This window comes from Salvelinus alpinus, chromosome 3 (assembly GCF_045679555.1).
Source record: "Salvelinus alpinus chromosome 3, SLU_Salpinus.1, whole genome shotgun sequence".
Lineage (NCBI taxonomy): Eukaryota > Metazoa > Chordata > Actinopteri > Salmoniformes > Salmonidae > Salvelinus > Salvelinus alpinus.
Window position 1 is genome coordinate 62,429,280 of NC_092088.1, and position 72,089 is coordinate 62,501,368.

At 42.7% G+C, this 72,089-nt stretch overlaps 1 protein-coding gene across 2 annotated transcripts; it reads right to left on the bottom strand.

The window, feature by feature from the left end:
• Positions 1 to 867: 867 nt before the first annotated feature.
• LOC139571089 (golgin subfamily A member 7B-like) lies at positions 868 to 44,973 on the bottom strand. Of its 2 annotated transcripts, XM_071393624.1 has the most exons (5): positions 44,849 to 44,973; positions 26,695 to 26,820; positions 26,092 to 26,244; positions 13,808 to 13,909; positions 868 to 1,372 (listed from the first exon to the last, which is right to left on the bottom strand). In XM_071393624.1, exons 1-5 carry the CDS (start codon positions 44,858 to 44,860, stop codon positions 1,289 to 1,291), a joined length of 477 nt encoding a protein of 158 aa, XP_071249725.1. In that variant the 5' UTR covers positions 44,861 to 44,973; the 3' UTR covers positions 868 to 1,288. The 2 variants fall into 2 exon arrangements, with proteins under 2 accessions (XP_071249725.1, XP_071249726.1); XM_071393625.1 differs by lacking the exons at positions 26,092 to 26,244; positions 26,695 to 26,820; positions 44,849 to 44,973 and adding an exon at positions 22,931 to 23,823.
• Positions 44,974 to 72,089: the final 27,116 nt, after the last annotated feature.

A 72,089-nucleotide genomic window follows, 5' to 3' on the forward strand; every position in this document is an offset into this window, starting at 1 on the left:
GTCATTATGTGGTATTGTGTGTAGATTGATGAGGGAAAAAAAGATTTAATACATTTTAGAATAAGGCTGTAAAGTCACAAAATGTGGAAAAAGTCAAGAGTTCTGAATACTTTCCTAATGCACTGTATGTGCCTGTGTGTGTGTGACCTGAGACCACATGGATATGTGGCTGCCAGGATATTGTTTGCAGGAACGCAAGGCCAGTGGCCACAGGTGTGTGTGTGTGTGTGTGTTTGCGCATTTGCCTGTGTGTGCATGTGTGTGTGTGTGAGTGTATGTTTGCATATGCGCCTGTGTGTATGAGTCTGTGTGTTTTGCACATGCGTCTGCGTGTGTGAGTGTAACCTCCGGTTGCGATGTGGATCATCAGCACCCAATGCTCTGAATGAGCATTGATAAATAATCCAAGGTGTTTCAGTTTGAAGTCCCAGACAGATACATGTAATATTACCAATAATAACTAGCAGTCCTTCACAAACACACTGAAAGCTGAAGCAGTAGGTCCAAATAGAACAGGGCAGGACAAGTCAACATTCACAATGCACTGACCTCGTTCTCGCACTGTCTGAAATGAAGTGTTTTTTTCCAGAAGATTACCAGTAAGTTGCCAGCATTCAACGTGATAGTTATACTACCGCTGTAGTTATAATGTTGCTTCAAAATAGTCAATTCTAGTGATAACAATTGTTTTTTGCTGCTCACGATTGAATGTTGAACGCAACTGAGGATGACAGTGATGTATTGGCTATGGCATAATGATCATAATTAAACTCATGGAAACACAGGGAATGGTGAAAAAGTAGAATGATAATGGGTAAAGGAGTAGATGGTTGGGAAAGTGTGCAGAAATATGAGTGTAAGCATACGGTCAGATACTCAAAGATGTGTGTTTATAGTGTTTGACACACCAAGTAGTGTGTGTGCCTGCTTGAACATTATATCATTGCATGTGTCAGCTCCTGGCCTCATGGTACTTCAGTTTCCTGTTGAGAGTAGCCTACACACCCTGGCCTTTCTCTCTCTCCTTCCTGACTCTATAGATAGTATATACATTCAATATCTATTTCCTGTATCACATATACATCTATACTCAGAACAATGGATGGTATGTTGATTACATACACATCTATACTCATAACTAGAGATAGTATATTGATTACATATACATCTATATTCAGAAGCGTGTGCTCTCATGTTTCAGCATGCGGATGTTGATGAGGGATCCGCTGCCTCTGTGGTGGTGGTGGTCGTGTTGTTGGTACCCATATCCCTGGTGCTGTTCCTCCAGTCACCGCTGGCTGATTCCAGACGACACATTGCTGCTGGGGCTAGAGCCGCTCGAACCGCGGTCTTCAAACACACTCACCTCGATCTGGAGGGCACAGGGGTTAAGGAGTGGGAGGGAAGGGGGTAATATATGTACACAGATATGGGATAAGGGGTATACTCTAGGCCAGGGGTAGGCAACTAGATTCAGCCACGGGACAATATTTTTCTGAGCGAATGGTCGGGGAGACGGAAAATCATTCTAATAATTTGTACACTGCAAATTGACCAAAACTAAGCCAAATAATAGATTGTATTTTAAAATAACAATAATTTCATACCTTGATTACATTGAGACACGATCACATATGTCTCTTTTTTGTGTGGGAATACTTGGGAACAGATTTCCTAAATTAAACACATTTTTGCTGTATTCCTGGTGATTTTAGTCTTCATTAAAAAAAATCATATGTTTATTTAAAAAAAACCTGTAGGCTGCCACTCAAAATAAAAAAAAACTGTAAGAAATAAATACAGAGTTTAAGTAATAATAAATTCAGTATAAACAGGAAAAGAAAACTTAAAAAAATTGGGCCTCCACCCTCAAACTCCCATTCCATTCCCCCAACCCCAATTACAGTGCCTTTAGAAAGTATTCATCCTTTTAAAGAAAGGGTAAGATATTTTGAATGTTGTATTGCTTTTTCCTCCAGTATTTATGCTGCAATAGTTTGTGTCGGGGTGCTAGGGTCAGTCTATTATGTCTGGAGTATTTTTCCTGTGTTATCCGTTGTCCTGTGTGAATTTAAGTATGCTCCCTTTAATTCTCTCTCTCCCGGAGGACCTGAGCACTGGGACCATGCCTCAGGACTACCTGGCCTGATGACTCCTTGCTGTCCCCAGTCCACCTGGTCGTGCTGCTGCTCCAGTTTCAACTGTTCTGTCTGCCTGCCTATGGAACACTGACCTGTCTCTTACTCTGAATGCTCGGCTATGAAAAGCCAACTGACATTTACTCCTGAGGTGCTGACCTGTTGCACACTCTACAACTGTGATTATTATTATTATTTGACCCTGCTGGTCATCTATGAACGTTTGAACATCTTGGCCATGTCCTGTTATAATCTCAACCCGGCACAGCCAGAAGAGGCCTGGTTCCTCTCTAGGTTTCTTCCTAGGTTCCTAGGCCTTTCTAGGGAGTTTTTCCTTGCCATCGTGCTTCTACATCTGCATTGCTTGCTGTTTGGGGTTTTAGGCTGGGCTAGTGTATAGCACTTTGTGACATCGGCTGATGTAAAAAGGGCTTTATATATATATTTGATTGGTTGATTGATTTTTGTGCATCTCTGAGTGATATTCTATTGATTCCTTGGGTAATTTTATGTTTTTATGTGTATCTGAGTTATTGGTGTTCAAGCAGGCAGAAATCCGGTCGGTATTACGTAGCACCGTGATACGATATTACGTAGCACCGTGATAAAGTCGCCTCACTACACTGGAAGTTAATAGGAATACAACTTTTAGATCATGAACCGTCTTTCATACAGTATCAAGTCTTGCTATAGACTTTTCTCAAATGAGCCATTGATCATATTTTTGCAATATTCCTATCTCAAGAAACTTGTAATTTAACGAAGGGTCTAGAACATTTTTCCTATGAGTCTGCCTTTTTAGTCCAGGGTGCATTGCATGTTGGAGTTGTCAGAGATATTACAGAAAGGAGATAGGAATCCAATGAATTAAGGAACGTATACACCCCATCCAGCAGACTGTCGACCAATTGCCTTCACGTTGTCATGCTGCGTCATGCAGTTGCAAAGCTAATCACCACGCAATCCCGTCTCAAAGTCAGTGTATACTGTATGTCGAGAAACATGCTTATTTTCCTCTAAAGTACGTAATGTCACGATTCCAAAGCTATATGATACTACAGATAGCAAATTAATTATCGCACATCTCAGAAAATATTTGTAATATTGTACTTCGTGTTGATGAAATTTGTGCTAATGTTTGGTCTAGCGCCCAATACACTCCCATTTACTCCTTGAAGGATAGAGCTCCTTGTCCCAGAATCACAAGGAACGCACTGTGCGTCCCATTGATGTACTGTACCATGGGCAACGTTTCCCATCTCTTCAAAAGTATATTTGCCATTGCGAATGTTAGACTCCACTCTGTGAGTCACATCGATCTGCAGGTTGAACATGGTGAGATTGTAGACTCCTAAATTGATAATGCAGTTTGTTTAGGCAATTTTACAGCTAACTAGCTACGTTACATGCTACATGTCTTTTGAATTATTGTGTGTAGCTATGTTTGCTATCTATCTATCTAGCTAGCTAGCCAGTCAGCCCATAGAGACCATTGAATTGTGGATTTTGTAGTCGACATGAGCTGAAACAGATTTCCACAGCGATTTTCCATGTTGCTACCAACCTTATTATAAGGCCAAAATGAAACATTAGTTCACAAAAAAGTTAGTGTCATTTAACACTGTAAATTAAGGGAATTAGTGGTTTTGGGTGGATTTCCCTTGAATTTATTATACATTTCATTGTGTTACAGCCTGAATTCAAAATGTATTCAATTGATGGTTTTCTCACCCATCTACACACAATACCCCATAATAACAAAGTAAAAACATGTTTTTAGAAAATGTTGCACATTTTTTGAAAATTAAATACAGAACTATCTAATTCATATAAGTATTCACACCCCTGAAACAATACATGTTAGAATCACCTTTGGCAGCGATTACAGATGTGTGTTTGCAAACCTGGATTGTACAATATTTGCACATAATTATTTAAAACATTCTTCAAGCTTTGACAATTTGGTTGTTGATCATTGGTACACAGCCAGTATCAAGTCTTGCTATAGACTTTCAAGCCTATTTAAGTCAAAACTGTAACTAAACCACTCAGGAACATTCAATGTCGTCTTGGTAAGCAACTCCATATTTGGTGTGGTGTTTTAGGTTATTGTCCTGCTGAAAGGTGAATTTCTAGGATTTTGCCTGTGCTTAGCTCTATTCTTTTTATCCCCCCAAAATTCCCTAGTCCTTGCCAATGACAAGCATACCCATAACATGATGCAACCACCACCATGCTTGAAAATATGAAGAGTGGTAATCAGTGATGGATTGTGTTGGATTTGCCCCAAACAAAACACTTTGTTTTCAGAACATAAAGTTAATTTCTTCAGCACATTTTATGCAGTTTTACTTTAGTGCCTTATTGCAAACAGGATGCATGTTTTAGAATATTGTTATTATGTACAGGCTTCCTTCTATTCACTTTCTCATTTAGGTTAGTATTGCGGAGTAACTACAATGTTATTGATCAATCCTCAGTTTTCTCCTATCACAGCCATTAAACTCTGTAACTGTTTAAAAGTCACCATTGGCCTCATGGTGAAATCCCTGAGCGGTTTCCTTCCTCTCTGGCAACTGAGTTAGGAAGGACATCTGTATCTTTGTAATGACTGGGTGTATTGATACACCATCCAAAGTGTAATTTATAACTTCACAATACTCAAAGGGATATTCAATGTCTGCTTTTTTACCCATCTACCAATAGGTGCCATTCTTTGCGAGGTATTGGAAAACCTCCCTTGTCTTTGTGGGGTACAGGGATGAAGTAGTCATTCAAAAATCATGTTAAACACTATTATTGCACATAGAGTGAGGCCATGTAACTTATTGTGTGACTTGTTAAGAACATTTTTTACTTCTGAACTTATTTAGGCTTGCCATAACAAAGGGGTTGAATACTTATTGACTCAAGACATTTTAGCTTTTCCTTTTTAAATAATTTGTAAACATTTCTAAAAACATAATTCCACTTTGAAATTATGGGGTAGTATGTATAGGCCAGTGACACAACATCTAAAAAAACATATTCAGGCTGTAACAACAGAATGTGGAAAAATTCAAAGGGTGTAAATACTTTCTGAAGACACTAACTGCAGGGCACTCCCACATCATATGAAGGAATGTGCCTACCTGATTTAGGGGACACAGACAACAGTTGCAGCCAATTTCATAGTAAAACATTTCCTTGGTATTTTACCGAACAAAAATATAAACGCAACATGATTACATATACAGTGTTGGTCCCATGTTTCATGAGCTGAAATAAAAGATCCCAGAAATTGTTCATATGCACAAAACGCTTATTTTGTTCTAATTTTGTGCACACATTTGTTTACATCCCTGTTACTGAGAATTTCTCCTTTGAGAAGATAATCCATCCACCTGACAGGTGTGGCATATCAAGAATCTGATTAAACAGCATGATCATTACACAGATGCCCCTTGTGCTGGGGACAATAAAAAGCCACTCTAAAATGTGCAGTTTTGTCACACAACACAATGCCACAGATATCTCAAGTTTTGAAGGAGCTGTTTGCTTTGCTAGTTAGAGCCTAATGTTAGCTAGCTAACATTGAACCTGGTTGGTTAGCTCCCAGCAGATTCATGCAGGGTAGTAACAACATGATTTGGCACTAATTTCATTGTTGTTTAACTAGCTAACGTTAGCTGGCTGGCTCGTTAGCTAACGTTACGTGAAGTGTGTGATCTTACAGGTTGTTTACCTAGCTAGCTTCATTGTTTACCTTGCTAGCTAGTTAGCTACATGTCTTAAGCTAAAGTGTACAACACCCGTTGAATATGGCCGGTGTCAGTAAACGTCGGCAAAAAAGCGTAATGAAATTGTTGCCAGCAGAGCTGGTTAGGCTGTTTCATGTTATCCAGAGGTAAACAAATCATTGGCCAGAGCGTCAAGTGTGCGCTCTGAACGCTCGGAGAGCGAAACAAGATGGGTGGGGCTAAAGCTTAAGAGGGTGTGAACGATGCTGAATGGGTGTAGCCAAAGAGCTCTTCACTAGATACCAAATCATTCAAAGGCCATTTTTTCAAAAGTGAGTTTACAAGTTTATCAATTTCAAAGCAGAATTACTTTCCCATTGTTCCTCAAAAAAGTGTATGATATAGCATTTTGTAGTCTCTACTTTTATCCAATGTAAAAAACACAATTTGAAATGTTGCTACTTAAGACCAAATCCATGTGGTGAGTTACATATGAACTGTAACTAAGTAAAATCTTTGAAATTGTTGCATATTGCATTTATATTTTTGTTCAGTATAAATACAGTCTGTGAACAAACTTAAAATGTATAAGGTTCTGGTTCGGATTACGGGATGCCAAAGTCATTTTTAAATATTATTTTCCAGTTTTTTATTTTTTTTATTTTATTTCACCTTTATTTAACCAGGTAGGCTAGTTGAGAACAAGTTCTCATTTGCAACTGCGACCTGTCCAAGATAAAGCATAGCAGTGTGAACAGACAACACAGAGTTACACATGGAGTAAACAATAAACAAGTCAATAACATGGTAGAAAAAAGAGAATCTATATACAATGTGTGCAAAAGGCATGAGGTAGGCAATAAATCGAATAATTACAATTTAGCAGATTAACACTGGAGTGATAAATCATCAGATGATCATGTGCAAGAAGAGATACTGGTACTGGTGTGCAAAAGAGCAGAAAAGTAAATAAATAAAAGCAGTATGGGGGGTGAGGTAGGTAAATTGGGTGGGTAGTTTACAGATGGACTATGTACAGCTGCAGCGATCGGTTAGCTGCTCGGATAGCAGATTTTTAAAGTTGTTGAGGGAGATAAAAGTCTCCAACTTCAGAGATTTTTGCAATTCGTTCCAGTCGCAGGCAGCAGAGAACTGGAAGGAAAGGCGTCCAAATGAGGTTTTAGCTTTAGGGATGATCAGTGAGATACACCTGCTGGAGCGCGTGCTGCGGGTGGGTGTAGCCATCGTGACCAGTGAACTGAGATAAGGCGGCACTTTACCTAGCATAGCCTTGTAGATGACCTGGAGCCAGTGGGTCTGACGACGAACATGTAGCGAGGGCCAGCCGACTAGGGCATACAGGTCGCAGTGGTGGGTCGTATAAGGTGCTTTAGTAACAAAACGAATGGCACTGTGATAAACTGCATCCAGTTTGCTGAGTAGAGTGTTGGAAGCTATTTTGTAGATGACATCGCCGAAGTCGAGGATCGGCAGGATAGTCAGTTTTACTAGGGTAAGTTTGGCGGCGTGAGTGAAGGAGGCTTTGTTGCGGAATAGAAAGCCGATTCTTGATTTGATTTTGGATTGGAGATGTTTGATATGAGTCTGGAAGGAGAGTTTGCAGTCTAGCCAGACACCTAGGTACTTATAGATGTCCACATATTCTAGGTCGGAACCGTCCAGGGTGGTGATGCTAGTCGGGCGTGCGGGTGCAGGCAGCGAACGGTTGAAAAGCATGCATTTGGTTTTACTAGCGTTTAAGAGCAGTTGGAGGCCACGGAAGGAGTGTTGTATGGCATTGAAGCTCGTTTGGAGGTTAGATAGCACAGTGTCCAAGGAAGGGTCGGAAGTATATAGAATGGTGTCGTCTGCGTAGAGGTGGATCAGGGAATCGCCCGCAGCAAGAGCAACATCATTGATGTATACAGAGAAAAGAGTCGGCCCGAGAATTGAACCCTGTGGTACCCCCATAGAGACTGCCAGAGGACCGGACAACATGCCCTCCGATTTGACACACTGAACTCTGTCTGCAAAGTAGTTGGTGAACCAGGCAAGGCAGTCATTAGAAAAACCGAGGCTACTGAGTCTGCCGATAAGAATATGGTGATTGACAGAGTCGAAAGCCTTGGCCAGGTCGATGAAGACGGCTGCACAGTAATGTCTTTTATCGATGGCGGTTATGATGTCGTTTAGTACCTTGAGCGTGGCTGAGGTGCACCCGTGACCGGCTCGGAAACCGGATTGCACAGCGGAGAAGGTACGGTGGGATTCGAGATGGTCAGTGATCTGTTTGTTGACTTGGCTTTCGAAGACCTTAGATAGGCAGGGCAGGATGGATATAGGTCTGTAACAGTTTGGGTCCAGGGTGTCTCCCCCTTTGAAGAGGGGGATGACCGCGGCAGCTTTCCAATCCTTGGGGATCTCAGATGATACGAAGGAGAGGTTGAACAGGCTGGTAATAGGGGGTGCGACAATGGCGGCGGACAGTTTCAGAAATAGGGGGTCCAGATTGTCAAGCCCAGCTGATTTGTATGGGTCCAGGTTTTCCAGCTCTTTCAGAACATCTGCTATCTGGATTTGGGTAAAGGAGAAGCTGGGGAGGCTTGGGCGAGTAGCAGCGGGGGGGGCGGGGCTGTTGGCCAAGGTTGGAGTCGCCAGGAAGAAGGCATGGCCAGCCATTGAGAAATGCTTGTTGAAGTCTTCGATTATCACGGATTTATCGGTGGTGACCGTGTTACCTAGCCTCAGTGCAGTGGGCAGCTGGGAGGAGGTGCTCTTGTTCTCCATGGACTTTACAGTATCCCAGAACTTTTTGGAGTTAGAGCTACAGGATGGGAATTTCTGCTTGAAAAAGCTGGCCTTTGCTTTCCTGACTGACTGCGTGTATTGGTTCCTGACTTCCCTGAACAGTTGCATATCGCGGGGGCTCTTCGATGCTATTGCAGTTCGCCACAGGATGTTTTTGTGCTGGTCGAGGGCAGTCAGGTCTGGAGTGAACCAAGGGCTATATCTGTTCTTGGTTCTGCATTTTTTGAACGGAGCATGCTTGTCTAATATGGTGAGGAAGTAACATTTAAAGAATGACCAGGCATCCTCAACTGACGGGATGAGGTCAATATCCTTCCAGGGTACCCGGGCCAGGTCGATTAGAAAGGCCTGCTCGCAGAAGTGTTTTAGGGAGCGTTTGACAGTGATGAGGGGTGGTCGTTTGACCGCAGACCCGTGGCGGATACAGGCAATGAGGCAGTGATCGCTGAGATCTTGATTGAAGACAGCAGAGGTGTATTTGGAGGGCAGGTTGGTCAGGATAATGTCTATTAGGGTGCCCATGTTTACGGATTTAGGGTTGTACCTGGTGGGTTCCTTGATGATTTGTGTGAGATTGAGGGCATCAAGCTTGGATTGTAGGACTGCCGGGGTGTTAAGCATATCCCAGTTTAGGTCACCTAACAGAACAAACTCTGAAGCTAGATGGGGAGCGATCAATTCACAGATGGTGTCCAGGGCACAGCTGGGAGCTGAGGGGGGTCGGTAGCAGGCGGCAACAGTGAGAGACTTATTTCTGGAGAGATAAATTTTTAAAATTAGAAGTTCGAACTGTTTGGGCATAGACCTGGAAAGTATGACAGAACTTTGCAGGCTATCTCTGCAGTAGATTGCAACTCCTCCCCCTTTGGCAGTTCTATCTTGACGGAAAGTGTTATAGTTGGGTATGGAAATCTCAGAATTTTTGGTGGCCTTCCTAAGCCAGGATTCGGACACGGCAAGGACATCAGGATTGGCAGAGTGTGCTAAAGCGGTGAGTAAGGCAAACTTAGGGAGGAGGCTTCTGATGTTGACATGCATGAGGCCAAGGCTTTTTCGATCGCAGAAGTCAACAAATGAGGGTGACTGGGGACATGCAGGGCCTGGGTTTACCTCCACATCACCCGAGGAACAGAGGAGTAGTAGGATGAGGGTGCGGCTAAAGGCTATCAAAACTGGTCGCCTAGAGCGTTGGGGACAAAGAATAAAAGGAGCAGATTTATGGGCGTGGTAGAATAGATTCTGGGCATAATGTGCAGACAGGGGTATGGAGGGGCGCGGGTACAGCGGAGGCAAGCCCAGGCACTGGGTGATGATAAGAGAGGTTGTATCTCTGGACATGCTGGTCTCAATGGGTGAGGTCACCGCATGTGTGGGGGGTGGGACAAAGGGGGTATCAGAGGTACGGAGAGTGGAACTACAGGGTCCATTGCAAACCAAAACAATGACAATGAAAACTAGCCTGAACAACAGTATGCAAGGCATATTGATATTTGAGAGAGACATACAATAAGGCATAAAGTGATTGCAGGTCTTGATTGGGAGAGCTAGCTAAAACAACAGGTAAGATAACAGCAGCAATAACAGGGTGCTAGTCTGACACAGCAACAACAGGTAAAAATGGCGATGACTAGGCAGAGAGGGTCGGATTAACTACACACAGATCCTGAGTTAAAGCACAGAGCCGACAGATAAGACACAAATAAACAGAATGGAGTACCGTGAATTAATGGACAGTCAAGCATGCATCAGCTATGTAGCCAAGTGATCATAGTGTCCAGGGGGCAGCCGTAGATGGAGCAGAGGAGGCCTCCACTAAGCTAGCACGCGGCGTGTAAAGTTAGTAGCCCGGGGGGTGGTCTGCTCAGACGGAGGGGGTCTGCTCAGACGTGGTTGTGTCGACAGAGAATCCAAGCCAGATGGCGATGGCGAAAGAGAGGTTGTGAATTGTAGAATAGTGTTTGCTAACTGGTGCTAGCTTCGTGGCAGTGGCAGTGGCACTAGCTCTTCAGCTAGCCGGCAGATGGGCCTAGCTCGAGGCTAGCTCAAGGCTAACTGGTGCTTGCTTCGGGACAGAGGTGTTAGCCAGTAGTAGCCACTCGGTTGCAGCTAGCTAGCTGTGATGATACGGTGTAATTGTCCAGAGCTTGCGTCAGGAATCCGGTGATGTGGTAGAGAAAAAGCAGTCCTATATGCTCTGGGTTGATATCGCGCTTGCAGCTAGCCGGCAGATGGGCCTAGCTCGAGGCTAGCTCAAGGCTAACTGGTGCTTGCTTCGGGACAGAGGTGTTAGCCAGTAGTAGCCACTCGGTTGCAGCTAGCTAGCTGTGATGATACGGTGTAATTGTCCAGAGCTTGCGTCAGGAATCCGGTGATGTGGTAGAGAAAAAGCATTCCTATATGCTCTGGGTTGATATCGCGCTGCAGCTAGCCGGCAGATGGGCCTAGCTCGAGGCTAGCTCAAGGCTAACTGGTGCTTGCTTCGGGACAGAGGTGTTAGCCAGTAGTAGCCACTCGGTTGCAGCTAGCTAGCTGTGATAATACGGTGTAATTGTCCAGAGCTTGCGTCAGGAATCCGGTGATGTGGTAGAGAAAAAGCAGTCCTATATGCTCTGGGTTGATATCGCGCTTGCAGACTGGCAGGTATCGGCCCGGTATTGAAGCTGGCTGTGTCCGAGTTAAAGGCGAAGACCGCGGCAGTGGCTAACTGACTACTAGCTAGTAGCTAGTTATCTGGCTAGCTTCTGATTGTGGTTACGGTTCTAAAGTATATAAAAAATAGCAGGTCCGTACCACATTGGGTGAGGCGGAATGTAGGAATGTATATTCAGTTCCTAGATGGAAAGTGAAATTAAAATAAATACGAAATGTATACGAAAAATACGAATACTATTTACACGGGACAAGACAGGACAAAGACACATCCGACTGCTACGCCATCTTGGATTCTAACAGTTAAAGGGTGGTTCAGATTCAATTAGATCTGTGAACCATACTTTTTTTAATGGCTAGCTCAGAATATGAGCTTTCCAAAAGTTGTTTATATATCATAGAGATCAGTCCTTTCAAGAGCTGCCATGGGAAATTACATAATTAGTCATGCTATTCCTTGTTTTACAGCTGAAATAATAGTATATTGTTATATGCTAGTGTCTTTCTAACCTGATACAAACTTTGTGGGACTTAGTCATAAGACTGGGCGTATAGGTAAGGTCAGTTTTGGTGCGACCGCAGCATGTGACATCCCGTGGGTTTACTATCTACAGAAAGTCACATGTATGGAAACTTGCAGAAAGGAGCACATTATAGTGTTTGCTTTTGTGAATGCAGTTAGACGGCTCAGCCCTCGGGCTATCAACCTTGTGCTATCTTAAATCTGCACAGACAACTAATTGCCTTTTACACACTATCTGCTGACTGCCACGTCTACAAAAAGGATGTGCTTCTCTATAAAAGCTGAGAACCGACACTGTTCGTTGGGCCTTAACTGCACAACTGTTTTAGTGCGTAGTTAATTGTTCCATTTTTGCAAATCTTCTAATAAAGTGTTGTTTGAAAGAATCTGCAGTCTCTCTTCCCTTTGATTAGCATTTCTACGACAGAGCCCAGATAGTTTATTTATAAATCCCATAATTGGAAAGAAAAAAGTTGCCTGGTAATGTGTCTGTATCTTTCAAATCTAGCAATGTTCTCAAACCATTACTGTACATGATATCGGCAAGGGTACAGTTCCCACAGTTGGACCATTGGGAGGATGCAAAAGGCTGCCCTCCAGATCGCAAGGCATTATTGTGAAATATTGGAGTATTACATTTCCATGATCATTGCAGAATAAATTCCTTATTTTTTCTGACTTTGATGGTTTTATAGACCACTCACAAAATAACCTATAGGCCTACAACAAGTTAGTATAGGCTACCATTCGTCGGATCTTTCATTTAACTGGACCCAAGTCACAGTAGTAAATAGATAAGCTACTGTAGATTCAAGGAAAAAAGTGAATGCAAAACATTATTGCATTCAAGCGATCTTTTTACAGGTCCACAACTATTTGCAATTGATTTTGTCTTGCAGTCAGATACAGATATACAGATATTTACAGATATTTTATAATGTTCGCCATTGCTATTTCCTTTAGATACTGTCTTGGCCTAATTCCAATACTTCCAAAGTATACAGCAAATAAGGGCATTATTAGTCACCATAAAAGGTGAATTATGGGCGTTATTCAAGCGGAATTATAATGTTCGTTCGCACACTCACTTTTCTCGTGGTATCCAATCGCTAGTAATTACTATCTTGTCTCATCGCTACAACTCCCGTACGGGCTCGGGAGAGACAAAGGTCGAAAGCCATGCGTCCTCCGAAGCACAACCCAACCAAGCCGCACTGCTTCTTAACACAGCGCGCCTCCAACCCGGAAGCCAGCCGCACCAATGTGTCGGAGGAAACACTGTGCACCTGGCCCCCTTGGTTAGCGCGCACTGCGCCCGGCCCGCGAGTCGCTGGAGCACGATGAGACAAGGATATCCCTACCGGCCAAACCCTCCCTAACCCGGACGATGCTAGGCCAATTGTGCGTCGCCCCACGGACCTCCCAGTCGCAGCCGGCTGCGACAGAGCCTGGGCGCGAACCCAGAGACTCTGGTGGCGCAGCTAGCGCTGCGATGCAGTGCCCTAGACCACTGCGCCACCCGGGAGGCCCTCACACTCACTTTTTTACGACAGGTCTTGATTTATAACGGGCGCGTGCGCCAAGTTTATAAAACTCAATATTTTTGTGCGTGCGCAGTCTTTTCAGAAATGAGGCACGCAGATATTTACAGTAGTGTTACATTTATGCAACGGTTATAAATGAGGCCCCAGAGGAGAGAGCAGGGCCAGGGGGGAGAAAAGGAGGAAGAAAACAAGGTCTTCATAAAACTAAAACTATCTTTAGTGGGCTACAACCACACTGAAGTCGCCCTAACCCTCTAAACTGTTACTCTACGAGGCTTTGCCTAGTCACTTTAATCACCAGCAGTCAACTTTAGGGAAATCTATGTCTTGAAAGACACCTAACCCTAACCCCTATAATCAAATCGCTAACTTTTGGTAAGAAGACCTGCCGTAACAATAGATCAATGTATTGCTCAAAAAGGATACGACTCTCATGCCTCTCTCTACAGGATCAGTCAGTAGCAGACCTCTGGGAGCGTAGATCTTCTCATTCTGTTCCTGGATATACCCTGAGATCTTCTTCAATACCTGACAGAGTGAGAGGAGAGAGAAAGAGGCAGAGGGAGAAGAAGGAGATAGAGGTGAGAGAGAGAGGAGAGAAGGATGAGGGAGAGATGGAGAGGATGTTGCTTAGAATAAAATATGTAAGAGGTGAAATGAGGACAAGGCTATAAATCCTTGCCCCTTGCTTTTACATTTGCACCCCTCTTTACCCTCCCCCTCATGTGCCCCACAGAGTGGAAGAAATTATGGATGGAAGAAATTACTTTGCACAATTTTTTTCTGTCTATGTCTGCTTGTCTTTCTGTCTACAGCTGCTTGTCTCTATCCAGTCTAAAGCCCTAACATAAGCAAAACCCAGTGTATTTCTATTATGCTCTAAGGACACTACGTTATTCTAACACACACTTCAAAAGAACTCATGTTGAGTGAGACCCAATGAATTAGATAAACCTGAATTGATGACTCAGAGTTTTTCCCCGTTTGAACTTTTCTAAACTTTTCTCTCTTTTCCATTTAAAAGCTTTGGTCCATAATTTGGAGACTTTGGTTGGTAATTGTTGAGATGCCCTTTTTTCAGTGTAATTCCCATTTTTGGATGAACTGTCTGCAGTGTTTGGTTGAACTTCCTGGGCCCTGCGTCCAAAGCGTGTACTTGTTCATCAGCTGCCTCACGCTACAGAAATAGGAGATAAGCTCCTGCTCCTGCTCCTGCTCCTGCCAAGGCTTGTGCAAGGCTAGTTACAGGGTTGTTAAATCAATACAAATCAAAATCAAACAAATGTTATTTGTCACATGCGCCGAATACAACAGGTATAGACCTTAGAGTTAAACGCTTACTTACAAGCACTTAACCAACAATGCAGTTTTAAGAAAATACCAAAAAAAAGTAAGAGATAAGAATAATAAATGATTAAAGAGCAGCAGTAAATAACAATACCGGGGCTATATACAGGGGGTACCGGTACAGAGTCAATGTGCTGGGGCACCGGTGTCAAGGTAATATGTACATGTAGGTAGAGTTATTAAAGTGACTATGCATAGATAATAACAGAGAGTAGCAGCAGCGTTCCATGCAAATAGAAATGGAAGCCATTTCATTAGCTGATGCAACCCGTCAGGATGCGCTCGATGGTACAGCTGTAAAACCTTTGAGGATCTGAGGACCAATGCCAAATCTTTTCAGTCTCCTGAGGGGGAATAGGTTTTGTCGTGCCCTCATCACGTCTGTCTTGGTGTGCTTGGACCATGTTAGTTTGTTGGTGATGTGGACACCAAGGAACTTGAAACTCTCGACACGCTCCACTACAGCACCGTTGATGTTAATGGGGGCCTGTTTGGCCCGCCTTTTCCTGTAGTCAACGATCAGCTCCTTAGTCTTGCTCACATTGAGGGAGAGGTTGTTATCCTGGCACCACACTGCCAGGTCTCTGACCTCCTCCCTATAGGCTGTCTCATCGTTGTCGGTGATCAGGCCTACCACTGTTGTGTCATCAGCAAACTTAATGATGGTGTTGGAGTCGTGTTTGGCCACGCAGTCATGGGTGAACAGGGAGTACAGGAGGGGACTAAGCACACACCCCTGAGGGGCCCCAGTGTTGAGGATCAGCAATGGGCGATAATTGTGCACCTTACTTCACAATTTAATTTAAATTAGGCCTAATTGAATGAAAAGGAGGGTGAAGAGGTTGATTTAATTTAAAACAACAATAGTGTAATGATGAGTTTGTGTTATGCCTATTAATCAGCATTGGCGCTCATGTTAATAATTTGACCGCGCAGTTACATGACTGTTTTTTTTACTGTAACTTACTAATTTAATTTAAAACATGCTATGTGTTGCAGTAGGCCTTTAGAATAATGCAAAACATACTGTATCCTGACTCTATACAACTTTATGAGCGGGAAACTGCACAGCCAGCCCATTGAAACTACACCTAAACTATACCAAAACTAATTTCACACATAATACGAGTTAACCTATAGACAAGATTAAATGGACAATAATCTAATGAGTGACACTATCAGGCCTATCAGATGTCAAATTGTACATGAAGAGATCTGTAATTTACAGATGCAGGGAAAGGATCATCACTTTATCAAATCACATGCAGGTAAAATATGTTGATTTCAATATAGTATCAGAAAGAGCATATTCTGCAGTTTCTATTACTTACCTTAGTCAAATAATCCTCATAAGTCAAGAGGTGCAGCTCTATTTCCAAATGTCACTTTTTTAAAGAATATCCACGCTGTCCAAGCATTCAGCACATGCCCACTCTGGCTATGAAGCAAAAACTAGTAAAATAATAAACCTAAAATTAAAATATGCTATTTATTTTTGCAAATCATCCTTTACAATTTTTTATGCACTGGTGGTTTTATTTAGGAAAACAGCAAATAATTTCACCTGGCTGGTTATATTATTATTTTATTTTTGGTTTCAATTTGTCAAAAGAAGCTGTAACTGGACTTTTTTAAAAATGATTATTAATAATTTTGGGATATATTTCCACAAATAATTCTTCATGCAATTAATCCTTTATAATAGTTTATGCACTAATCAAGCATTGGTGCTTACAATTGAAGTCGGGAGTTTACATACACCTTAGCCAAATACATTTAAACTCAGTTTTTCACAATTCCTGACATTTTATCCTAGAAAAATTCCCTGTCTTAGGTCAGTTAGGATCACCACTTTATTTTAAGAATGTGAAATGTCAGAATAATAGTAGAGAGAATGATTTATTTCAACTTTTGTTTCTTCATCACATTCCCAGTGGGTCAGAAGTTTACATACACTCAATTAGTATTTGGTAGCATTTCCTTTAAATTGTTTAACTTGGGTCAAACGTTTCGGGTAGCCTTCCACAAGCTTCCCACAATAAGTTGGGTGAATTTTGGGCCATTCCTCCTGACAGAGCTGGTGTAACTGAGTCAGGTTTGTACGGCCTCCTTCCTCGCACACACTCTTTCAGTTCTGCCCACACATTTTATATAGGATTGAGGTCAGGGCTTTGTGATGGCCACTCCAATAGCTTAACTTTGTTGTCCTTAAGCCATTTTGCCACAACTTTGGAAGTATGCTTGGGGTCATTGTACATTTGGAAGACCCATTTGCGACCAAGCTTTAACTTCCTGACTGATGTCTTGAGATGTTGCTTCTAAAGCCATGACATCATTTTCTGGAATTTTCCAAGCTGTTTAAAGGCACAGTCAAATTAGTGTATGTAAACTTCTGACCCACTGGAATTGTGATACAGTGATTTATAAGTGAAATGATCTGTCTGTAAACAATTGTTGGAAAAATTACTTGTGTCATGCACAAAGTAGATGTCCTAACCCGACTTGCCAAAACTATAGTTTTTTAATAAGAAATTTGTGGAGTGGTTGAAAAACGCGTTTTAATAACTCCAACCTAAGTGTATGTAAACTTCCGACTTCAACTGTATGTTTGCTGCACCTTGCGGGTTGAAATGCATCTGATGCATACTGTATGCTAAAGGGGACACCCGGCAACATTCTCTAGTGGGTACTTATAAACTGAAAGGCCAGGCTGTCCTAGTGTTAACACACACAGATCATGCATGCACATACATGCTCACACACCCCCACACACACAGTATTCCTGGCTGGGTGTACTTTATCTTTATCATCAGTCATCTGTCATTTACTGAGATTTTATCAAATCTAGTATAAATAAACAACTTTCCTCACATGGCCAATATGATCTCGAGATCTCCATGTTGCACATGTCTTATCTGACAAATATATTATCTTACACTGACATGAAAGGAGAGCACAGAGTCCACTTCTGCTTGGCTCAAACCTGAATGGCAATGAATCTAGTGTGTCTTGATACCCTTCCAGTACTTTTGCATTGTTTTGAACCAAAAATGCTTTGAACCAAAAATGCTTTAAAAAACAAACAGAAACATACATAGAGATGAATTCTGTGTGTCTTGATTTGCTGTGTGATCTTCAGCATAGTATCAGTGAAAGAACCTTTATGAACATTACAGAAACACGGAGATGAAAGTTGTGTGAGAGATAGCGAAGAAGGGCATGCTGGGACTTTTTGATCTCTTAACGTCTTGCTCTGTCTGACCTACTAACACACGCACGCACGAGCACACACACATACACACATGCACACACAGCTGAGGGGAGGATTAATTCGTGTGTGTGTTTGTGTGTGCATGTGACCGTAGGGGCATCAAGAGAAAGATGAATCCCTTCATCAGTTGTGTTTGTGCCTGTCAGTCGCTTAGACGGAACACACACAAAAGCCATGTTATGGTTGGAAGGGCTGTCCTTGCCCACCGGCACCCAGGTGCCAGCTGTATGTCATGACATACACACACACACACACACACACACACACACACACACACACACACACACACACACACACACACACACACACACACACACACACACACACACACACACACACACACACACACACACACACACACACACACACACACACACACACACACACACACACACACACACACACACACACACACACACACACACACACACACACACACACACAAAAAGCAGTGGACAGCTGAAGGCAACATAGTGTATCAGAGGCTCAATCAGACCTTATCACAGAGCCTTTGGCTGAGTGTGTGTATGTGTGTGTGATTGTTTGCATGGGATGTGTGTGTGTGTGTGTGTGTGTGTGTGTGTGTGTGTGTGTGTGTGTGTGTGTGTGTGTGTGTGTGTGCGTGCGTGCGTGCGTGCGTGCGTGCGTGCGTGCGTGTGTTGTATATGTGTGTCCAGCTGATAAGAGGCCACACACCAGTGAGCATGTATGAGTGGACAGATTCCCAGGACTACCCACGGTCTAGATCAACATCTTTCTCATCAAAGCACACTGATTACGCGTAGCGTGTCAGAACAACTACAAAAAACAATGTTCTCTCAGCCGACAATCATAACTAATTCAGGTTATTGAACCAATTCAGTTTATTTCCCTGCGTCAAATGGCAGGTTTCCAAACTGGTATTGGTAACCAGTCAAACCTTAGTACACGTGCTATCTTAATTTGACCAGTTTCTCACAGCAGGAAAATATTCATGCAGCAACAGAAATTGTGAATTACATGTATATTATAATAAATGTATATTTTTGTATGGGGTGAATACATTTTTAGTTAGGATATATCAAGTCTGACATTTTAAAGTGGAAATTACACACTTGAGAAGCTTTTTTAAACATTGAATACAACAATTTCCATTTCCGGCTGTAACAAAGTGATCAAATTAAGATAGAACACCTGTAGGTGGACGTCACAATAAAACTTGCTGACTTCAAGAATCAGCAATTGCTGTGCACTTGCACACTGCAAACTAGCCATACAGACAAATGCAGCATGTCAGAACAGTTGTAATTCAACTGAATGCTTCACCATGCCACAGTTCACACCTCTGAAGAGGTGAGGCATTTCTGACACTACCATCCTGTGATCCCTACCCCTTTCTCTTTGGCAGAATGTCTCAGTGTTTCATGTGAACTTCCCATGCCCATAAGATACCAGCCTTTAGACCAACTGTTCTTAGTGTCACCCAATACTGACGCTGCATTGGCACTCTCAATGTCAAATTAGTTCAAATAACCATGCTCCTCACAAACGCAAGGCTACCAGTACGTCTGTATTTTTGTGTGTGTGTGGGGTGTGTGTGGGTGTGTGTGGGTGTGTGCGTGTGCGTGCGTGTGACACCACCTCTCTGATCAACTCACCTTGGTCTCACAGTGTATATAAAACCCCATAGAGCGTGATCAAACTGTGACATGGTTAGATTGAAGTCAGCAGAAGCATGGCACATCAGCATTGTAACTGTCCAAAGGAGCATGGACGGCTAGCGCTGCATAAGCAATCCAGCCGCTGTGATGGATGTTAGGTTAGCGTAGCATGTTAACGAAGATGCTACGCTAAGATGCTACGCTAACGTGACATCAATAACAGCATGGAATAAAAAAAAAGAAGATATATTTCACCTTTATTTAACCAGCTAGGCCAGTTGAGAACAAGTTCTCATTTACCACTGCGACCTGGCCAAGATCAAGCAAAGCAGTGCGACAAAAAGCAACACAGAGTTACACATGGGATAAACAAAAGTACTATCAATAACACAATATAAAAATCTATACACAGTGTGTGCAAATGGAGTAAGGAGGTAAGGCAATAAATAGGCCAATAGTAGCGAAGTAAATACAATTTAGCAAATTAACACTGGAGTGATAGATGTGCAGATGATGACGTGCAAGTAGAAATACTGGTGTGCAAAAGAGCAAAAAAGTCAATAAAAACAATATGGGGATGAGGTAGGTAGTTGGATGGGCTATCTACAGATGGGCTGTGTACAGCTGCAGCGATCGGTAAGCTGCTCAGATAGCTGATGCTTAAAGTTAGTGAGGGAGATGTAAGTCTCCAACTTCAGCAATTTTTGCAATTCGTTCCAGTCCTTGGCAGCAGAGAACTGGAAGGCGGCCAAAGGAGGTGTTGGCTTTGGGGATGACCAGTGAGATATACCTGCTGGATCGCGTGCTACGGGTGGGTGTTGTTATGGTGACCAGTGTGCTGAGATAAGGTTGAGCTTTACCTGGCAAAGACTTATAGATGACCTGGAGCCATTGGGTACAGGGCATACAGGTCGCAGTGGTGGGTGGTATATGGGGCTTTGGTGACAAAACGGATGGCACTGTGATAGACTGCATCCAATTTGCTGAGTAGAGTGTTGGAGGCTATTTTGTAAATGACGTCGCCGAAGTCGAGGATCGGTAGGATAGTCAGTTTTACGAGGGTATGTTTGAAAGCATGAGTGAAGGATGCTTTGTTGCGAAATAGGAAGCCGACTCTAGATTTCATTTTGGATTGGAGATGCTTAATATGAGTCTGGAAGGAGAGTTTACAGTCTAGCCAGACACCTAGGTATTTGTAGTTGTCCACATATTCTAAGTCAGAACCGTCCAGAGTAGTGATGCAAGTCGGGCGGGCGGGTGCGGGCAGCAATCGGTTGAAGAGCATGCATTTAGTTTTACTTGCGTTTAAGAGCAGTTGGAGGCCACGGAAGGAGTGTTGTATGGCATTGAAGCTCATTTGGAGGTTTGTTAACACAGTGTCCAAAGAAGGGCCAGATGTATACAGGATGGTGTCGTCTGCGTAGAGATGGATCAAGGAATCACCCGCAGCAAGAGCAACATCATTGACATATACAGAGAAAAGAGCCGGCCCAAGAATTGAACCCTGTGGTACCCCCATAGAGACCGCCAGAGGTCCGGACAACAGGCCCTCCGATTTGACACACTGAACTCTGAGAAGTAGTTGGTGAACCAGACGAGGCAGTCATTTGAGAAACCAACGCTGTTGAGTCCGTAAGAATACGGTGATTGACAGAGTCGAAAGCCTTGGCCAGGTCGATGAAGACGGCTGCACAGTACTGTCTTTTATCGATGGCGGTTATGATATCATTTAGTACCTTGAGCGTGGCTGAGGTGCACCCGTTACCAGCTCGGAAACCGGATTGCACCTTGGAGAAAGTATGGTGGGATTCGAAATGGTCAGTGATCTGTTAGTTATCTTGGCTTTCGAAGACTTTAGAAAGGAAGGGCAGAATGGATATAGGTCTGTAACAGTTTGGGTCTAGAGTGTCACCCCCTTTGAAGAGGGGGATAACCGTGTCAGCTTTCCAATCTTTAGGATCTCGGACGATACGAAAGAGAAGTTGAACAGACTGGTAATAGGGGTTGCAACAATGGCGGCGGATAGTTTTAGAAAGAGAGGGTCCAGATTGTCTAGCCCAGCTGATTTTTATGGGTCCAGGTTTTGCAGCTCTTTCAGAACATCTGCTATCTGGATTTGGGTGAATGAGATGCTGGGGAGGCTTGGCAAGTTGCTGTGGGTGGTGCGGAGCTGTTGGCTGGGGTTGGAGTAGCCAGGAGGAAAGCATGGCCAGCCGTAAAGAAATACTTCTTGAAATTCTCGATTATCGTGGATTTATTGGTGGTAACAGTGTTTCCTAGCCTCATTGCAGTGGGCAGCTGGGAGGAGGTGCTCTTATTTTCCATGGACTTTACAGTGTCCCAAAACTTTTTGGAGTTAATGCTACAGGATGCAAATTTCTGTTTGAAAAAGCTAGCCTTTGCTTTCCTAACTGACTGGTTCCTGACTTCCCTGAAAAGTTGCATATCGCGGGAACAATTCAATGCTAGTGCAGTACGCCACAGGATTCATTTGTGCTGGTCGAGGGCAGTGAGGTCTGGAGTAAACCAAGGGCTATATCTGTTCTTAGTTCTGCATTTTTTGAAAGGGGCATGCTTATTTAAGATGGTGAGGAAATTACTTTTAAAGAACAACCAGGCATCCTCTACTGACGATATGGGGTCAATATCCTTCCAGGATTAGAAAGGCCTGCTCGCAGGATAACCTACAATTCACGAATGCTAACATTCGCGCTGGCATTACGAGATAATTGCTAAGATGTCATTAGCACTGACCTGAGAACAGATCAAGATGTTCCTCTCCTTTTCTTTTCTCTCCAATTCTACTTTTCTCTCTTTCTTTGCTCTCCCAGAAGAGAGGAAAAAAGACCTGTCTGATCACTAGAAATAGACTTTGATTTTGAAGGTTTAAAAAGGTCCTGCGAAAGTCAATATATGCCTTCCTCGGCATTCACAAAAGAAAAGGATCGCTCAGCGCTGGGTGTAAAAACAGCCAGCTCATCTCTTTTCCAAGACCCCAACTTTCCTTTGGTTTTCCTAATGGAAAAAGGTCACGTCAATCATCATAATTTTATTAGTCAATAAGCAGACTTTTTTCATGGGACTTAGCATAATACCCGACCAGGCAGGGCCACAGGCATGTCTGTAGTTTCTATTATGATGACCAACCTGTTTTTCTCTTCTGCTTATTCTACCTCCTTAGAAGAAATTGCTTTTCTTTCTGATGTTTATTGTGCGTGCAGCTACATAACCACAACTGTGATCACACAGTCGTACACACAGTCGTACGGAACAGCTGACATGCAACTCTACCTCCCCTCTCCCTCCGACGCTCCCGGAGACGGTTGTCAATGCGGATAGTGAGAAAAATGAGTTCATCAAGTCCAGCAGGCTCCTCTCTGGACACCAACTCGTCTTTGAGGGTCTCAGTGAGTGCGTTCCGGAATGCTCCCTGAAGGGCCTCGTCATTCCAGCTGCTCTCTGCAGCGAGGGTGCGGAACTCACATGCCATTTCAGCCACACTCTGGGAGCCTTGACGAAGGAACAGAAGTCGTTTAGCGGCATCCTTTCCACAGACCGGGTGGTCGAAGACCTTCCTCATCTCATCTGTGAATCCACCTTAGGATAAGCAGATAGGTGACTGTCTCTCCCACACTGCAGTGGCCCAGGAAAGAGCTGCTCCACGAAGGCAGCCAATCAAAAAATACATCTTGGCTCGTTCACTAGCATAAGAGTAGTGCTGTTGCTCAAATACTAGTGAACATTGCACAAGAAAGGCTCTGCAAGCGCCAAGATTACCATCATAGCGCTCAGGAGTCAGAACAAAAGGCTCTCGGGGCGGAGAAGAGGGACTTGAGACTGGTTGTGAACTCTGGGCGGAGGTTCGGACCTGTAGGTCAGACAGGCTCCGTGAAAACTCCTTGATGTTCTCCAGCAGGGCTTTCAGGGCTTGGTCATGTTGCTCAAATAGGGCGCCTTGACCAACAAGACTTTGGTGAAGAGTAGTGGAGTCTGCTGGGTTCATCTCTCGGCCAGATCGTACTGTTAAGCGTAGCGAGACAGGGGAACCCAAGAGCAGACTCAGATGAGGAAACAGGGATGAATGAACCAAAATATTTATTGTTACACTGGGAGATGGAGTGCAGACCCGGGGAAGCTTGGATGAGTTGCAGAAAAAACAGATGTGGAGACTGAGGTTGGAGTTAGCTGAGTAGAACAGGGTAAACAGGTCCTGAGGGGAATCCAAGGTAGTGGTGGTGAGTAAAATCCAGAGCAAGGTAGTTGGGTGGTGAGATGTGGAACAGGAGACAGGAGCCAGAGACAGAGCGGTAACTGCAATGAGAGGATAAACGGTGTCAGGCAGGGAAACAGGCACAGCAGAGTAACAGGATCTTGAATAATCATAAATGGATAGAATCATGAACTGACTGAGCAGAGATTACGATCTGGCAGAGTGGAAGAGGCAGGACTGAGTATTTGAAGAGGTCTTGATTATGGAACGAGTTGCAGCTGGTAGGGTTCTGCTCTGACTCCAGCACACCTGTCTCCAACCACACAATCACACAGAGAGGGAGAGAGAGAGTGTACAGAGGAAGTAACTGCAGGTCAAGAAGACACCGGATTAACACCAGAGGGCGTAGCAGGAGCAGATGTGACAGTAACTGAGTCAGGTTTGTAGGCATCATTGCTCGTAAATTTCTGCCCACAAATGTTCAATGGGATTGAGGTCAGGGCTTTGTGATGGACACTCCAACACCTTGCCTTTGTTGTCCTTAAGCCATTTTGCCACAACTCTGGAAGTATGCTTGGGGTCATTGTCCATTTGGAAGACCCATTTGCAACCAAGCTTTAACTTCCTGACTGATGTCTTGAGATGTTGCTTCAATATATCCACATCATTTTCCTCCCTCATGATGCCAGCTATTTTGTGAAGTGCACCAGTCCCATAACATGATGCTGCCACTCCCGTGCGTCACGGTTGGGATGGTCTTCCTCGGCTTGCAAACCTCCCCCTTTTTCCTCAAAACATAACGATGGTCATTATGGCCAAACAGTTCTATTTTTGTTTCATCAGACCAGAGGACATTGCTCCAAAAAGTATGATCTTTGTTCCCATGTGCAGTAGCAAACCGTAGTCTGGCTTTTTTATGGTGGTTTTGGAGCAGTGGCTTCTTCCTTGATGAGTGGCCTTTCAGGTTATGTCGATATAGGACTCGTTTTACTGTGGATAGAGATACTTTTGTACCTGTTTCCTCCAGCATCTTCACAAGGTCCTTTGCTGTTGTTCTGGGATTGATTTGCACTTTTCGCACCAAAGTACGTTCATCTCTAGGAGACAGAACGCGTCTCCTTCCTGAGTGGTATGACGGCTGCGTGGTCCAATGGTGTTTATACTTGCGTACTATTGTTTGTACAGATGAACGTGGTACCTTCAGGCATTTGGAAATTGCTCCCAAGGATGAACCAGACTTGTGGAGGTCTACCATTTTTTTCCTGAGGTCCTGGCTGATTTCTTTTGATTTCCCCATGATGTCAAGATAAGAGGAACTGAGTTTGAAGGTAGGCCTTGAAATACATCCATAGGTACACCTCCATTTGACTCAAATGATGTCAATTACCCTATCAGAAGCTTCTAAAGCCATGACATAATTTTCTGGAATTTTCCAAGCTGTTTAAAGGCACAGTCAACTTAGTGTATGTAAACTTCTGACCCAATGGAATTGTGATACAGTGATAAGTGAAACAATCTGTCTGTAAACAAACTACTTTTGTCATGCACAAAGTAGATGTCCTAACCGACTTGCCAAAGCTATAGTTTGTTAACCAGAAATTTGTTAGACTGGTTAAAAAACAAGTTTTAATGACTCCAATGTAAGTGTATGTAAACTTCCGACACTGTATATACAGGGGGTACCGGCACAGAGTCAATGTGCAGGGGCACTGGTTAGTCGAGGTAATTTAGGTACATGTAGGTAGAGTTAACGTGACTATGCATAGATTATAAACAGAGAGTAGCAGCAGTGTAAAAATGGGGTCTGGGTGGCCCTTTGATTAGCTGTTCAGGAGTCTTATGGCTTGGGGGTGCAGTAGCAAAGAGAACAGTCTATGCCTAGGGTGGCTGGAGTCTTTGACAATTTTTAGGGCCTTCCTCTGACACCGGCTGGTATTGAGGTCCTGGATGGAAGGAAACTTGGCCCCAGTGATGTACTGGGCCGTACGCACTACCCTCAGTAGTGCCTTGCGGTCGGAGGCCGAGCAGTTGCCATACCAGGCAGTGGTGCAACCAGTCAGGATGCTCTCGCTGGTGCAGCTGTAGAACCTTTTGAGGATCTGAGGACCCATGCCAAATCTTTTCAGTCTCCTGAAGGGGAATAGGCTTTGTCGTGCCCTCTTCACGACTGTCTTAGTGTCTTTGGACCATTCTTGCGTATGTCTATGTCTGGTGTGTATGTGTGTGTGTGTGTGTTTGGTACCTTTTCATAGCGTGTCTCCATACAGAGGAAGATGAAGTAGGCTGTAGCGCATGCCAGACATCCCTCCATGTAGGACTGGCCTCCGACCTTCTCTGCCTCCGCATAGTAGGTGTTCAACGTCTTTACTGTGTCCTCGAACAGCATCCGCTCGATCTACACACACACACACACACACATGCACGTAGGCGCACACACACACAGTTAGCAAATCAACACTATTAGAGTGAATGCTCCATCTGTCAGAAGACTGCAACACAAACATACACACACACACGCACATACACGCCCACGCCATATGTATACCAGCGTGAGGCTTTTATGTGACACCTGAGCCATGATACACAAGCTGTTCTTCCACCACCACAGAAGGACAAACACACACACACAAGCACACACAAACACACAAACCACCAGGCACATTCTGTTCTCCCAAAATACCCTTTATTCTATCGATTTAGAAATACATGCGTCACTTGTGGCATTCAAGGATGGACAAAAGAACCTTGAAAGGCTCCAATTCTAGGAATGTGAAAACAAAGTGAAGTCATATGTCTGTGTCTGTCTCCTTCGTGTACCTGCCTGTGTGCTTGTGTGTGTGCTCACCCTGCTGCCCAGCTCGGAGGGGAATTTGGTCTGGAAGCGGCAGATGGTTCCTTCGCTGTAGTCTCTCTGGATGAACACCTTGGTGGCTAGAGACGGACTCTGCCTCAACTCCTGAAGGTTATGGAACTGTGGAGGAAGAGAGAGAGAGTAGAACGAGAGATATGGAAGAGAGGGGGGGGGGGGTGTCGGAAAAGAAAAGGGGTGAGGAAGAGTGAGGAGGGAGATACAGAGAGAGGGGAGAAAGAAAGACATGGGAGATACAGAGGGAGGGGAGAAAGAGAAGATGGGAGAGACAGGAGGAAGGGGAGGATCAGAGATTGTCAAGGATCAAGGAGCCAAAACAAACTGACACAAATTGAAATTGAGAAAATACTGCAATTTTAGGTCGGTCTTATACTGCCCTTCAGCCACTGAATGAAAATAGGTGGGTAAAAGAATGTCTCTGAAGCACAAAGAACTGAAGCCAACCAGTAGAGTCAAGCATACTTACTGTATTGGAAGAAGGATTGGTATATCACATTTCTACGGCAGTTTCACTGAGCTGTGTGGTATTTTATATTATAAACTGGGTAGTTTGGTTCCTGGATGCTCATTGGCTTAAATAGCATGTCAGCCCTGTATATATCAGACAATATACCACGGGGATGACACAGAAATTATTGTTTACTGTTCTATTTATGTACAGTTGAAGTCTATATACACCTTAGCCAAATACATTTAAACTCAGTTTTTCACAATTCCTGACATTTTATCATAGAAACATTCCCTGTCTTAGGTCAGTTAGGATCACCACTTTATTTTAAGAATGTGAAATGTCAGAATAATAGTAGAGAGAATTATTTATTTAAACTTTTGTTTCTTCATCACATTCCCAGTGGGTCAGAAGTTTACATACACTCAATTAGTATTTGGTAGCATATCCTTTAAATTGTTTAACTTGGGTCAAACGTTTCGGGTAGCCTTCCACAAGCTTCCCACAATAAGTTGTGTGAATTTTGGCCCATTCCTCCTGACAGAGCTGTTGTAACTGAGTCAGGTTTGTAAGGCCTCCTTGCTCGCACACACTCTTTCAGTTCTGCCCACACATTTTATATAGGATTGAGGTCAGGGCTTTGTGATGGCCACTCCAATACCTTGAATTTGTTGTCCTTAAGCCATTTTGCCACAACTTTGGAAGTATGCTTGGGGTCATTGTCCATTTGGAAGACCCATTTGCGACCAAGCTTTAACTTCCTGACTGATGTCTTGAGATGTTGCTTCAATATATCCACATCATTTTCCCTTCTCATGATGCCATCTATTTTGTGAAGTGCACCAGTACCTCCTGCAGCAAAGCACCCCCACAACATGATGCTGCCACCCCTGTGCTTCACGGTTGGGATGGTGTTCCTCGGCTTGCAAGCGCCCCCTTTTTCCACCAAACATAACAATGGTCATTATGGCCAAACAGTTCTATTTTTGTTTCATCAGACCAGAGGACATTTCTCCAAAAAGTACAATCTTTGTCCCCATGTGCAGTTGCAAACTGTAGTCTGGCTTTTTTATGGCAGTTTTGGAGCAGTGGCTTCTTCCTTGCTGAGCAGCCTTTCAGGTTATGTCGATATAGGACGTGTTTTACTGTGGATATAGATACTTTTGTACCTGTTTCCTCCAGCATCTTCACAAGGTCCTTTGCTGTTGTTCTGGGATTGATTTGCACTTTTTGCACCAAAGTACGTTCATCTCTAGGAGACAGAACGTGTCACCTTCCTGAGTGGTATGACAGCTGTGTGGTCCCATAGTGTTTATACTTGCGTACTATTGTTTGTACAGATGAACGTGGTACCTTCAGGCGTTTGGAATTTGCTCCCAAGTGTAACAGATGTAGGTAACCAGTTTATAATAGCAATAAGGCACCTCGGGGGTTTGTGGTACATGCCAATATACCACGGGTAAGGACTATTTCCAGGCACTCTGCTTCGTGCCGTGCTGAAGAACAAGCCTTATCTGTGGTATATTTAAGCAATAAGGCCTGAGGGGGTGTGGTATATGGCCAATATACCACGGCTATGTGCACGACACAACGCGGAGTGCTCGGATACAGCCCTTAGCCGTGGTATATTGGCCATACACCACAAACCCGAGGTTCCTTAATGCTATTATAAACTGGTTATCAACGTAACTATAGCAGTGGTATACGGTCTGTCAGCCAATCAGCATTCAGGGATCGAACCACCTAGTTTAGCCAATATACCACACCAATATACCACACCCCCTTGGGCCTTATTGCGTAAATAGACAACGCAGCTGGAAGTGAATGGCGTCTGCACACACATGCACGCACACACACACTCACACACACAATACTAAATCTCTCAACAACAGTGCATGCTCAGCTATCGCTGCCATTACATAACTTCTCAATCAACAGCACAATTATAGTAATAGACAAAATTAAGAGGAACCACTTCAGAACAGTGTGCCGAAGTCAACTATATTACACCAACATATTCAATGGCTGCATCCCAAATGGCACCTCATTCTCTTTATAGGGCACTACTTTTGACCATGTCCCATTGGGCTAGGGTTAAAATAGTGCTCTATATAGGGAATAGGATGCCAATGGAGCGCAGTTATATACTTCAGGTTTGGAGAGGGTGAGTGAGCCAAAGTCAGCTTGTCCCGTGAATATTACAGGATTATTACCCTCTCTGTGAGGAGAGGAGTCAGAGACAAGGGGGTCCACAAAGTTTATATTCATAGAAGAACACAAGGACAGCAATTTAACATGAGCGTGTGTTATTTTTACCTAAATTCCAAAGTGTTGACGTTTAAATATTATAATTGACAAAGTATTACTGTGTGTATTTTTTTTGCCAAGGACTGATGATTATATTGATTCTTGCCAATATTTTGGGAGTTGCTAAGGCTAATGAATCTAACAACAATGATGTAGCATACAAATACATGATCTTAGAATGAACATTTGAGCTTCTACATTCACTATCTGTTCTACACTCTGAGAAATAAGGATACGGTTAGGGTACAGTATTGTTCCTGGGGTTACAAAAATATCAAACAACACATAATGTACCTTCAGAGGTACACATACAATCTCACATGGTACTGTTTGGTACCTTTTAGGGTACATGTGCAGATAATCTAGTATAATGGTACATTTTTTTACCCAATATTCTGAATATAAGGTACAATCATCACACACTCTCAAAAACCACATCCATCCTCATCATATTTACCAGCATGCTCTATTACAAGTAGATTTTTAGAATTGATTGTTTCAATGTGTGTCTTTGCATGCATATTGATTGATTGATCTTATGCTACACGAAGATAAATAACATCCCCACTGGGCACAAACTGGTTGAATCAACGTTGTTTCAAAGTTAGTAATGTAAACTGTTGTTTTGAAGGATTATGTCATCATGGTAACCAATTTTCAACATAGACCAACCTTGTATAAAATATACTGAAATTGTACCTTGAAAGAACGTCAAATCTTACATTCACTGTTGCTATCGAAGACATCCCAAAGGGTAAGTTTAACAGAACAAATTAAATATAACCATACTTTATAAGTAATATTTCATAAATTATACTATTTAGGCCTATATAGCATTTGCGATGTCATCAACAGCTATTGTTTCAATTCAACCCAGGGTTCAACTACAAATAGACAATACATATACAGTAGGCCCAGGGTTTCACGCTTTGGTTGATTTAAAATGTAATTTTCAAGTTAATAATTTATTTAATTCACGTCTCCATCCATAATTCATAATTCACGTCTCCATCTAAGTTAAATAATAGGACTAAATCAAATCAAACTTTAAAAGTGCATTTAAAGTTGGAATTGATTTGATTTAGTCCCATTCTTTAATTCAGATTTTTGGTTGAGATGGAGACGTGAATCCAACATATAAATTATTAACTTGAAGATTACATTTTAAATCAACCGAAGCTTGAAACCCTAGGCATATATATACTGTCTATTTTTAGTTGAACCATGGGTTGAATGGAAACAATAGCTGTTGATGACATCGCAAATTCTATATTTTTAAACTGGATATTGAATTATGTTTGATTGTCAACGCATCCAAATATCAACATTTGAAGGACATACGCAGATTTTTGTTTTAAAGCTATCCCAAACCTTAACCCTTACCTTAACCATTCGTAATGAGTGCCTGCCCTTAAAATTTTGAAGTTAAAACTTCTTAAGGCTAGGGGTCACTATTTTAACGTCCGGATGAAAAGTGTGCCCAAAGTAAACTGCATGCTACTCAGGCCCAGAAGCTAGGATATGATTATAATTGGTAAAACTCTAAATTTTCTAAAACTGTTAAAATTATGTCTGTGAGTATAACAGAACATATTTGGCAGGCGAAACCCCGAGGACAAACCATCCAGGAAAATTATTTTTTGAGGTCACTCTCTTTTCAATGAGGTTTCTATGTGGATCTAGATTTCTAAGGCACTTGCTTGCAGTTCCCATCGCTTCCACTAGATGTCAATAGTCTTTAGAAATTGGTTGATGTTTTTCCTTTGAGAAATGAAGAAGTAGGGCTGTTCATAACGAGGGTTGAGTCTAGTGTACTGTTGTGGTTGGGGCGCACGACCTGAAAGCTCGCTCCACTTTGTTTTCGTCCGGTATTGAAGACAGTTTATCCCATCTTAAATTTTATCGATTATTTACGTTTAAAAATACCTAAAGTTGGATTAGGACAGTTGTTTGAAATGTTTGGATCAAGTTTACAGGTAACTATACTAGATACTTTGTAGTCATGTTGCGCGAGTTGGAACCACTGTTTTTCTGGATCAAACGCGCCAAATAAATGAACATTTTGGAGATATAACGACAGAATTTATCGAACAAAAGGACCATTTGTGATGTTTAATGGACATATTGGAGTGCCAACAGAAGAAGATCTTCAAAGGTAAGGAATTAATTATATCATTATTTCTGACTTTTGTGTCGCGCCTGGCGGGTTGAAATGTGATTTTCATGTGTTTGTTTGATGATGTGCTGTCCTCAGATAATAGCATGGTTTGCTTTCGCCGTAAAGCCTTTTTGAAATCTGACACTGTGGCTGGATTAACAAGAAGTTCATTTTTAAACCGATGTATAACACTTGTATGATTCATGAATTATTATAATAAGTATTTCTGTTTTTGAATTTGGCGCACTGCTATTTCACTGGGTGTTGTCAAATCAATCCCGTTAATGGCGCGCGAAGGGATCACTAAGAAGTTAACGCCTAAACCTAACCCTAAACACTTCGAAATTTGACGTTTGAGGTTTGAGAAACATGGATGAACGTCTAATTCTGACGTGTGACTGTGAGAGCTACAGTAGTTGGTCTTCCTACTGGAACCTCCCATTTCACCACTTTCATCTAAAACAGGCAGGTGAAAGCATCCAGACACAATACAGTACAGTCCCCCTTATTGTCTTGATCTCTCAGACGCTAGGGTAATATCCCCCCTGTATGTGTGTGTGTGTGTGTGTCTGTGTGTGTGTGTGTGTGTGTGTGTGTGTGTGTGTGTGTGTGTGTGTGTGTGTGTGTGTGTGTGTGTGTGTGTGTGTGTGTGTGTGTGTGTGTGTGTGTGTGTGTTGGTACCACAGAGTGTTTCAAAACAGAGAGCAAACAAATCGGTATGTTCCAATCACAGTTACTTATATCACAACACAGCAAACACACAAACGGACACACACACATAAAAACACACACACCCATCACAAATCTTGTTGACAATGACATAACATTATTGTGCTATAATCATTGCAACAGATCAAACTCAGTGATCAAGACATCATTAAGACCTTATTAATAGTGATGTAATTACCATGGTAATTACTTCGTCCTACACTGTTGCTAGGGGAAGCATGAAATAATATGTCCTAACAGCAGCGGAAACAGGCCTAAATACAGAGTTAGAGATGGAGAGATATAAATAGAGAGAGCGGGGGGGAAGATAAATAATTAAGAGACGGAGCAGAGAGAGAGAGAGAGAAAGAGAGACAGAGAGACGACTATGGGCTTGCAGGCATACAGATATCAGTACTTTCTATTTTCCTAGAAACACAAAGCTCTGTACAGTCATATCAATATCGACCGATAGAACTGAACTGCAGACAGCCTGCTAACAAACTTTCTCCTCATTGGCATAGGTTTACAAAGAGTAACTTTACATGCTGTTACAAAACAAGACATTACAAACAGTCATTGCAGAATGTGTAAGTGATCTCTGTGTGAATTATACCAATGACCTTAACGCTATGCTCCTACCAACTGAGCTAGACTAGAACCTCTAATGTAGCAGAGGTGGTTTGGTGAACTACGCTCGCATGACTGACATTGCCTTAGGCCTGAGGAATCGTGTTAGCTCACAAAACGTTGTTAGGTGACTGGGGCTCAAAACCATGTTCGTCATATTCATTGGAGACCATGTAATCTAAACAGTAGGCTAAGTAGGTTTGGCCTACTTTTGAACTGACACACAAAAGCATACACACACACACACTTTCTGTGCTCAGCTAACCGCCCAGGAGGGAAGCTGCATTTGTGCAACCGTATGCATGCCACTAATCATGAACACACACACACACACATACAGTAGATGCCTCCAAGGCCACTACTCATGAATTTATAATCTCTGCATTATTTCTCATGAAATGCCAGAGGGGAAAAGGGGAGAGAGAAGAAGGGAGCTAGGCTCCGGCAGTCTTCAGTTAGTCCCATGAGATTAGTGTTTTTTTCTCTACCTCAGGTTATTCCTCCTTCCTTATTTTTTCTCTCCATCCTTCTGTTGCTTGTTTACCACAACAAGCCGTCTTCTTTCCTCGATGTTGCCTTTTTGAGTGATGAGGTAGCTACAGGAATTTGAATAGCATGAAATACAAAGATGTTATGAAGCTTGAAATTGAAACTATAAATGGTATTGTCAAGCTGCCTATTATAGATATATTTCATGTACTTGATCAGGGGTCCGGTTAATGCAGAATTCTGCGTTTTTCCACGCAGAAGAAATATTAAATGCATAAGAAATATCTTGCTGCGTTTTGTAAATGCAGATCTAAAATGCATCTTATAGTAATTTCTGCTTGGCATCAGACAAATTTTGTGCTTCAATTACACTTCTCCACTCCCATGAGAATTCACGAACAGGCATTCAATTGGCAGACAGCGCTCTGAATCATACGTCGCTACATTTCTATGGTGCTCTTCACGGCGTAGCCTACTTTTCTTTGGTAAAATGCAAGATTAACTTCAAGAAAAACATTACGAAATGTACACTACATGACCAAAAGCATGTGGACACATGCTCGTCAAACATCTCATTCCAAAATCATGGGTCTTAATATAGAGTTGGTCCCCCCTTTGCTACTATAACAGGGCTCCCGAGTGGCACAGTGGTCTAAGGCATTGCATCTCAGTGCTAGAGGAGTCACTCCAGACCCTGTTTCGATCCCGGGCTGTATCACAACCGGCCGTGATCGGAGTCCCATAGGGCGGCACACAATTGGCCCAGTGTCGTCCGGTTTAGGGGAGAGTTTGGCCGGGGTAGGCCGTCATTGTAAAATAACTGACAAGCATGTCAAATAAAGGTTAAATAAAAATAAACAGCCTCCACTCTTCTGGGAAGGCTCTCCACTAGATTTTGAAATATTGCTGTGGTCACTTGCTTCCATTCAGCCACAAGAGCATTAGTAAGGTTGGGCACTGATGTTGAGCGAATAGGCTTGGCTCGCAGTCGACGTTCCAATTCATCCCAAAGGTGTTCGATGGGGTTGATGTCAGGGCTCTGTGCAGGCCAGTCAAGTTCTAACACACCAATCTAGACAAACCATTTCTGTATGGACCTCGCTTTGTGCATGGGGGCAATGTCATGCTGAAACAGGAAAGGGTCTTCCTCAAACTGTTGCCACAAAGTTGGAAGGACAAAATCGTCTAGAATGACATTACTGTAGCGTTAATATTTCCATTCACTGGAACTAAGGGGCCTAACCCGAACAAAGAAAAACAGCCCCAGACCATTATTCCTCCTCCACCAAATGTTACAGTAGGCACTATGCGTTTGGGCAGGTAGCGTTCTCCTGGGATCTGACAAACCCAGATTCGTCCGTTGGACTGCCAGATGGTGCAACGTGATTCATCACTCCAGAGAACACGTTTCCACTGCTCCAGTGTCCAATGGTGGTGAGCTTTACACCACTCCAGCCGACGCTTGGCATTGTGCATGGTGTTCTTAGGAGTGTGTGCGGCTGCTCGGCCGGAACCATTTCATGAAGCTCCCAACTAACAGTTCTTGTGCTGACGCTGCTACGAGAGGCAGTTTGGAAGTCGGTAGTGAGTGTTGCAACCGAGGACAGTCGATTCTTACGCATAATGCGCTTCAGCACTCGGCGGTCCCGTTCTGTGAGCATGTGTGGCCTACCAGTTCACAGCTGAGACGTTGTTGCTCCTAGATGTTTCCACTTCACACTAACAGCCCTTACAGTCGACCGGGGCAGCTCTAGCAGGGCAGACATTTTATGAACTGACTTGTTGGAAAGGTGGCATCCTATGACAGTGCCATGTTGAAAGTCACTGAGCACTTCAGTAAGGCCAATCTACTGCCAATGTTTGTCTATGGAGATTTCATGGCTGTGTGCTCGAGTTTATACACCCGTCATCAATGGTTGTGGCTGAAATAGCCAAATCCACTAATTTAAAGGGGTGTCCACATTCTTTTGTGTATATAGTGTAACTGGCTACATTCTTTGTATGATAAACGTTCGAAATATGATGGCCATACTTTTTCTTTGTAAGCTTGTGTGGCTGCCAGCCTAATAGCGTTGCACTTCTGTTGTCATCTGATGAAAATTAAGCTATTTTCTGCCGAATGTGTTGCACTTTTTGTGAAGGAAAACTATAGTTGCATACCCCTGATCATTCTATTGAATAAAAAAACAAAAAAACACTTGACTTTCAATAAAAAAAATGCAGGTGAAACGGTTTAAAATGCTGGTTTCTGAATTCTAGTGTGACCCCTGTTGATAATAGGAATCCATGTACCATTCCAATTGATTTACTTCAATGTATGAAGACATGCATTCACTCATAATGAACACAGAATAAGGTTCTGATCTTCTCATTGGCTGAGATTCTTCCTTAGCCAATTTCTAATAGAAGTTACAACACATACTGTGTGCACAACACTTGTCTTAAAAACCTCTGAGCGGTTCTGGACTGACATTCTGGTGTACAAAGCGCTCTGTGAACGTTGTAGGATCCCGTCCCTTATAGTGCCAGAAAGATCCATCTTTCTGCTCTCCGCACCCACTCTCTCAGCGGAGCTGACTTGAAGTGTCAGGTTTCAGACCCCACATTTGCATAGGGAATGAAGTGTCAAATGTTCTGACCTATCCAGACAAATAATCGATTTGCTCTTCTTCTGAGCGACTGAGCCAAGCCTGTGTGATGGCATATAAACAGTGACAGTTCAGCCTGTGATATTCTCAGCTGGATCTAGAGCTCTCAACATGCAAACATACTAAATAATTTCATAGAACTTAAACAAGACCATTTTCTCTTGGTCACAGACAGACAAAATCACCTTGTGCTTAAAGCTGAAGTTGTAACGAGTCTGCACACATTGAATGGTGTCTCTGCGCCGCTCAGTGGATGCTTAGGAGAAAATTCTCTGTTCTAAGTTATATGAAATGGTGCCAATATTGTACTCACTAAGTATAATCATATTTGTTTTAGTTATAAAAAATATGTGAAATCTTATAGAAAGTCGTTTATAATTTTATTGTTACTATATTTAGAAAGCATAATTTGTCACGCCCTGATCTGTTTCACCTGTCTTAGTGATTGTCTCCACCCACCCCCAGGTGTCTCCTGTTTTCCCCATTAGTCCCGTGTATTTATCCCTGTGTTTCCTGTCTCTCTGTGCCAGTTCGTCTTGTTTGCCAAGTCAACCAGTGTTTCTCCTAGCTCCTATTTTTCCCAGTCTCTGTTTTTTCTAGCCCTCCTGGTTTTGACCCTTGCCTGTCCTGACGCCGTATCTGCCAGGCTGACCACTCTGCCTGTTCTGACCTCGAGTCTGCCTATCCCGTTGTACTGTTTGGACTCGGACCTGTTCACTGAACCCCTGCCTGTTCTGACCTCGAACCTGCCTATGCCCTGGTACTGTTTGGACTCTGACCTGGTTTATGAACTCTTGCCTGTTCCCGACCTGCCTTTCGCCTACCCCTTTTTTGTAATAAATATCGGAGCTCAACCATCTGCCTCCTGTGTCAGCATTTGGGTCTCGCCTTGTGCCCTTATATAATTATGTTTGGGTATGTCTATTTAGGCAGAAATCAACATTTTGCCCTACTGTATCATTCAAGAGGAACAGGCTGCTTGGAAACAACAAAAACACAGACTATTTACAGAAGAAACCAAATGTGCAATACTTTTCTTTTCTTGTTAAAATGTTACAAATGAAAAAAAACTGGCTAGTTACACAACAGTAATTCTGCACGCATTCACACACGCACGGTCATACACACACACACAAACACAAATTACATTATTCCTTAGAGGGGACTGATTGGAGAGAACAATTACTAGATCATTACACATCGCTTCTGTTTTCTGTCTCACTGTATGGCTCGCTCTCTCCCTCCATGCTTCTCTCCTTTCATCCCTTTTCATTGGCCTCACCTCCATCTCTCCTCTTTCTTCCTCTCTGTAAGCAGATCTCTATCTACGTCTCTCTCTCTCTCTCTCTCTCTCTCTCTCTCTCTCTCTCTCTCTCTCTCTCTCTCTCTCTCTCTCTCTCTCTCTCTCTCTCTCTCTCTCTCTCTCTCTCTCTCTCTCTCTCTCTCTCTCTCTCTCTCTCTCTCTCTCTCTCTCTCTCTCTCTCTCTCTCTCTCTCTCTCTCTCTCTCTCTCTCTCTCTCTCTCTCTCTCTCTCTCTCTCTCTCTCTCTCTCTCTCTCTCTCTCTCTCTCTCTCTCTCTCTCTCTCTCTCTCTCTCTCTCTCTCTCTCTCTCTCTCAGTGTGCCTCAGTGTTGTCTCAGACATGGTGTGGCCCCTGACAGCAGGGTATACAAGCCCCCCCCCCCCCCACACACTGTGTGTGAAATATTCCCTGACAGTCAGCGTACAAGGACCTTGTACAGAAGGCACCCTTTCCTTCTCAACAACCAGCTTGGTATGACTGTTTTCCTCTGGATGTAGTACCCTGCAATTCTTGTCAAATTGCAAGATATAACAAACAAGAATTTATTATTATGACCACAGAACAGCCATTGTAATTTTATCTCAGAGTTCTATTTAATCACACTAGTCTTCAGTTGTGGTCTAATAGGAAACAACTCAGCATTTAGTCTTGACTCAACATTTAGGAAACATTGTTCTAGGCCACTGACTCAGGCCTATATGAGACTGTGTGTGTGTGTGTGTGTGTGTGTGCGTGCGTGCGTGCGTGCGTGCGTAAAATGTGCTGTTCATTTGAGACTCCAGTGGCTGATGGTAACAAACTGCAGCAGCCTGTTCACATTAAATATGTCATGGATAATTGATGGGCTTTGGACATGATGTGTCGCCAGCGTGTGTGTGTGTGTGTGTGTGTGTGTGTGTGTGTGTGTGTGTGTGTGTGTGTGTGTGTGTGTGTGTGTGTGTGTGTGTGTGTGTGTATGCACATGATTGATGGAACTTGGACAAGACTGCTGGCAGACCACCAGAGAAAATCAGCACAGCTCTGCCATCGACTCCAAGGCCTGGAAACACAAAAGATCAATCTGACAGCTCAGCACTTAGCTCCACTGCCTTACTTACAAATACACATGTTCAGACACACATGCACCCGCTCTCACACACAGACTACACAAACTATGCTCCACTAACCAGTGGGTCTGAGAGAACACACACACTCACAGTCTGACAAGGGCTACAATTGTGCTCATTAAAGACAGCAAAGACCTTGACACATCATGCCACGCACGCATGCACACACACACACACACACACACACACACACACACACACACACACACACACACACACACACACACACACACACACACACACACACACACACACACACACACACACACACACACACACACACACACACAGCGGGCCAGGCCAGACAGTGAGATTCCCTGGGGCGAAACACTGAGTCACTGGCCTCAGCTGAGGCCTCACAGACATACTGTACAGTAGACTGTGACAGCTCTGAGCCCCACCCATCTATAGAGGATAGAGGAGTCAGAACAACACCCAAGGACACTAAGCCTATGTCCAAAATGTCAACCTATTCCTTAGTGCCATAGGGCTCTGTTCAAAAGTAGTGCACTAAGTAGGGAATACGGTGCCATATGAGTCGCAGTCTAAGCTCTTCACTGGTCAAAACGCCAGAACCGTCTTGGTCAAAAGGTCCGACAACATGTTTGTTTTCCTGCGTTGCAGTAAAAACAATCATGTTGGTGTGAGTTTATCCACGCACTTCTATGTGCATGTGGATGTGTTGGTTAGAGCATGGCGGTAGGAACTTAAGAATTCCTGCAAGAATTACACTAAAAATGCATACACTACCTGTACTGTTTGGACAAAAGTGTTTTACTAAGTGGCATGTTACTGCTTTAATACATTTTCTAAACAATGATTTGTCTAACAGGGTAATATAATAATAAAATATGCCACTCAGCTAACCCACTTACCAGCAACAAGCTGCACAGTGAGTGGATAGATTTTACAGTAAGTACAGTACCAGTCAAAAGTTTGGAAACATACTCATTCAAGGGTTTTTCTTTATTTTTACTATTTTCTACATTGTAGATTAATAGTGAAGACATCAAAACTATGAAATAACACAAACGGAATCATGAAGTAACTAAAAAAGTCTTTAACAAATCAAAATATATTTTATAGAGATTCTTCAAAGTAGCCACCCATGGCCTTGATGACAGCTATGCACACTCTTGGCATTCTATCAACCAGCTTCATGAGGTAGTCACCTGGAATGCATTTCAATTAACAGGTGTGACTTGTTAACTTCTTATGGATAGGGGGCAGCATTTTCACGTCCGGATGAAAAGCGTGTCCAAAGTAAACTACCTGCTACTCAGGCCCAGAAGCAAAGATATGCATATTATTAGTAGATTTGGATAGAAAACACTCTGAAGTCTCTAAAACTGTTTGAATCATGTCTGAGTATAACATAACTTATTTGGCAGGCAAAACCCCGAGGACAAACCATTCAGAATTTCTTTTTTTTGAGGTCACTCTTTTCAATGGGATTTCATTGGGAATCCAGATTTCTAAGGGACCTTCCTGCAGTTCCTATCGCTTCCACTGGATGTCAACAGTCTTTAGAAATTGGTTGAGGTTTTTCCTTTGAGAAATGAAGAAGTAGCACTGTTCAGAATGAGCCTCGAGGGAAGTGTACTCTTTGTTAGAGGCGCGTGACCTGAAAGCTAGCTACACTTTGTTTTTCTCCGGTATTGAACACAGATCCCGTCTTAAATTTTATCGATTATTTACGTAAAAAAATACCTCAAGTTGTATTACAAAAGTCGTTTGAAATGTTTGGACAAAGCTTACAGGTAACTTATGAGATATTTTGTAGTCACGTTGCGCAAGTTGGAACCACATATCCCAGAGAGGTTAAAGCAAGAACAGCTCAAATAAGCAAAGAGAAATGACAGTCCCCCATGACTTTAAGACATGAAGGTCAGTCAATACAGAAAATGTCAAGAACTTTGAAAGTTTCTTCAAGTGCAGTCGCAAAAACCATCAAGCGCTATGATGAAACTGGCTCTCATGAGGATCACCACAGGAAAGGAAGACCCAGAGTTAACTCTGCTGCAGAGGATAAGTTACCAGCCTCAGAAATTGCAGACCAAATAAATGCATCAGAGTTGAAGTAACAGACACATCTCAACATCAACTGTTCAGAGGAGACTGTGAATCAGGCCTTCATGATCAAATTGCTGCAAAGAAACCACTACTAAAGGACACCAATAAGAAGAAGAGACTTGCTTGGGCCAAGAAACACAGGCAATGGACATTAGACCGGTGGAAATCTGTTAATGGGCTGATGAGTCCAAATTTGAGATTTTTGGTTCCAACTGCTGTGTAGTTGTGAGACGCAAAGTAGGTGAACGGATGATCTCCGCATGTGTGGTTCCCACAGTGAAAAATGGAGGTGGTGGTGTGATGGTGCTTTGCTGGTTACACTGTCTGTTTTATTTAGAATTCAAGGCACACTTAACGAGCATGGCTACCACAGCATTCTGCAGCGATACGCCATCTCATCTGGTTTGCGCTTAGTGGGACTATCACTTGTTTTTCAACAGGACAATTACCCAACACACCTCCAGGCTGTGTAAGGGCTATTTGACCAAGAAGAAGAGTGATGGTGTGCTGCATCAGATGACCTGGTATCCACAATCTCCCGACCTCAACCCAATAGAGATGGTTTGGGATGAGTTGGACCGCAGAGTGAAGAAAAAGCAGCCAACAAGTGCTCAGCATAAGTGGGAACTCCTTCAAGACTGTTGGAAAAGGATTCCAGGTGAAGCTGTTGGAGAGAAGGCCAAGAGTGTGCAATGCTGTCATCAAGGCAAAGGGTGGCTACTTTGAAGAATCTCAAATATAAAATATATTCTGATTTGGTTATTACATTGGTTAACTTCTTATGGGCAGGTGGGATGGTAGCGTCCCACCTGGCCAACATCCGGTGAAATTGCAGAGCGCGAAATTCAAACTACAGAATAATACAAATTTAACTTTCATAAAATCACAAGTGTAATACATCAAAATATAGCTTAACTTCTTGTTAATCCAGCCACTGTGTCAGATTTCAAAAAGGCTTTACGGCAAAAGCACACCATGCGATTATCTGAGGACAGCGCACCGCATACAAAAGCATGAAAAACATATTTTAACCAGGCAGTTGCGCCACGAAAGTCAGAAATAGCGATATAATAAATGCCTTACCTTTGATGATCTTCTTCTGTTGGCACACCAAAAGGTCCCAGATACATCACAAATGGTCCTTTTGTTCGATAATGTCCTTCTTTATATCCATAATAACTCAGATTAGCTGGCGCGCTTCAGTCAATAATCCACCCAGTTTCACTCCATCAAAATGCATACAAAATGAATCCAAACGTTACTAATAAACTTTTCCAAACAAGTCAAACAACGTTTATAATCAAACCTTAGGTACCCTAATACGTAAATAAATGATACAATTTAAGACGGAGAATTGTTACTGTCTTTACCGGAGAAGAATACCAAAGAACACGCTCTCTTCCACGCGCTTGGAAACACTACAGTCAAAATGGGAGCCACCTAGAAAAACTATAATTTCTGGTTCATTTTTCCAAAAACCAGCATGAAACTCTTTCTAAAGACTGTCGACATCTAGTGGAAGCCATAGGAATTGCAATCTGGGAGGATTTCGCCTTATAATAAAAGTGACAGCCATTGAAAACAGTGGTAGGCTGAAAACATTTTTCTGGGGGATGGTTTGTCGTCGGGGTTTCGCCTGCCATATCAGTTCTGTTATACTCACAGACATAATTTTAACAGTTTTAGAAACTTTAGAGTGTTTTCTATCCAAATATACTAATAATATGCATATCCTAGCTTCCTACCCAAGAGAGGTTAACACTTTTTTGATTATTACATGATTCCATATGTTATTTCATAGTTGTGATGTCTTCACTGTTATTCTACAATGTAGAAAATAGTAAAAATAAAGAAAAACCCTTGAATGAGTAGGCGTGTCCAAACTTTCGACTGGTACTGTTTGTATCATGTACCCTTCTTGGAATTGAACCCACGACGTGACTAGTGCCGTGACCTTACCAACTGAGCCACAGAACCACACTGAGAAGGAACATGCGCTTTGTGTATAGAAATCACTGGACAGTACTTCACCTTGTAACATAAATTAATAGTTACAACCATGCCAGTCACCCTCTGTCACACAGTGACATCAGCCCTGCTGGCCTCAGCACTGCTAAGCATTACAACCTGCTATAACACAGACACACACAGCCTCTCTCTCCGTCTCACACACACACACACACACACACACACACACACACACACACACACACACACACACACACACACACACACACACACACACACACACACACACACACACACACACACACACACACACACACACACACACACACACACACACACACACACACACACACACACACACACACACACACACACACACACACACACACACACACACACACACACGTTGATGCTGTTAGAGGAAGCTGTTCGTGATCGAGCGTGCAAGCATGTGTGTGTGTGTTGCTGTTAGTTAGATGAAACAGCATCACAGCACATCCAGGCTATGGAACATAGGCCGTTACAATCCTGTACAGATTACTTGGAAATGAGCGTTGAAATCCTATTTAGTTGCTATGTGTGACCAACCTGGTGTCGAACACAGATTAGCATCTCAGTGTAAGCACACTGAGCAAAAGGCAAGGCATCACAAGTCTTCAGATCTTTGGCAAGGTTACTCATCAGGTGAGTATACTTCGCCTAACCAACTCCGCTACAATTGGAAACCATACAGTTCTCAAACCCTGTCCTGATGGATGCTATATGGAAACAGTGATTGTCATATATCCTTGTTGACATCTTGCTAGTACAGTGACCATGACTGCTACTGTACTTGTTGGAGGCACAGCAAGGTGACAGTCAGATGCAAACTTCTCTGTATCTCTAACAATCCACTGAATCTCATTTAGAATTCAGCCAGCTCTGCATAGCAATATATTGAAATTCCCAAAGAATGTGTGATGAGAAATATGACCACACGCACACACACGTACACGCACAGCTCTGCCGCTGTCCATGGTGCTGATCATGATACAGTGGACTAACCACTAGGTGCGGGCCCCCAACCAAATTGGACTGACTCACATTCTAGAGCAAGATGCATATATTATTACCAAACAAAAATATAAATGCAAAATATAAAGTGTTAGTCCTATGTTTCATGAGTTGAAAAAAAAGATCCCAGAAATGTTCCATACACCAAAAAGCTTATTTCTCTCAAATATTGTGCACAAATTTGTTTACATTCTTATTAGTTGGCATTTCTCCTTTGTCAAGACAATCCATCCACCTGACAGGTGTGGCATATCAAGAAGCTGATTTAACAGAATGATCATTACACAGGTGCATCTTGTGCCGGAGACAATAAAAGGCCACTTTAAAATGTTCAGTTTTGTCACACAACGCCTCTTATATCTCAAGTTTTGGGGGAGTGTGCAATTGGCATGCTGACTACAGGACTGTCCACCAGAGCTGTTGCCAGAGAATTTAATGTTAATTTCTCTACCATAATGTTGTTTTAGAGAATTTGTCAGTACCACAAACCACGTGTAACCAAGCCAACCCAGGACCTCCACATCCGGCTTCTTCACCTGCGGGATCGTCTGAGACCAGCTTCCCAGACAGCTAATGAAACTGATGAGTATTTATGTCTGAAATAAAGCCCTATTGTGGGGAAAAACAAATTCTCTGGCTATGCCTGGCTCCTCAGTGGGTGGGCCTATGCCATCCCAGGCCCACCCATGGCTGTGCCCCTGCCCAGTCATGTGAAATCGATATATTAGGGCTTAATTTATTTATTTCAACTGACTGATTTCCTTAGATGAACTGTAACTCACTAACATCGTTGAAATGGTTGTATTTATATTTGTGTTCAGTAACGTTATATATGCTTCGTGGATACCGGAATTGACAGTGACTCTTTTTGTGACATTCAGAACACACTGTAGGCTATGCTACCGGTATGTGTGTGGATGAGAAAGCCACCATTATATTTGGTCGATCGGTAAAATATGATGTTTGATGCAGTTTGCTTACAGGACTGCCTCCTTGCTCTTGAACCCCGTCTTCCGTCGTGTTAAAACTGGCCTCCCGCCACGGAATGATACAATAAACCAGCTGTCCGTCGTTCATTCCAACAGCCCGTTTCTCATCGATTGAATCAAAGGCACAGCGAGGATAGAATGCATATCGCTACAAAATCAACCTACCATGATCTTTTTCCCACAAGGAGAAAAATGTATACATTTCCACTACACAAGAACGAATAAGATGTTAAATTAGCCTAAAGTCTTACCTCAGTCGCCATGTTGCCATGAGACGGTGCAGGATTCTGTCCTGTGCTGAAATAGGTGCTGAGAGCGTCTGCTCGTGGGACAGCGTAGCTCGAGCTTCGGGGGATGCACTTGCCAAGCTCGAGCGTGTGTGTGGGGAGGGAGGGAGGGAGCAATGACTGTATGTATGTATGAGAGAGAGAGAGAGAGAGAGAGAGAGAGAGAGACAGATGCTCTGGGGTGAGGGGGAGGTTGGTAATTACAGACTAGGCTAGTTTATAATTATATGGATGGAAAAGAAAGAAGACACGTTCTTAGATAGTAAACTGGAGGACATGAGTCTTCAAAGGTATGCTGCTGTGTAAACATACACTGAATAAAAATATACATGCAACATACAACAATTTCAAAGATTTTACTGAGATACAATTCGTAAGGAAATCAGTCAATTGAAATAAATTCATTAGTCCCTAATCTATGAATTTCACATGACTGTGAATACAGATATACATCTGTTGTCACAGATACCTTTTAAAAAAGTAGGGCCGTCATTTGCCTCATGCAGCATGACACATCTCCTTCGCATAGAGTTAATCAGACTGTTGATTGTGGCCTGTGGAATGTACTCCCACTCCTCTTCAATGGCTGTGTGAAGTTGCTGTCCTACACGTCAATCCAGAGCTTCCCAAACATGCTCAAAGGATGACATGTCTGATGAGTATGCAGGCCATGGAAGAACGGGGACATTTTCAGCTTCCAGGAATTGTGTACAGATCTATGTGACATGGGGCTGTGCATAATCATGCTGAAACATGAGGTGATGGCGGCGGATGAATGGCACGACAATGTGCCTCAGGATCTCATCACGGTAGCTCTGTGCATTCAAATTGCCATCGATAAAATGTAATTGTGTTAGTTGTCTGTAGCTTTTGCCTGCTCATACCATAACCCCACTGCCACCATGGGCATTCAGTTCACAACCTTTAAAATCAGTAAACCGCTCGCCCACACAACGCTATACATGCTGAAACTGGGATTTATCCGTGAAGAGCACACTTCTCCAGCATGCCACTGGCCATCAAAGGTGAGCATTTGCCGAACTGCAGTCAGGTAAAGACCCTGGTGAGGATGATGAGCACGTAGTTGAGCTTCCCTGAGACGGTTTGACAGTTTGTTGAGAAATTATTTGGTTGTGCAAACCCACAGTTTCATCAACTGTCCGGGTGGCTGGTCTCAGATGATCCCGCAGGTGAAGAAGCCAGATGTGGTGGTCCTGGGCTGGCGTGGTTACATGTGGTCTGTGGTTGTGAGGCCGGTTGGACGTACTGATCAATTCTCTAAAACGACGTTGGCGGCAGCTTATGGTAGAGCAATTAACATTACATTCTCTGGCAACAGCTCTGGTGGACATTCCTGCAGTCAGCATGCCAATACCACGCTCCCTCAAAACTTGAGAAATCTGTGGTTTTGTGTTGTGTGACAAAACTGCACATTTCAGAGTATCCCTTTATTGTCACCAGCACAAGGTGCACCTTTGTAATGATCATGCTGTTAAATCAGCTTCATGATATGCCACACCTGCAAGGTGGATGGACTATCTTGGTAAAGGAGAAACGCTCACTAACAGCAATGTAAACAAATCTGTGCACAAAATTAGAGCAAAACAAGTGTGTATGGAACATTTCGGGGATCTTTTATTTTAGCTCATGAAAAATGGGACCAACACTATTCATGTTGCGTTTATATATTTTTCAGTGTATATGAGTGATTTGTCTGTGCAAAAACCAGAGGTCATTTTTCTTGTAAACTTTGTGTCAGGGGCGCAACTTCACTGGGGACAGGGGGGACATGACTCCCCCACATTCTAAAGTTGCATTTTTGTCTCCCCCAGTTTTATTATTGCACTGTGAAACAAAATTAATGGCATCAGTGTGCTTTAGGACCATGCAGACGCCTCAGAGTGGTCGGGTAGGCTGTTTGGCGGTTTATGCCAGCTGGATTTAGGAATGCTGGGACACCACAGTGTGTGCGGACAGGCTGTGTGAAGGCAAAGCTTCTGACCAGCATGGTGCTGCTGTCTGCAGCTGCTGTATGTGTGTTCTGCTTTTTCTCAGAGTTGTAAAAGCAACAGTGGTGATTTTAGCATGTACATCTTGGTCGGGCAAACTCAACAACAACAAAATATAGATGCATGCCAGCAAAGCCACTACACAACCCATGCAACACTAAACAATACACTATAACGGTGACAAACATTGCCCACAAACTGTTAGGGCCTACATAAAGCTGTCCGAACAGCAGAACTTTCTTTTCAGCACCATGTAGTGAATCCTTAGCACTGCTACACCTGGCTATCAGCAGAGCCTTGTCTGGCAGTGAAACAGTTAATTCAGCCTCATTTACTGCCTTTAAAAAAACCATAGCTGATATGACACAATGTGGTTTCTACTGATAATTGAGATGCACAAACTATGGCATAAGGGGGCGACGAGAGGATGAGGCAATCCATATTTTGGATTAAGACATTAATGAGTGAACTAGGACAGACGTAGGCCGCACTTTGAAATGTACAGCGACAGAATTCCGAACAAGGGCCATTCTTACAGTATTCTCCCTGTACACCGAGTCAGACCCGTAGGATAAATAAAGGGGGCAAATAAGAAGATAATGAAAGCTCATACAATATTCGATGACATTTCTCTAAAACAGGCTATAGGCTACACATGTGCACCACCAGGTCTGAACATTAGGCCGAGGCACATGTGCTACGAACAGCGTACTACACAACATACACTTAGTATTACTTTCTTTGCTACAGTATACATATCTCCCTGGCATATTACAATTTATGCAGCAGCATACAAGACATTTTTGGACTCATCTTGTTGCGCTGTGCTCCCTTGAACAGGAAGGTGGCGTGGCGGTCTTTCTTGTGGGCTCTAGAAAGAGGGCCGAAATCCGACTTGGAATTCCGAGTTGAATGACTATTCAAAATTCTTTTCCATATTTTCCCAGTCAGAGCTAGTTTTATCTGAGTCCCCAGTTGTCTTGAACTCACAGAAGTCTGAGATTTCCCAGTTCCGAATTTCTAGTTGTTTTGAACGCGGCAGAAGTCATGCTGGATTGACAGCATGGTCAATGTATTCCAACTTTTCTGGCCCATGGCATTTCCCCCTTTTTCGTTATATCCAATTGGTAGTTACGATCTTGTCTCATCGCTGCAACTCCCCTACGGACTCAGTGAAGGTCGGGAGCCAAGCCGCACCAATGTGTCAGAGGAAACACTGTCGAACCGAGGACCGAAGTCAGCTTCCAAGAAGTCGCTAGAGCACGATGAGACAAGGCCAAACCCTCTCCTAAACCGGACGCTGATCGGCCAATTGTGCGCAGCCTGATGGGTCTCCCGGTCACAGCCGGCTGTGACACAGCCTGGGATCAAACCTTGGGCTGCAGTGGCGCACTCATTGCTGAATTTGCGATTTCCAACTTGTTTAATGTTTGTCCAATTTCCGATACATTTTATCTGTAATTTATCTTCATATGACAAGGTTTGAAAAGGATTTGCCAGTAGTTTGCCGACTTGATGCATGAGGATGAATGCTTGTTTAGCTTGCTAGCTAAGATTTGGAACGTATGATGTTGACATGATCAGTCCAATCAAAGCTATGGCAGATATAACGTGATTTAACATAAGGTCATTGGCCACAGATAAAATTGAGCCTTCTTGGATAGGCCCTTCTAATGTAAATCTATGGCAGCACCCAAGGGGGCTTGAACTTTCTAGCTCTCCCTGTAGATTTTGCTGTGACGTAGTGTCCCCATGTGTGACAGAACACTGAGCCAATCACGGCGCAACTAGAGAAGATTACCAACCCCTACGCTCTGTATTTTCCGCTGGCTTCCCCTCTACCACAGAAAACACTGAGCTAGGCTTAAACACCTGCATTTTGGAGCTGCCTTAAGAAAGCAAAAAAGAGGCCATGTTTGTATGCAGCTTTATTAATTATTTTATTTTATTTTTTACATTGTTTGCAAATTGATATGTGACATATCAATGCTCAACAGGCTCTGCCCTACCTCTCCTGAATGACGTGTCGCCACTGAAAAGCAACCAGAGCAGAAACCGGCTACTCTTTATTTGACTGATGTAGCTGTCAGTGTAACTGCTCTTATGGCTGGGGGCATTATTGAGTAGCTTGGATGAATAAGGTGCCTAGAGGTGCCCAGAGTAAACTGCCTGCTACTCAGTCCCAGAAGCTAAGATATGCATATTATTAGTATATGTGGATAGAAAACACTCTGACGTTTCTAAAGCTGTTTGAATGATGTCTGTGAGTATAACAGAACTCATATGGCAGGCAAAAACCTGAGAAAATATCCAACCAGGAAGTGGGAAATCTGAGGTTTGTAGGTTTTCAACTCATTGCCTATCGAAGATACAGTGGGATATTGGTCATATTGCACTTCCTAAGGCTTCCACTAGATGTCAACAGTCTTTAGAACCTTGTTTCATGCTTCTACTGTGAAGTGGGGGCGAATGAGAGGGGATTGAGTCAGAGGTCTGGCAGAGTGCCATTAGCTGACCACGCGCGTTCACGTGAAAGTTAGCTTGCTTTCCAAAGCATTTCTACAGACAAAGGAATTCTCCGGTTGGAACATTATTGAAGATTTATGATAAACACATCCTAAAGATTGATTCTATACATCGTTTGACATATTTCTACGGAGTGTAACGGAACTTTTTGACTTTTCGTCTGCTCGCGCGTCATGAATTTGGATTACTGGGCTAAACGCACAAACAAAAATGAGGTATTTGGACATAAATTATTAACTTTATTGAACAAATCAAACATTTATTGTGGAACTGGGATTCCTGGGAGTGCATTCTGATGAAGATCATCAAAGGTAAGTGAATATTTATAATGCTATTTCTGACTTCTGTTGACTACACAACATGGCGGATATCTGTTTGGCTTGTTTTGGTCTCTGAGCGCTGTACTCAGATTATTGCATGCTGTGCTTTTTCCGTAAAGTTTTTTTTAAATCTGACACAGCGGTTGCATTAAGGAGAAGTATATCTAAAGTTCCATGTGTAACACTTGTATTTTCATCAACATTTATGATGAGTCAGACAGCAGTATTTAACAGCTGTTGTGTGTATGGAAATGTTTTGTAGCCTCTTTGTCCCGTTTCAACAAAAGTAAAATAACTTAGATAGTTTTCACCAGTTGATGTACCATTGGAGCTAGCCAAACATTAGCTAGCTCACTAATTTATGTATTATTTTTGCCTCAAACACACTAGAACTGACTCAAACGATGATACTAGCAGCCAAGCGGTTGAAGACTGATATTCTGACGTTTGACAGCACAATGTGGTGGTGAGTTAAGACAATCATGATGTCATGACTGTCCTGCTCGGCTCAGGTTACCAATGACCACAATCCTGCAGAGAGATTTCACCCCCACCAGAGGAGAAGGTTCGATCTCAAGGGATAGGAAGATGGGGGTGTTTTATGACACCTCACGCTCATTGTAACTGTAAGGCAGGAGACCAAATTCCTTTGTCCTCTCACTATGGAGAACTATGGAGAACATTAACATGCAATAAATGGACTTTGGGACAAGGGGTTTCGTCAGCCACAATGGTGGTAATGACGATAGATGGAATATGAAAATTAATATCAGTTTTGTTATGTTATTAAAAGTCAAAGGACGACGTTATAACAAAAACATTGTAACTTTAAGAGTTTTCCTAATATGTGCTTGATATTTATACATTGTATGTTGGGGGGGAAATGTACAAATCAAAGAGAATGTTTTGGTAAAGATGAAATGTGAAGTTAGTTGTCTAAATTGGATCTGAGTAAAATCCAGACCTTGCCTTGTAACGCCCAGACAATTGCGGTTACACCCACTTCTGACCCGAGCGTATAAGACATGTGAGTTAAGAATTATCATATCAGACTAAGTGACCCGAGCTGCAGCCAAGGTCTGAGTAGTCAACAAACCCAAAATGCAACACGAGGTTGAAGATAAAGGAACCCTTTTCTACCCATACTACAGATGAGTAGCTGCGTCTAAGCGGGTGAATTCAAGCCGAACCACCCGGTCTCCACTCCCCATCAAACCGTGGTATCTACATTGTTTTCATTCCTACGCCGTGAGCCTTGGGCTACAGGGCTGGTTGTCCTCAGAAGACCCCATTCATAACAAGGGCAAGGAATCAGACCATGAAGCCAAAAGGACACTGACATTGCGAGGACAACCAGAGCGTTGCACCAGAGAAGTGCGTCATTGAGAAGCCTAAACGGTCCACGCGGAGAATCTCATCGGAGACCTTCAACACGTAATTACATCCTTATATTCTGACCCATAAGAGCAGCAGTTCGGGGCAACGCTAGGGATAAAATAAACATAGCTGACAAATGCACCCAAATGTATATTTCTCTCGTGTACTTTCTCTCTCTTTTAAATCCCCATTTTGGGTAACATGCGCCAGAGTGAGTTGGCCCGTTGTACTAAGTTCTAACCAATAGCCTAAACTGTGTTTTTGTGTATGTGTATCTTTTATTATTATTTTAGCTTTCTAGTAAATAAATAATCAACTAAAATGGTGTGGTACGAAATCATTGGTGGGACTCGGGTTTGTGCAGATTCACGGATTATGCGACGTTCAGAATGAGACTGTAGAGGAAATTGATTAATTAGCGACTGTTGTAAAATCGATATTCTCATATTCTTTGAGTTAATTTGGGAAATAGAAACTCAATAAAACTAATTTTCCCATGGTGCCCCAGGTTAATGAGTTAATAATTGCCTGATTCATTTAATCACGCAATTATAAACCGTTAATCATTCAATGAGCAGCAGTCGTCACATGAACTAATACAACGTCACGACAATTAATATTATCGGACATCCCCAAATGGGCACATTTATAGGCCTACATGTGCGTGCAGGCCAGGTAGACTAGTCCTACTTCTATGTGCGTAATCAGGTCCTTACTCAACATTGACAAAAGCTTTTCAAACAAAAGACAATGAATAAATTGAATAGAAAACTCATAAATGGAATGAAATAAACAATGCATGTTTCATTCCAGAATGTGCTCTACCGCCATTTCATGGATATTCATTGTTTCATAACTTCATTGTGTGCATTGTGTGCTGTGTCTATCAATTCCCAATTACATCACCAGAAGTAGCTTACATTTATCTTTAGTTCCCATAGTTAATCTGAAATGTTTGTTCGGTTATGTTAATTTCTGTTAATGCATTCAATAAAGTAGTATTACTGTTACGTTGTATAAATGATTGGAGACAGGAGCAGGAATACGTAATTGGGGGGTTTTAATACTCCACCCAAAAATACAACATGCCATTAAAGGCAAACGGACGAAGCCCAAAACAAACACGTGTACGAAAACACAGGGATGTAACCCAAACAAGAGAGCGAGGTTAAACCTCTGATAAATACATGGGACAAGACCCATAATAACAAGTGCACAACAATACATGGGATGAGACCCGTAATAACGAGTGCATGAAAGCCGATACACTAAAGCACAGGTACTCACAAGCCCAACGGACAATGGAACATTAACCGACCAAACAATAGTGAACAGAGGGCACATATATACAATTACTAATCAGGGGGAATGGGAACCAGGTGTGTATAATGAAACAGTTCAGTGATGCCTAGAGGACGGTGACGTAGACCTCCGCACAGAATGAGCAGCAGTATGGGGGAATCCATGACAATTACAGTAATTTACTGTGTTTTGCAGAAATCACAACCTATGCTACACTTGTGATGAAGAAGTTTCTGTTTATTTCACTCCATTTATGAGTTTTGTCAATTTATTCATCGTCTTTTGTTTGAAATGTTCCTGTCAATGTTTTAAATTGATTGGTCAAAAGAAAAGACTACTCTTGGTGGACCAAGATTTTTTTTAGTCAGGGACAGCCCTAGTAGAAATGCAGGAAATGAGCTTTAGATACCCCAAAAAGATCTAAGGGAGGACCCCTGCCAGGTTATTGCCACCCCACTTCTAATACCAAAGTTGCACCCCTGCTTTGTGTTTTCCCTTAGTTATTAATAATTGTAATGTTTATTCATAATTCAGAGGAAATACCTCCCTTTCCATCTGGCTCTCTACGTCAGCTGTAAACAACAACATCCAACAGTTATTTCAGGCTGTTTGCCTGATAACTCATTCAGGCATAAATACTGAGAGAGACACTTGAGGCAACAATCGTTCAAAGTATTTGTACATTAAGTGAGTGCTAAGAGCTTAGGGTTGTGAGTTCAAATCCCGCTTCGCCCCTAATTCACTGCAAGTGCAGTAAGCTACAGTAAGTAGGGCTACACTAGTCATAGTGAGATGTGACTGTGTTAACAGTGTAAATCAGTCAAACACAAATACTGCCATTGAAATTCGAGGGAGCAATAAATTACATAATCAGCAATGATTGGTACGTTTAACAGTGAGTGCTTACCCACTGGGCACACTACATCATTTCAATGTGAGCAATAGCTGAGATGTTGATCAAAGAGATTGCAAACTATATTCACACATTCACAAACACAACCAAAAGTTAAATTAATTTTCAATGTGTTGTCATTTATATTTTAGTCATTTAGCAGACACTGTTATCCAGGGAGACTTACAGGAGCAATTAGGGTGAAGTGCCTTACTTAAGGGCACATGGTCAGCTTTGGGATCTGAAACAGCAACCTTTTGGTTACTGGCCTAACACTCTCAATTATTAACCGCTAGGCTACCTGCGGCCCCATTATTATCAATTATTATCACTATGCTTTCAACCATCTTAAAGCATAACTAAATTCCAATGGAAAAAGAATGTCAGATTTCTTGTGTAGCTGTCACCCAAATGTCTATCACTGCGCTAGCAACAATTTAAAATAAAATCAATATTTCACATTATTGTGAAATGCTTACCTACAAGCCCTTAACCAACAATTACGTTTTAAGAAAATAGAGTTAAGAAAATATTTACTAAATGAACTAAAGTTAAAAATAGCAATAATGAGGCTGTATACAGGGGGTACCGGTACCGAGTCAATGTGTGGGAGTACAGGTTAGTCGAGGTAATTTGTACACGTACTGTAGGTAGGCACAGCAAAGCACAACAATGTTCAAATGGGAATACAATGTCAGATATTTTGTTTATTTATACAACAGATGAAAGTGTTATCACTGTGCTTCATCTCATAGCAGAACCAAATTACTGTACCTGGATTGCAGTTGAGATTACATTAAAAGTACATGGTGCTTTTGATAAAGTGATCAATGCCTTTCAAGATTCTGTGCAGATTATTACAGCAATTGTGAAGATCTCCACAGACCTGCGACGTCCTATGCATATGCTATCTTGAACATGCATGCTTTATGTTATTGCATACGAAGACATTCATAGTAACAGTAATCTCAAAATGTGGCCATGGATTTGTTACTAATTTGCAGTAATACTAATTTGTAATATTGAATTGACAACGCAACCAAATAAACATTTAACTAGATATATCTACTGCATGGATTGTTCCATCTGAGCCACTGGCTTAATCCCATTCTTGAACTTTTATTGTTGGTTGAGTTAGAGATGTGAATTCAATATATCATTGTTAACGTCAGTTGTCGACGAGTTAATAGGCTGTTTATGTCACGTTCCTGACCTGTTTTCTGTTTAGTTTTGTGTGTTAGTTGGTCAGGACGTGAGTTTGGGTGGGCATTCTATGTTATCTGTTTCTATGTTGGTTTAGGGTTGCCTGGTATGGCTCTCAATTGGAGGCAGGTGTTTGGCGTTCCTCTAATTGAGAGTCATATTTAGGTAGGCTGTTCACAGTGTTTGGGTGTGGGTGGTTGTCTCCTGTGTCTGTGTCGATGTTTGCACCATACGGGACTGTTTACGGTTTGTTCATTTCATGTAGTCTGTTCCTGTTCATTTCGTTCTTCACGTTGTATGTAAGTTCGTTGTTCAGGTCTGTCTACTTTCGTTTTGTTATTTTGTATCATTTTCAAGTATAGTTCGTTTTCGTGTTTGTTCGTTTTGTTTATTTAATAAATCATTCATGTCATTTCAACGCGCTGCACCTTGGTTCAATCCCTGCTCCTCCTCTTCAGATGAAGAGGAGGAGGACTGCCGTTACAGTTTATTGTATTTCAAAAGTAATATAGAATTGTGTTTGGTTGTCGACTCAAACAAATATGAATATTTTAAGTAGACAAAAAATCTCTGATATTGTATATTATTTAGTTAACTTTTAGGTTTAGGAAAGTATAAATGTAGTATAAAAGTATAAATGCTGAAATGGAGACGAAGATGCATAGATGCATTCTTTCATTGATCTGTATTTTCTGAACCCGTTCTCTCAAGTTATTCTAGTCTGATGACAAAATTCGAATTAAAGGTACACCGTATTTAAAGGGATGGTTTAAGATAAATGTACAGAAAACCCTATGTAATTAAAACTCCACAAGAAAATCTGTTGGCCAGTAAGTGGGAGGGTTTTCAGCGGTTGAATTACGTTTATTCAGTGTGTGCAAGTGAACCACGCCTGCAAAGCTCATTACGCACCTTGTGGTGGAAATTCTAAAGAAGAGAGAGACTGTAGATTCTTCTAACAACAACTTTATTATAAGATTTTCAAAAATTTGGCAACCAACAATCACAAAAATAGTTCAGAGTTGAAAGCCCAACGAACAGAGTTGGCTCTCTCCTTTTATAGAAAGTACATCCTCTTATCTATGTGACAGTTAGCAGATGTGCAGAAACAGGGCCAGGGAACAGAGTTGTAAAAAGTAATTTATCTCATCTGTGCAGATCAAGATAGCTGATTTCACCACCATTCTCTGTTCCTTCAATTCCCACAGAGCTAAATTCCTGCCTATTGTAAACACAGGAGGTCACATACTGCGGTCGTACCCAAACGGCTCATAAATCTCTACGCTCTGATTTATGAATAAGTCACACAAGACAGGTTTGTATCAGTAAAAAATACTAGCATATAACAATGGACAATTCTTTAAATAAAAAAACAGCATAGCATGTTTAATTAAACAGCATAGTATGTAATCAATTAATTTCCTCCACAACCTTCATAAGGTAAGTCTGAATACCAACTACTGAGAAGCGTAATTTCCCAAGTCGGAATTGGGCCCTTATAAGCCTAAATATAATGGATGACATATGAGTGATAAAGTATGGTCACATTTCTACTAAGCTAAGATATGGAATTGTTTTAAGATGGTAATAGCATGGATCATTTAGCTATTTGATTATGAATTTTAAGACCCTTGTAGGTATTATTTGATAAACTATTGAATTTAGCCTTTATTACTATAGCCCATAGAAACACATTGAATAACACATTCATAAATGACAAAAGTCAAAAAACAAATCATAAGGAATAAGGTTTTGAAGTGTCTGTCTTATTTTTTAAAATTGTATTTATTTATTTCACCTTTATTTAACAAGGTAAGCTAGTTGAGAACAAGTTCTCATTTACAACTGCGACCTGGCCAAGATAAAGCAAAGCAGTGCGACACAAGCAACAACACAGAGTTACACATGGAATAAACAAGCGTATAGTCAATAACACAATAAAAAAAAAAAAAGTCTATATACAGTGTGTGCAAATGGCGTGAGGAGGTAAGGCAATAAATAGGCCATAGTAGCGAAGTAATTACAATTTAGCAAATTAACACTGGAGTGATAGATGAGCAGATGGTGATGTGCAAGTAGAAATACTGGTGTGCAAAAGAGCAGAAAAAGTAAATTAAAACAATATGGGGATGAGGTAGTTAGATAGGGTGGGCTATTTACAGATGGGCTATGTACAGCTGCAGCAATCGGTTAGCTGCTCAGATAGCTAATGTTTAAAGTTAGTTAGGGAAATATAAGTCTCCAGCTTCAGCAATTTTTGCAATTCGTTCCAGTCATTGGCAGCAGAGAACTGGAAGGCAAGGCGGCCAAAGTAGATGTTGGCTTTGGGGATAACCAGTGAGATACCTCCTGGAGCGCGTGCTACGGGTGGGTGTTGTTATCGTGACCAGTGAGCTGAGATAAGGCGGAGCTTTACCTAGCAAAGACTTATAGATGACCTGGAGCCAGTGGGTCTGGTGACGAACATGTAGCGTGGGCCAGCCGACTAGAGCATAAAGGTCGCAGTGGTGGGTGGTGTATGGGGCTTTGGTGACAAAACGGATGACACTGTGATAGACTGCATCCAGTTTGCTGAGTAGTGTATTGGAAGCTATTTGTAAATTACATCGCCGAAGTCAAGGATCGGTAGGATAGTCAGTTTTACGAGGGTATGTTTGGCAACGTGAGTGAAGGAGGCTTTGTTGCGAAATTGGAAGCCGATTCTACATTTAATTTTGGATTGGAGATGTTTAATATGAGTCTGGAAGGAGAGTTTACAGTCTAGCCAGACACCTAGGTATTTTTAGTTGTCCACATATTCTAAGTCAGAACCGTCCAGAGTAGTGATGCTAGTGGGGCGGGCGGGTGCCGGCAGCGAATGGTTGAAAAGCATGCATTTGGTTTTACTAGCGTTTAAGAGCAGTCGGAGGCCACGGAAGGAGAGTTGTATGGCATTGAAGCTCATTTGGAGGTTAGTTAACACAGTGTCCAAAGAAGGGCCAGATGTATACAGAATGGTGTCGTCTGCGTAGAGGTGGATCAGGGAATCACCCGCAGCAAGAGCGACATCGTTGATGTATACAGAGAAAAGAGTCGGCCCGAGAATTGAACCCTGTGGTACCCCCATAGAGACTGCCAGAGGTCCGGACTTCCCTCCGATTTGACACAATGAACTCTGTCTGAGAAGTAGTTGGTGAACCAGGTGAGGCAGTCATTTGAGAAACCAAGGCTGTTGAGTCTGCCGATAAGAATACTGTGATTGACACAGTCGAAAGCCTTGGCCAGGTCGATGAAGACGGCTGCACAGTACTGTCTTTTATCGATGGTGGTTATGATATCGTTTAGTACCTTGAGTGGGGCTGAGGTGCACCAATGACCAGCTCGGAAACCGGATTGCACAGCGAAGAAGGTACGGTGGGATTCGAAATGGTCAGTGATCTGTTTATTAACTTGGCTTTCGAAGACTTTAGAAAGACAGGGCAGGATGGATATAGGTCTATAACAGTTTGGGTCTAGAGTGTCACCCCCTTTTAAGAGGGGGATGACCGCGGCAGCTTTCCAATCTTTAGGGATCTCGGACGATACAAAAGAGAGGTTGAACAGACTGGTAATAGGGGTTGCAACAATAGCGGCGGATAATTTTAGAAAGAGAGGGTCCAGATTGTCTAGCCCAGCTGATTTGTACGGGTCCAGGTTTTGCAGCTCTTTCAGAACATCTGCTATCTGTATTTGGGCGAAGGAGAAGCTCGGGAGGCCTGGGCAAGTAGCTGCGGTGGGTGCGGAGCTGTTGGCCGGGGTTGGGGTAGCCAGGAGGAAAGCATGGCCAGTCGTAGTGAAATGCTTATTGAAATTCTCGATTATCATGGATTTATCGGTGGTGACAGTGTTACCTAGCCTCTATGGGATATAAGTAAGCCCAGGAAATACTAAATTTTTTGGGAAAATGATTTAACCCCCTTTTTTTGATTGGATAAAACTAGCTCCGTACTTCCATACATTTTTTAAAACCTCTACCAGATTACCTTCAGACGAGTCCCGTGACACTTGTGGGGGTGTCACATGGTCGTAGAGAAACTCCATTGTGTATGTGAGAGTTTCATCTTTCCATAGAGTGGTCATATTTTTTGTAGGACATTTTTTGGGATGTCTCTTGGTTTGAAAAACACCTCTACACCTCTATAGGTCAATTACCAGATGCGGACTGCCAACATAGGCAGTTGCGGGGGATTGAGATGCAAAAATATATCTCTAGCTTAAACTGACAAATTTTGATTGATATTTTTTTATTATGTTACTTAGATTGACGCACAGGTAAGTCAATAGACTCTAAGGAACTACCTTTGGAATGACTCCGATAACAACAGTGAATCTATTTTGTTTTTTTATTGGAGATCTCGCAACAATCATTCTCATGATACCACATTGGTAATAGTCAGTGACAAATATCAAAGCTAAGCAGGGCTGGGCTTGGTTAAAAACCTGGATGCGAGACCAAAGGGTAGCTGTAGTTACAAATAATACATATTTTATACAAGGTTTGTCTATGTTTAAATTTGGTTACCTTGATGACATAATCCTGTGGTTGAAATTTCACCCTCAAAACAACATTTGATGACTTTTTTCAAATCCATAGTACTTTACACATTGATTACACATCACAGTACGTTGACAAATTATTTTTCTAACATCGTTGATTAAAACAGTTTGTGCCCAATGGGTAGAGTTGAAGGTTCACATCCCGTTTCGCCTGCTAATTCACTGTAGCCATCAAACAGTAGTTAATTGATTTGTGTGTGTCTGTGTGTGTGAGAGAGAGGGAGCATGTATGAGTCATAGCACTTGTGGATATAATTCACTACCTGTAGTGAGTGCTTTTATTAAACATTTATCATCAGAGTGTGTGTGAGTGCCAAACGGTACAGAAGCAGTTTGGAACCTTTTAGGATAAGCTATTCGATAAACTATTCACGGATAGCAAGTTTCTCTTGTTACCACTAGCCTTTATCCATCCCTCCCTCACTCCTTTACTCCTTCCCACCCTCCCTCTCTCTATCCCCCCATCCTCTCACACACAGGTATGCATGCACGCACGCACGCAAACGCACATAGAAACACCAACAGACTCCAGCCATTCTGAATTCAAATAAAATCCAATACTAGAATAGCCTCCACACAATAGGAAACATGCTGAACAAACAGTATTCGCTTGAATCCAGCTGCTTCCCTCCGATTGCCTGAATGGATGCATGTCCAATCGCAGGCTTCCACATATACCCCCTGTGTGTGTGTGTGTGTGTGTGTGTGTGTGTGTGTGTGTGTGTGTGTGTGTGTGTGTGTGTTGTTGCTGTAATGTTAGCGACACCATCAGTCCATAGTCAAAGACGGTCAGCTGAGACAAACATTCACGTTTAGGCTTTTGCAAAGACAATAATGTTGTTATTTGTATTTGAGGCTACAATTTTTCCAATGTTTTTTAAAAGATGCATACAAGAAAAGATGAAGCCTTTCATGTTTTGAATTCCTTTGAATGTCATGGAATTACATTTTTACTCAAACCTGATATAGAGTGCCTTTAGAAAGTAATACCAGAATACCTTATTTACATGTGTATTCAGACCCTTTGCCATGAGGCACGAAATTGAGCTCAGCTGCATCCTGTTTCCATTGATCATCTTTAAGATGTTTCTACAACTTGATTGGAATCCACCTGTGGTAAATTCAATTGATTGGACATTATTTGGAAACGCACACACCTGTCTATATAAGGTCCCACAGCTGACAGTGCATGTCAGAGCAAAAACCAAGCCATAAGGTCGAAGGAATTGTTCGTAGAGCTCAGAGACAGGATGGTGCCGAGGCACAGATCTGGGAAAGGGTACCAAAACATTTATGCAGCATTGAAGGTCCCCAAGAACACCATGGCCATCATTCTTAAATGGAAGAAGTTTGGAACCACCAAGACTCTTCCTAGAGCTGGCCGCCAAACTGAGCAATGGTCAGGGAGGTGACCAAGAACCCGATGGTGACTTTGACAAAGCTCCAGAGTTCCTCTGTGGAGATGGGAGAACCTTCCAGAAGGACAACCATCTCTGCAGCACTCCACCAATCAGGCCTTTATGGTAGACTGGCCAGACGGAAGCCGCTCCTCAGTAAAAGGCACATGACAGCCCGCTTGGAGTTTTCCAAAAGGCACCTAAAGAATCTGAAGACCATGAGAAACAAGATTCTTTGGCCTGAATGCCAAGAATCCCGTCTGGAGGAAACATGGCACCATCCCTATGGTGAAGCATGGTGGTGGCAGCATCATGCTGTGGGGATGTTTTTCAGCGGCAGGGACTGGGAGACCAGTCAGGATCGAGGGAAAGAAAACCTGCTCCAGAGTACTCAGGACCTCAGACTGTGGACGGTCACCCTTCCACAGGACAACGAAACTAAGCACACAGCCAAGACAACGCAAGAGTGGCTTCAGGACAAGTCTCTGAACGTCCTTGAGTGGCCCAGCCAGAGCCCGGACATGAACACAATTATATATTTTTTACTTCACCTTTATTTAACCAGGTAGGCCAGTTGAGAACAAGTTCTCATTTACAACTGCGACCTGGCAAATCTAACATCTCTGGAGAGACCTGAAAATAGCTGTGCAGCGATGCTTCCCATCCAACCTGACAGAGCTTGAGAGGATCTGCAGAGAAAAATGGGAGAATCTCCACAAATACAGATGTGCCAAGCTTGTAGCGTCATACTCAAGAAGACTCGAGGCTGTAATCGCTGCCAAAGGTGCTTCTGCAAAGTACTGAGTAAAGGGTCTGAATACTTATGTAAATGTTATATTTCTGTTTTTTATTTTTGAAAACCTGTTTTTCCTTTGTCATTATGGGTTATTGTGTGTAGATTGAATCAATTTTAGAATAAGGCTGTAACCTAACAAAATGTGGAAAAATTCAAGGGGTCTGAATACTTTCCAAAGGCACTGTATACTATACATGCATAGATTTGACCCATGGCTAGCAAAGCCAACTCTCACTCACACAAGACAGTGTTGACCACAAGTCAGTGTGTGTTTGGGTCTGTGGTAGTCCTTGCTCTGGTGTAGAGTTAGCAAAAAATACAAGTCACACTCTTGACAAGGAGCTGACAGTCCAGTTCCTGCTATAGATGGTAATGGGAGCTGTGTCAGTGTGTGCGTGTTTGCATGTGTGTGTGTGTGTGTGTTTGTGTGTGTGTGTGTGTGTGTGTGTGTGTGTGTGTGTGTGTGTGTGTGTGTTGGCGTGCGTGTTTGTGAGTTCCTGTTGTGGATAAACACAGGCACGCGGTATTGCCAAGACGTGTGCTTATAGTTGGTTCGTGTTAGACTGATGCCAAAAGATATGGGATATTGTTTTTGGTTTGGAAATTACTGTCTTTTGGTTTACCAGTGGATGTTACATGGCTAGGTTAAAGTACTGGTTGGGGAGGTCTGATTTCCACTATGGTTGAATGAATGCATTCTCCTTCATATTGAGAAAGCAAACTGATGCATTCATAAAGCATCTCAATCTGGTCTCTGAATGTGTCTGAATGTGCACATCAGAATTGTCACTGGGCTGAAAATCTGAAATTATCATAAAGAAATGCCATGGACACACACACACACACACACACACACACACACACACACACACACATAAAATATGTATAAAATATGCTTGAACAAACTCAAATCAAGTTAAAACGAGACAGCATAGCTAGCTAGTAGATTCACATCGTCATTTCCTACGATCAGCTGATAGCCACTCTTTCCCCCAGGAGTCACTGGCACTTATACTTGCTTACAAGTGTGATGAGGGATTGTGTTGTTGCAGAAAATAAATAGGCCTATAAATGTTGACAACAGGTGATGAAGGGGGGGACAGCGGTGTGGGTTGGGGTGAAGTTGATGGGGGTCGCTCCATGGTGTGCAGCACGCGAACAATGGCTGTGCCAAGATTTTGGAGCATCGTCGCGTGCTGCTGGTCGCGCTCCTCCACTGGTGACGGAGGACTGGGTGCACCTGCTGACTCCATATCTGGTGCGTGTTTCTGTCAAGTGTCAGTGTGCAGCGGTTAGGAAGGACTCAGGCGCAGGACACAGAACTGAGTAAAAGACGTACTTGAACACTAAACAAAGAACAAACACGCACAAAACCATGTGGGAACCAGAGGGTTAAATATGGAATAAATTATAACGGAATGGGAACCAGGTGTGTACAATCAAGACAAGACAAATGGAAAAAAGAAACGTAGATCGGTGGCAGCTAGAAAGCCGGTGACGTCGACCGCCGAACGTCGCCCGAACAAGGAGAGGCACCAACTTCGGCGGAAGTCGTGACACACACACAGAGATGAAACATGCTTACTTGTTTATCCTAATGTATAATATGCATGGTTTTGGTTTCTACACTGCCTTCAGGAAGTATTCATACCCCTTGACTTATTCCACATTTTGTTGTGTTACAACCTGAATTCAAAGTTGTTTCAAAAAATACCTTTTCTCATCTATCTACACACAATACCCCATAATGATAAAGTTAAAAGATGTTTTTAGACATTTTTGCAAATGTATTTAAAATGGAATACAGAAATGTCACATTTACAGTACATAAGTATTACTGTATACTCCTGAGTCAATACTTTGTAGAAGTAGCTTTGGCAGCGATTACAGCGGTGAGTCTTTCTGGGTAAGTCTCTTATTAAAGCTTTCCACACCTAGATTGTGCAACATTTGCCCGTAATTCTTTAAAAAATTGTTCAAGCTCTGTCAAATTGTTTGTTGATCATTGCTAGACAACCATTTTCAGGTCTTGCCCAAGATTTTCAAGTAGATTTAAGTCAAAACTGTAACTCGGCCACTCAGGAACATTTACTGTTTTCAAGGGTAAACAACTGCAGTATGGCCTTGCATTTTAGGTTATTGTACTCCTGAAATGTGAATTAATCTCCCAGTGTCTAGTTGAAAGCAGACTGAACCAGGTTTTCCTCTGCTTTACCTCCATTCCATTTATTTTTTATCATGAAAAACTCCCCAGTCCTTTACGATTACAGGTATACCCATAACATGATTTAGCCAGAACAGCTGGTGCTCTCATGCATGCTTCCGTGTTGCTTGCCTCGAAGCACGCATAGATGTAATTTAGCTCATCTGGTAGGCTTGTGTCACTGGGCAGCTCGCAGCTGGGCTTCCCTTTCGTAATGAGTAACAGTTTGCAAGCCCTGCCACATCCAACGAGCGTCGGAGCCAATGTAATAGGATTAAATTTGTGTCCTGTATTGATGCTTTGCCTGTTTTATGGGTCGTCGGAGAGCATAGTGGGATTTCTTATAAGCGTCTGAGTTAGAGTCACGCTCCTTGAAAGCAGCAGCTCTACCCTTTAACTCAGTGCGGATGTTGCCTGTAATCCATGGTTTCTGGTTGGGGTATGTACGTACGGTCAAAGTGGGGACGATGTCATCGATGCACTTACTGATGAAGCCGGTGACAGATGTGGTATACAGTACCAGTCAAAAGTTTGGACACACCTACTCATTCAAGGTTTTTCTTTATTTTTACTATTTTCTACATTGTAGAATAATAGGGAAGACATCAACACTATGAAATAACACATGGAATCATGTAGTAACCAAAAAAGTGTTAAACAAACCAAAGTATATTTTTATTTGAGATTCTTCAAAGTACCCACACTTTGCCGAGAAGACAGCTTTACACAGGTAAAAAAATTGCCATAATCCCAACTCATGACGTTACTACCCAGCTAACCAACCAGGTTCAATGTTAGCTAACTAACATTAGGCTGTAACTAGCAAAGCAAATGGCTCTGAGATATGAATAATATTACTAGACAGATCATAAACGTAACGTTAGCTAGCTGACCTAAAAACAGCAGTCAACATCCCAAGCTAACTGGCTAACGTTGGCTATCTAGTGTCATGACATTCCCTCCTGGGTGAAGTTCCCACCAGAGAGGAAGGGGGGAAATTGTATCTCGTCAAACACCATTTTTTTCAAAAGTTTACTTAGGGCTGGTAATAGGCTGATTGGTTGGCTATTTGAGCCAGTAAAGGGGCTTTACTATTCTTGGGTAGTGGAATTACTCTTGCTTCTCTAAAGGCCTGAGGGCACACACTTTCTAGTATGCTTACAGTACATTGAAGATATGGCAAATAGGAGTGGCAATATCCTCCGCTATTATCCTCATTCATTTTCTATTCAAGTTGCCAGACCCCGGTGGCTTGTAATTGTTGATAGACAACAATCATGTTTTCACTTCTTCCACACTCACTTTACGGAATTCAAAATTAAAATGCTTGTCTTTCGTAATTTGATCAGTTATACTTGGATGTGTAGTCTCAGCGTTCGTTGCCTAAGTTTGTCGTGTCATGCCCTTTCCCACCTGGACAAAAGGAACACATACATTGCATTCGGAAAGTTTTCAGACCCCATGACTATTTCCCACATTTTGTGACATTACAGCCTTATTCTAAAATGGATAACATTGTTAGTTTTTTTCTCATCAATCTAAACATAATACCCCATTGCCACTCTTGCATTGTCTTGGCTGTGTGCTTAGGGTTGTTGTCCTGTTGGAAGGTGAACCTTCGCCCCCAGTCTAAGGTCCTGAGGGCTCTGGAGAAAGTTTTCATCAAGGATCTCTGTGTACTTTGCACCGTTCATCTTTCCCTTGATCCTGACTGGTCTCCCAGTCCCCGCCACTGAAAAACATCCCCACAACATGATGCTGCCACCACCATGCTTCACCATAGGGATGGTGCCAGGTTTCCCGCCAGACATGACACTTGTCTTTCGGGCCAAAGTGTTCAATTTCATCAGACCAGAGAATCTGGTTTCTCATGGTCTGAGAGTCCTTTAGGTGCCTTTTGGCAAACTCCAAGCGGGCTGGCATGTGCCTTTTACTGAGGAGTGGCTTCCGTCTGGACACTCTACCATAAAGGCCTGATTGGTGGAGTGCTGCAGAGATGGTTGTCTTCTGGAAGGTTTTCCCATCTCCACAGAGGATCTCTGGAGATCTGTCAGAGTGACCATTCAGTTCTTGGTCATCTTCCTGACCAAGGCTCCTCTCCCCCCATTGCTTTGTTTGGCCAGGCGGCCAGCTCTAGGAAGAGTCTTGGTGGTTCCAAACTTATTCCATTTAAGGATTATGGAGGCCACTGAGTTCTTGAAGACCATCAATGCTGTAGACATTTTTTGGTACCCTTCCCCAGATCTGTGCCTCGACACAATCCTGTCTCTGAGCTCTACGGACAATTCCTTTGACCTTATGGTTTGGTTTTTGCGCTGACAAGCACTGTCAACTGTGGGACCTTATATAGATAGGTGTGTGCTTTTCCAAATAATGTCTAATCAATTGCATTCACCACAGGTGGACTCCAAGTTGTAGAAACATCTCAAAGATAATCATTGGAAACAAGATGCACCTGAGGTCCCATAATAATAGATTTGCAAAAAATTCTAATAACCTGTTTTTGCTTTGTCATTATGGGGTATTGTCTGTAGATTGATGAGGGGAAAAAATTATTGAATCAATTTTAATCCCACATGAACTATGTTAGACTCAATTTCCTAATGCTGGTTTAAAATGTTTGGGAGCAGCTTTTTGATGTCCTGTGCTCGAGCGTCTGGATAGCACAGAGTTTTTGCTCCAGGGACTGAGACATTTCTCACCATTGAACTGCCCAATACAACGGCCAGAGAAGGGAATGGAGAAATCCGCTCATTCCTACCCCTCATACAATTTGTTGAACCTTTCATGGGCCCACGAGAAGCAGGATAGCATCAGATCCAGAGAGAGGGAAAGGAGACAAACTTGAAGCCGCTGCTGGAGTCAGCATGGTTGTAGTCAGCACCGCCGTCGCTGACACAGGCAATCCAAGTTATGAAGGCGCAGATATATCAGGCACCAGTGCAGCGAAGCTATTGGTTTGTCAATCTGCTCTGAACCTCTCGCAGTCACTCCTGTCCGCTTAGCAGCATGCCGCTTCCTTCGGTTTCCACGAATTGTGACATGGGACCAGCGCTGATTGGAACAATCTTCTTGCTGTTTTCCGTCTACTTCACTACAGGATGGAGGAGGAAAAGCAGATGGAGACGACTTCCTTGGCAGGCAAGTTACAGGTAGCACAGGCCACTCGGATAGGGATATTTGACAAGGCGAGGAAGTATCGATCAGGCCCGAGCGGCGTTCAGCCATAGGAGAGTTCCAATTTGCTTTTTCCTTATAAATTTGCGCAGAATTGAGATTTGCTTGCTAAGCATAGCCATCTCATTCCCGCATTGGAACTCCGGATTGTAGATATTGTCCCAGACATGAGCATAATAAACACAGCTTCTACAGCGCTGGAAACGTTAGTTAGCTGTTCCAGGCAAAGCAGGCTCCATTGCCACCTCGCTAGCCAGCTGGCTAGTTGGTAGCAGGTGTTGACACAAACACTTATGAACAAAATAAAAATACAACGAAGTAAAACAAAGTAAAACTTTGGAAACAATAGGCCGAAGCAATAGATCGAGGCGGAGCGGCTGTGTGGCTTTTTCTTCACAAACATGATATTTTATATAGCTTAGGTGATGCAAAACCATGAGTGGACATTCCCCTTTTCTCTATTTATTGGACCGTGTTTTCTTCTCCCTTTGTCTCATAACACTATTTTGTGTTATTATTTTGGATGTGTGTAAAACCTCTCTTCTCAAATGGGATCAGAGCCCTGACAGACTGTTGACTTTGAGGAGAGAGAGAAGAGAAGTCGTTAAAAGGATATAGGAGCTGTCTGACTCCTCCTTTGAACAGGGCCAACAATACGGCCAGCAACACGGCCAACTCTACAGGATAAACATCATGGAGACACTGGGTCAGTGGGTGGCCCAGCCGCAGTCCCATCCTGCCTGAACTGTGTGTGTGTGTGTGTGTCTGTGTGTGTGTGTGTGTGTGTGTGTGTGTGTGTGTGTGTGTGTGTGTGTGTGTGTGTGTGTGTGTGTGTGTGTGTGTGTGTGTGTGTGTGTGTGTGTGTGTGTGTGTGTGTGTGTGTGTGTGTGTGTGTGTGTGTGTGTGTGTGTGTGTGTGTGTGTGTGTGTGTGTGTGTGTGTGTGTGAGAGAGAGAGAGATAATGTGTCTGTGTGTGAGAGCGAGAGAGAGAGTATGTGTGTGTGTTTGCTTTTCTGTGGGCGTGCGTGCATTAGTTTGTGTGTGGCCTGTTTTCAGCAGTCAGAGGTATGTGGAATTTCCATCGGTGCTACGGCCTTTCTTGAACGCTGAACTGTCCCCTTGGTTGGAAAGCTACCCAGTTTTTGAAGACTGGGGTTGCATCCCAAATGGCTATTCCCTATATATTGCACTACTTTTGACCATAGTCAAAAGTAGGGCGGCAGGTAGCCTAGTGGTTAGAGTGTTGGACTAGTAACCGAAAGGTTGCAAGATTGATCCCCGAGCTGGTAAAATACCTTTTTTCAAGGTAAAATATCTGATGTTCTGCCCCTGTTAACCCAATGTACCTAGGCTGTCTATGAAAATAAGAATTTGTTCTTAACTGACTTGCCTAGTAAAATAAAAAACATTGTCCATAGAGTGCATGTGCATGCAGCCAGGTCACCCAAGATCTAAGGTGATATTCAACAATAGTCCAGGACATTGGGAGACAGCTTCAAAATTGGCCAATAGGGGCAATGGTGAGTGCTATTCCCATCAAGTAGGCTTGTGCCTTGTTGTGGAGGATTGTGTGTTCAATCCCAGTGATTGGAACTCTTTTTGTTGTAACCTTAACCCTTACCTTAACTATTCGGAATTAATGCCTACACTTAACTGTAGAAATGTGATGTTTATCCCCCCTGGGACAAACGTTGAATACTGAAGTCAAACCGTGTCAAACTGTGAGATCTTCTTGTGTGTATGTGTATGTGTGTCAGCATGACCAGGCTTTGTGCCACCACAAACACCCTTCTCCCCGCTGTTTACCTAACCACAGGAGGAGGCACACACACACACACAAACACACTAACACACACTAACATCCAATCCCATCATGTTCCCTTCCAGACATGAAAGGAAATGAGAATTCCTCCTAAGGAGAAAATAAAATAATATTAACTTGGAATCTTTCGGAAAGCAAATAAACATATCCAACAGTCTCCAAGTCTCACAGCACCCAGGACATCCTTGTCTATCATTGTCTATACATCTCATACTTGGATGAGTTTGATGTTTGTTTGGTCATAAGATGTGCCAAGCACCGGTGTCTATTCAACCACAAGGATGGGTGATGTGGTTCCTGTATCAGCTAAGCAGGTTTGGCCCTGGTTGATATACATTGCCAGTCAAAAGTGTGGACACACCAACTCATTCCATGGTTTTTCTTTATTTTTACTATGTTCTACATTGTAGAATAATAGGGAAGACATCACAACTATGAAATAACACATATGCAATTGTGTAGTAACCAAAAATAGGTTGAAAAAAATATATATATACGTATATATATATACAATTGAAGTCGGAAGTTTACATACACCTTAGCCAAATACATTTAAACTCCGTTTTTCACAATTCCTGACATTTAATCCTGGTAAAAAAAAACAGTTTTAGGGCAGTTAGGATCACCACTTTATTTTAAGAATATGAAATATACAGTGGGGAGAACAAGTATTTGATACACTGCCGATTTTGCAGGTTTTCCTACTTACAAAGCATGTAGAGGTCTGTCATTTTTATCATAGGTACACTTCAACTGTGAGAGAAATCCAGAAAATCAATTATTAGCCTTTGTCTGCAATTACCTTTGTTTGCAATTACAGAGATCATACGTTTCCGGCAAGTCGGTTAGGACATCTACTTTGTGCATGACACAAGTCATTTTTTCAACAATTGTTTACAGACAGATTATTTCACTTATAATTCACTGTATTACAACTCCAGTGGGTCAGAAGTTTACATACACTAAGTAGACTGTGCCTTTAAACAGCTTGGAAAATTCGAGAAAATTATGTCATGGCTTTAGAAGCTTCTGATAGGCTAATTGACATCATTTGAGTCAATTGGAGGTGTACCTGTGGATGTATTTCAAGGCCTACCTTCAAACTCAGTGCCTCTTTGCTTGACATCATGGGAAAATCAAAAGAAATCAACCAAGACCTCAGAAAAAAAATTGTAGACCTCCACAAGTGTGGTTCATCCTTGGGAGCATTTTCCAAACGCCTGAAGGTACCACGTTCATATGTACAAACAATAGTACGCAAGTATAAACACCATGGGACCACGCAGCCGTCATACCGCTCAGGAAGGAGACGCGTTCTGTCTCCTAGAGATGAACGTACTTTGGTGCGAAAAGTGCAAATCAATCCCAGAACAACAGCAAAGGACCTTGTGAAGATGCTGGAGGAAACAGGTACAAAAATATCTATATCCACAGTAAAACGAGTCCTATATCGACATAACCTGAAAGGCCGCTCGGCAAGGAAGAAGCCACTGCTCCAAAACTGCCATAAAAAAGCCAGACTACAGTTTGCAACTGCACATGGGGACAAAGATTGTACTTTTTGGTGAAATGTCCTCTGGTCTGATGAAACAAAAATAGAACTGTTTGTCCATAATGACCATCATTATGTTTGGAGGAAAAAGGGAGAGGCTTGCAAGCCGAAGAATACCATCTCAACCGTGAAGCACGGGGGTGGCAGCATCATGTTGTGGGGGTGCTTTGCTGCAGGAGGGACTGGTGCACTTCACAACATAGATGGCATCATGAGAGGGGAAAATGATGTGGATATATTGAAGCAACATCTCAAGACATCAGTCAGGAAGTTAAAGCTTGGTTGCAAATGGTTCTTCCAAATGGACAATGACCCCAAGCATACTTCCAAAGTTGTGGCAAAATGGCTTAAGGAGAACAAATTCAAGGTATTGGAGTGGCCATCACAAAGCCCTGACCTCAATCCCATAGAAAATTTGTGGGCAGAACTGAGAAAATATGTGCGAGCAAGGAGGCCTACATCCCTGACTCAGTTACACCAGCTCTGTCAGGAGGAATGGGCCAAAATTCACCCAACTTATTGTGGGAAGCTTGTGGAAGGCTACTCGAAATGTTTGACCCAAGTTAAACAATTTAAATGCAATGCTACCAAATACTAATTGAGTGTATGTAATCTTCTGACCCACTGGGAATGTGATGAAAGAAATAAAAGCTGAAATAAATCATTCTCTCTACTATTATTCTGGCATTTCACATTCTTAAGAAAAAAAGTGGTGATCCTATCTGACCTAAGACAGTGAATTTTTACTAGGATTAAATGTCAGCAATTGTGAAAAATGTAGTTTAAATGTATTTGGCTAAGGTGTATGTAAACTTCCAACTTCAACTGTATGTATGTGTTTGTGAAGTTTTCACGTTTTATTTGTCACAGTCACAATTACCTAACTTACAAGCCCTACCCAACAGTTCAGCATTCAATATCAAAACAGTATATCTGATTAAAAACATTTTTACACGAGACATAAGAAATAAGAGAGGTAGCTATATAGAGGGTAAGTACCAAATGTACAATGTGCAGTGATACTGGAGTATTGAGGTAGATATGTACATGTAGGCAAGCATTGGGAGTAAGTCACTGGTAGCAGGATAAATAATAATAATAATGATAGTAAACAGTATGGAAGCAGCACACGTGGTGGGTGGGTGGGTGGGTGTGTGCGTGGTGGTGAGTGTGTTTATTTAAGTGTAAGTATATGGGTTTTCAAATCAAATTCAATTTAACAAAGTGCTTATACAGAAACCCAGGCTAAAACCCCCAAAAGCAAGCAATGCAGATGTAGAAGCACGGTGGCTAGGAAAAAGTTCCTAGAAAATCAGGAGCCTATGAAGGTGAGGTAGACAGAGAGACAGTCAAAAAATAGCAGGTCTGGGACAAGGTAGCACGTCCAGTGAACAGGTCAGGGTTCCATAGCTGCAGGCAGAACAGTTGAAACCAGCAGCACAACCAGGTGGACTGTGGACAGCCAGGAGTCATCAGGATAGATAGTCCTGAGGCATGGTCCTGGGGCTCCGGGAGGTCCTCCGGGAGGGAATGAAGAGAGGGAGAGAGAGAGAGAATTAGACGGAGCATACTTAAATTCACAAGATAAGTCAGGAGAATTACACCAGATATAACAGACCCTAGCCCCTCAGCACATGGAATAATGCAGCATAGATACTGGAAGCTGAGGAGGGGGGGGGGGGGGGGTTCGGGGGACACTGTGGTCCCGTCTGACGATACCCCCAAACAAGGCCGACCAGGCAGGATATAACCCCACCCACTTTGCCAATGCACAGCCCCCACACCACTAGAGGAATTTTAATAGACCACCAACTTACTACTCAGAGACAAGGCTGAGCATAGCCCACAAAGATCTTCTCCACCGCACAAGCACGAGGGGGCGCAAAACTGGACAGGATGATCACATCAGTGACTCAACCAACTCAAGTGATGCACCCCTCCTAGGGACGGCATGGAAGAGCACTAGTAAGCCAGTGACTCAGCCCCCGTAACAGCGTCAGAGGCAGAGAATCCCAGTGGATAGAGGGGAGCAGGGCAGGCAGTGACAGCAAGGG

Coding starts and splice junctions, on each gene's coding strand:
- LOC139571089 (XM_071393624.1), bottom strand. Junction 26,245..26,694: donor CCTCCGAGCTGGGCAGCAGG/GTGAGCACACAC, acceptor GTGTGTGTGTAG/ATCGAGCGGATGCTGTTCGA. Junction 13,910..26,091: donor TGGAGACACGCTATGAAAAG/GTACCAAACACA, acceptor TCACTCTGTCAG/GTATTGAAGAAGATCTCAGG.